At 45.6% G+C, this 72,089-nt stretch overlaps 3 protein-coding genes, 1 long non-coding RNA gene and 2 other non-coding genes across 9 annotated transcripts in view; 4 read left to right on the forward strand and 2 right to left on the reverse strand.

The window, feature by feature from the left end:
• Positions 1–13,649: 13,649 nt before the first annotated feature.
• On the forward strand, positions 13,650–31,753 carry LOC140418642 (uncharacterized). Its single transcript, XM_072502201.1, has 3 exons — positions 13,650–13,730; positions 14,863–14,946; positions 25,076–31,753. Exon 3 carries the CDS (start codon positions 25,450–25,452, stop codon positions 26,734–26,736), a length of 1,287 nt encoding a protein of 428 aa, XP_072358302.1. The 5' UTR covers positions 13,650–13,730; positions 14,863–14,946; positions 25,076–25,449; the 3' UTR covers positions 26,737–31,753.
• A 1,892-nt stretch (positions 31,754–33,645) lies between these two features.
• Positions 33,646–33,718, forward strand: trnar-acg (transfer RNA arginine (anticodon ACG)). Its single transcript has one exon. It is a non-coding gene; the product is annotated as a tRNA-Arg (tRNA).
• A 212-nt stretch (positions 33,719–33,930) lies between these two features.
• LOC140421354 (uncharacterized) lies at positions 33,931–39,693 on the forward strand. The gene is made up of 2 exons (XM_072506023.1): positions 33,931–34,044; positions 38,290–39,693. The coding sequence occupies exons 1-2, from the start codon at positions 33,931–33,933 to the stop codon at positions 39,274–39,276; spliced, it is 1,101 nt and encodes a 366-aa protein (XP_072362124.1). The 3' UTR covers positions 39,277–39,693.
• Positions 39,694–55,580: 15,887 nt separating this feature from the next.
• On the reverse strand, positions 55,581–55,653 carry trnav-cac (transfer RNA valine (anticodon CAC)). Its single transcript has one exon. It is a non-coding gene; the product is annotated as a tRNA-Val (tRNA).
• A 572-nt stretch (positions 55,654–56,225) lies between these two features.
• LOC140418645 (uncharacterized) overlaps positions 56,226–72,089 on the reverse strand; it is an 18,140-nt gene continuing 2,276 nt past the window's right edge. For 2 of the 3 annotated variants that reach the window (XR_011945196.1, XR_011945198.1), the window contains exon 2: positions 56,226–57,548. The gene's annotated coding sequence lies outside the window, so the exon portion shown is untranslated. Of the gene's footprint in view, positions 57,549–71,366; positions 72,057–72,089 lie in introns of those variants that run through there. The other variant, XR_011945197.1, reaches the window with a different exon arrangement.
• Positions 61,921–68,198, forward strand: LOC140418643 (uncharacterized). Of its 2 annotated transcripts, XR_011945195.1 has the most exons (3): positions 61,921–62,062; positions 62,174–62,288; positions 67,077–68,198. It is a non-coding gene; the product is annotated as an uncharacterized lncRNA (long non-coding RNA). The 2 variants fall into 2 exon arrangements; XR_011945194.1 differs by having other exon boundaries at positions 61,921–62,288.

The raw sequence follows: 72,089 nt of genomic DNA on the forward strand, positions 1-72,089 counted from the left end.
CTGAACCTTCGGCCTTCCCAAGCCTGAACCTTCGGCCTTCCCAAGCCTGAACCTTCGGCCTTCCCAAGCCTGCACCGACCATGCTGCCCGTCTGACCTAAAGCCGTCTACTCCTCCGGGGTCTATATTCCTCTATTCCCAACCTATTCATGTATTTGTCAAGACATCCCTTAAATGTCACTATCGTACCTGCTTTCACCAGCACCTCTGGCAGTGAGTTCCAGGCACCCATTACCCTCTCTGTAAAAAAAACTTCCCTCGTACATGAAATGAAATGAAAATGAAAATCGCTTATTGTCACGAGTAGGCTTCAATGAAGTTACTGTGAAAAGCCCCTAGTCGCCACATTCCGGCGCCTGTTCGGGGAGGCTGGTACGGGAATCGAACCGTGCTGCTGGCCTGCCTTGGTCTGCTTTAAATGCCAGCGATTTAGCCCAGTGTGCTAAGCCAGCCCCTCTAAACTTTGCCCCTCACACCTTAAACCTGTGTCTCCCAGTAATTGACTCTTCCACCCTGGAAAAAAGTTTCTGACCATCTTCACTGTCCATGCCCCTCGTAATTTTGTAGACTTCTATCAGGTCGCCCCTCAACCTCCGTCGTTCCAGTGAGAACAAACCAAGTATCTCCAACCCATCCTTATAGCTAATGCCCTCCATACCAGGCAGCATCCTGGTAAATCTTTTCTGTATCCTCTCCAAAGTCTCCACATCTTTCTGGTTGTATGGCAACCAGAATTGAACACTATATTCCAAGTGTGGCCTAACTGAGGTTCTGTAAGTCTGCAACATGACTTGCCAATTTTAAAACTCAATTCCCCGGCCAATGAAGGCAAGCATGCCGTATGTCTTCTTGACTACCTTCTCCACCTACGATGCCCTTTCAGTGGCCTGTGGACCTGTACACCTAGATCCCTCTGCCTGTCAATACTCTTAAGGGTTCTGCCATTTACTGTATATTTCCCCCCTGTATTAGACCTTCCAAAATACATTACCTCACATTTGTCTGGAATAAACTCCATCTGCCATTTTGCCACCAAAGTCTCCAACCGATCCATATTCTGCAGAATCCTCTGACAGTCCACATCGCTATCCGCAATTCCACCAACTTTGTGTCGTCTGCAAACTTACTAATCAAAGCAATTACATTTTCCTCCAAATCATTTATATATACTACAAACAACACAGGTCGCAGGACTGATCCCTACGGAACACCACTGGTCACAGCCATCCATTCAGAAAAGCACCCTTCTACTGCTATCCTTTGTCGTCTATGACCGAGCCAGTGCTATACCGATCTTATCACCTCTGATCCTGTGTGACTTCACCTTCTGTACCAGTCTGCCAAGGGTCTTACTACCTTCCTCAATCATCTCCATCACTTCCTCGAAAAACTTGATCAAGCTAGTGAGACACAGTCTCTCCTTCACAAACCATGCTGCCTCTCGCTGGTACGTCCATGTGCTTCAAAATGGCAGCAAATCCTGTCTCGAAGAATCCTCTCCAATAATTTCCCTACCACTGACGTAAAGTTCACCAGATTGTAATTTCCTGGATTATCCTGGATTTTCCTTTTAATTTTCTGGGTTATGCTATAGGCTTGGGTTGTTTTCATTGGAGCCGAGAAGGGTGGGGGTGGGGGGGAGGGCGACCTGATCAAGGTGTACAAGATTATTGGGGTGTACAAGATTATTAGGGGCTTGGACAGGGTGGATAGGGAGCAGCTGTTCCTCTCAGTTGAAGGTCAGTCATGAGGGGACACAAGCTCATGGTGAGGGGCAGGAGGTTTAGGGGGGTTTTGAGAAATAAACTTTTTACCCAGAGGGTGGTGACTGTTTGGAATGAACTGCCTGGGAGGGTGGGAGAGGCGGGTTAAAAAGTACCTGGGTGAACACTTGGCAGGTCATAACATTCAAGGCTATGGGCCAAGTGCTGGCAAATGGAATCAGGTCGGTCAGGTGTTTTGCGAGTGTCGGTGCAGACTCAATGAGCGGAAGGGCCTCTTCACTGTTGCTGATGATACAAAGTTAGATGGCATCATGGACAGCCTAGATGATGGCATCAAATTGCAAGGAGATATTGACAGTCTCGGTGAATGGGCAAAATTGTGGCAAATGGAATTCCATGTAATCAACTCGATTACAACTGCAATTGACTCGATGGGCCAAATGGCCTCCTTCTGCACTGTAAATTCTATGATCTATGAAGTGTGAAGTTATACGTTTTGAACCAAAAAAGAATAGAACAGAATATTTTCTAAATGGAAAGAGGTTAAGTACAGTGGATGGCGAAGAGTGTGGGGGTTGAGATGCACAGATCCCTAAACTGCCAGGAAGAAGTGCAGAAAATAATCAAAAAGGCGAATGGAATGCTAGCATTTACATAGAATCAGAGAATATACAGAGCAGAAGGAGGCCATTCGGACCATCGAGTCTGCACCGGCCCTTGGAAACAGCACCCTGCCTAAGCCCAAATTCCACCCTTTCCCCGTAACCCCACCTAAGCTTTTGGATACTAAGGGGCAATTTAGCATGGCCAATCTACCTAACCTGCCCATCTTTGGACAGTGGGAGGAAACCGGAGCACCCGGAGGAAACCCACGCACACACGGGGAGAAAGTAAAATCTCGACACAGACAGTCACCCGAGGTCGGAATTGAACCTGGGACCCTGGAGCTGTGAGGTACCAGTGCTAACCACTGTACAACCATGCCGCCTATCTGGAGGATTGCAGTATAAAGACTCAGAGGTTATGCTGCAGCTGTACAAGACCCCACTTGGAGAACTGAGAGCAGGTCTGGGCACCACACCTTAGGGAAGATATTTTAGCCTTGGAGGGAATGAAACACAGGTTTACTAAGACGATACCCCACAATACCTGGACTACAGGGGTTGGGTTATGAGGAGAGATTACACAAATTAGGCCTGTTTTTGCTAGAATTTAGAAGATTAAGGTGTGATCTGATTGAAGTATTTATGATATTAACAGGGAAAGACAGGGTCGATGAAGATAAACTATTTCCACTGGTTGGAGGTTCTAAAACTGGGGATCAGTGTCTAAAAATCAGGGCTAGACCGTTCAGTAGAGATGTTAGGAAGAACTTCTTCACACACAGGGTGGGAGAGGTTTGGAACTCTCTCCCACGAACAGCAGTTGAAGCTGGATCAGTTGTTAATTTTATATCTGAAATAGATAGACTTTTGTTCAGCAAAGATATTCAGGGATATGGAGTTAGGTCACAGATCAGCCATCATCTCATTAAATGGCAGGACAGACTCGAGGGGCTGAATGGCCTACTCCTGTCCCGATGTGAATTTCTGTGGTTCTGAAATTCAGACAACACCATGATGGGGAAAGAGTCCGGATTAGAACCTGAGTTAGTCCGAGCTGCAAACCATCTCTCCAGATCCTTGCCGTTCATGGATTTGATGAAGACCAAGGCAATAGTTGGATTATTGAAAGACTTGACGGAGTTGTTGGATCCCATTTTTCGGGTTGCAGGATAAAGCCTGACGTAATTCACTCCCCACAGCCTTGAGCTGCCTTTGAACTTCATCGAAGTCTCGACGCTTCGTTTTTGTTGCTGCCGAAAAGTCCTGGAAGAAGTAAATCTTCACTCCCTCCTGGAGCCAGACGCCACCTCACCGTACCCGTCTCCAGGACCTTCTGCCGATCTTTCAAATTGTGGAAGTGAATGATTACAGGCCTGGAATGAAAACTATCCCTCACCCTCAAGAGACAGGATACGTTGCACCCTTTCTAATTTGAAACGCCCAGGCTTCACATCCAGCTGAGAAAACATGGAATTCGGTCCTCAAAGAACCTAACGGGAGCCTTACCCTCCACACTAAATGGACAGAAAATAACATAATTTATAGGCAGCACAGTAGCACAATGGTTAGCACAGTAGCTTCACAGCTTCAGGGTTCCAGGTTCGATTCCCGGCTTGGGTCACTGACTGCAGAGTCTGCACGTTCTCCCCGTGTCAACGTGGGTTTCCTTCGGGTGCTCCGGTTTCCTCCCACAGTCCAAAGATATGCAGGTTCGGTGGATTGGCCACGATAAATTGCCCTCAGTGTCCAAATAAAATGTTAGGTGGGGTTACTGGGTTATGGGGATGGGGTGGAGGTATGGGCTTGGCTGGGGTGCTGTTTCCATAGCGCAGACTCGATGGGCCAAGTGGCCTCCTACACTGTAAATTCGATAATGACCATCTGACAGGCCAATGACTCGGATGTTCGTTCTCCGACCCTCGGTTCTCCCAAGTCCTCCAGGATCTCCGCCAGCCACTCGGCTGGTTTTCAAAGGATTGAATTCTTGCCTCCGTCGAGGAGGCATCTTGCTGAACGTTCAGGATTCTTTCCTCCGGTCCTCATGAGCTCATAGATATTGAGGCAGCACACTCCGCCTCTGGTCAATAACAGGGATAATGTCGGCAGTTATAATTTTCGCCGCTTCTGAGAGAGCCCCGGAGAGGGTGAGACCTCCTGAGGGTCAGGCCGCCATGTTGAAAAGGCTGCTCCATTCCCGCTGAATCCACCTGCGCTGTTTTATCGACGTATTTCTTCACTTTTATTGGCATAATCCTACCAAACCGAACTCTGAGTCTTCCAAAAACATCATAACAAATATGAATTCAAGGATTAGGTAGATGAGTGCCGGGCAATCAGGATAAGTGACAGATTATAGGTTAGTGGCACCAGAACCTGCGGAAAAGCAGCTCCCGCAGCACATGCCCGACACCCGCCACAGACAGATTTCTGATTGATGAGGATGTTGAGTGTTATCGGGAACTGGCAGATAGATGGAGAGAAAGTTGAAATGAGAAGGGATTTCTTTATGAAGGTTTGGAATTCTCTACCCCCGAGGATTCTGGTGCTTCAGTCATTAAGTATTTCCAAGTCACAGATTGATATGTTTCTAGATATTGAAGATATCGAGGGATATGGGGATAGTGTGGGTAAACGGTGCTGAGGTAGATCAGCCAATGATCCCATTGACTGGTTCAGGCTCGATGGGCTGAATGGCCGACTGCAGCTCATATTTTTTCTGATCTCCTGGACAGGAAGCTGTGAGCTTGGATCTGTCAATCAGCCTGAATCAGCACCTTCAGGAGAATAGGGAGGGTGAATATTAGATACAGCAGAGTGAGAATGGAGGGAGTGTGTGGGATGGAGATTTACAGCTTTCGGGGAATAAGAGAGAGGAAAATATGTTCCATTTAATTAGAATTATTCTTCTGAGTTTCTATCCTGTCCTGACAGTGATGAATTTTGTATTTTTTTTTACAGGATATTCAATGAGGAGGAATTACAGACAGAAATCTAAACAGTCAAGTCTCGATCTGACTGAGTCACTCGATTCCTTAGGCCTTTGAATCAAGAAGGAGAAACATTTACCCAAACTGTCAGCTTCTTAAGATTTGAAACATCAGTATGACTGGAAAAGCACTGAGATCCACACAACACACACTTGAGTGAGAGAGTTCCAGTGAACTGACTGTGGAAAGAGCGTTAACCAGTTACACAGCCTGAAAAAACATCGCTTAATTCACAGTGAGGAGCGACAGTGCACATGTTCTATGTGGAGACAAGGCTTCCACTGATTGTCCAATCTGGAGAGACACGAGGTGACCCAAAACATGGAGAAACCGTGGAAATGTGGGGACTGCGGGAAGGGATTCAGATTCCCATCTCAGCTGGAGACTCATCGACGCAGTCACAATGGCGAGAGACCGTTCACCTGCTCTCAGTGTGGGAAGGGATTCACACAGTTCTCCAGCCTGCAGACACACCAGCGAGTTCACACTGGGGAGACGCCATTCACCTGCTCAAAATGTGGTAAGGGATTGACTCAGTTATCCAGTCTGCAGACACACCAGCGAGTTCACACCGGGGAAAGACCATTCATCTGCTCTCGGTGTGGGAAGGGATTCAATGATTCATCCAACCTGCAGAGACATCAGCGAGTTCACACTGGGGCGAGGCCATTCACCTGCCCTCAGTGTCGAAAAAGATTCAGTGATTCATCCACCCTGCAAATACATCAGCGAGTTCACACTGGGGAGAGGCCATTCACCTGCTCTCAATGTGGGAAAGGATTTACTCAATTATCTCACCTGCGAAGACACCAGCGAGTTCACACTGGGGAGAGGCCATTCACCTGCCCTCAGTGTGGGAAAGGATTTACTCGAGCATTCAACCTGCAGTCACATCAGCAAGTTCACACTGGGGAGACGCCGTCCACCTCTCAATGTGAGACGGGATTGCATGTCTCACCACACCTGCGGTGACACCAACAATTTCACAATCGATTACAGGGGTTGGATTCTGCTGTTATTGTTTCTGCTCTACATCCAGGACTGCATTTTGTTCATTCTGACAGGTGGTCAGTGGGGATGGTTGGAGGGTTTCTTTCTGCTGGACTGGCCGGTCTCACCATTTTGCCTCCAGTGGGCTGATGCTCTCTGAGCCTTGTTGCTAATACCTGGCTTCAAATTGCACAAGGATCATAGAGTGAATGGATGTTTGGAAGTTGAAGATATTTTGTTTCCATTTCTGTTCGGAACCCCCCCCAAAGCCATGTTGCCATGGAGATGGGCCTGGGTGGTTACAGGGTTCTTTTGTTTAAGTTATCTGGGCATTCCTCACAGAAGAAAACTATCAAGGTATGAGGGGCAAGTTGCCTGAGGTGGACTGGGAAACTGATTGGTACAGGGAATACCTAATATTTAAGGAATTATTACATATTTATCAGGGGTCAGTTAGCTCAGTTGGCTGGACGACTGGTTCGTGATGCAGAGCAAAGCCACAGTGCGGATTCAACTCCCGTACTTGCTGAGTTATTAATGAAGGCACCGCCTTCTCAACCAGGCCCCTCGCCTGAGGTGTGCTGACCCTCGGGTTAAATCACCACCAGTCAGCTCTCTCTCTGTCAAAGGGGAGAGCAGCCTATGGACCTCTGGGATTTTTGCAACTTTTATTTCACATGTATACAACAAATTTAGATTCCTTTAAGGAACAGAAATCCAACAGGAAAAATGATGTAACCGTGGCTAACAAGAAAAGTTAAAGATTCCATTAGATCCATTAGAATTCAGCAAAGGGGGACCAAGAAACTGATGGGAGCAAACTGGCAAGAAACATAAAAACTGACTGGAAAAGCTTCTCCAGGAATGTGAAAAGGAAAAGATTAGCAAAGACCAATGTGGGTCCATTCCAGGCAGAGACAGGAGAGTTTATAATGGGGAGTAAGGAAATGCAGAGAAACTGAACAATGTGTGTCTGTCTTCACAGAGGAAGATACAGAAATTGTCCCCAAAACACCAGACAACCAAGGGACTGGCAGAGATTAGTATTGGTGAAAAAGTCGTACTGGAGAAATTAATGGGGCTGAAAGTGAATAAAACTCCAAAAGCTGATCCACATCCCAGAGTGTTGAACGAGGTGGCTGTAGAGATCTCTATTCCTCATTCTAAATTCTCCTGACTCTATCTGGAACAGACAAAACTTTTGTCCAAGCCAAATGTTTCCTTTTTATGTAGCCACAGAAGCTTTTCCAGTCCATTTTTACGTATTTTGCCAGTTCACATTCTATTCTATTCTCCCTTTGTTTCTGTGTCTTAGTCGAAGAACGGAAGTAAATCCTCTGGAAGGAGTCATCATTTTGGACAGGTTCTGAGACAATTCAGTTTCGACTTCCAGGACAGAGTAACTATAATCTTGGAATGTGATTTTAGATTGTGTAACAGGACAAAGTTCTATTTTGTACTTTACTGTGTAATTTTCCGAGTTGAAGTAGCTTCTCGTTTGTTTGTTTGTTGCATTAAAAGTCATATAACGTGAAGTCCCGTCGTGTGATCCTTTAATTTATTGACTGAGAATTAGATTTTTTTCTAAGAAAGTTGCTGACCTTTATGGGGGTCCAAATCCACAAGTTTTGTCTTCCTATTTGAGCCTCAGGCACCTTTCTGTCTCTATTGCTCGTGTCAGTGACAGCCAGGTGATGGAGCTGAGGGCGGAGTTTAGCTGAGAATAACGGGACCTGTGCCCCAGTTGGGGAACTGCCATGGGCGTCGCTAATAGAGACAGGAAGGTGCTGGAGGACTGACTGGGAACTGCACCTCCAACCAATCAGGGTTCAGGGGTGAGGGTGACCAGGGCTGACGGTGATGCAACCCCCAGGGTTCAGTGCCTCCGTCTCCAAAGCGGGGAGTCACGGGAACAGGGTACAGAGGAGCCGAAGGGAAACCATTTGGGACCCAGAACATTGTGAACATCCTGTTACTCTGGTTGTCTTTGATCCTCAAGTAATTTTCTGTTTTTAACCATGTTCTGTTTCGTTAATAAACTTTTAACAGGAAAATATTTGAATTTGTTGGACTTTTCCTGATTAAATTTGTTCACTTTCGGGAAAATGGGTGAAAGGGATTGACAGGCTCTTTAACAGAAAGTGAGTCCCTCTCAGGTAATTGGCAAAGGAGCCAGAGGGGTAGAGGAGATTTGAATTTTCTTTTGACACAGTGTTTGAAAATTGGGTTCAGGGAATCAATCGTGATCGACTAATTTGTCAAGGTTCTCTGAGAAGTAACAAGGGATGTCAATAAAGGGGAACCTGTAGATGTGCTTTATCTGGATTTCCAGAAGGTATTTCCCATTGTGCCACATCAAAGGTTATTGCACAAAATAAGAGTTCAAGGTGTGGGTGCAACATATCAGCATGGATAGAGGATTGGTTAGCTAACAGGAAGCAGCAAGTAGGTATAAATGGGTCATTTCTGGGTTGGTAAGATGTGACAAGTGGAATGTCACCAGGATCAGTGCTGGGCTCCCAACCATTTACAATCTGTATGAATGTGTTGGATGATGGGATTGAATGCCTGGCGGCTAAATTTTCTGATGCCTCAAAGTCCGGTTGGAAAGTAATTTGTGAAGTGGATTTAAGGACTCTGCCAAGGACTACAAACAGGTTAAATGAGTGGGCAAAAAACTGATAGACGGAGCATAACTTGGGAAAATGTCCACTTTGTCAGGAAGTATTCAATAAAACAATCTTATTTAAATGGAGAGAGATTGCAGAACTCTGAGATACAGAGGGATTGGGGTGCCCGATCCCAAGTCAGTCTGCAGGTACAGCAAGTGATTAGGAAGGTCAATGGAATATTATTGTTTATTGCAAAGGAAATCTAATATAAATGGAGGGATGTTTTGCTGCAGTTGTATAGAGTCAGAGAGGTTCACAGCATGAAAACAGGTCCTTCGGCCCAACTTGTCCATGCTGCCCAGTTTTTACCACCGAGCTAGTCCCAATTACCCGCATTTGGCCCATAACCCTCTATACCCAGCTTTCTCATATAACTGTCTGATACTCGCAACCCTCTGTGTGAAAACAAATGCCCCTCTGTTCCCTTTTGTATCTCTTACTTAAACCTATGCCCTCTAGTTTTAGACTCCCCTACATTTGGGAAAATATGTTGACTACCTTATCTGTGCCCCTCATTATTTTACAGACCACTATAAGATCACCCCTAAGCCTCCTACGCTCCAGGGCATCAAGTCCTAGTCTATACAGCCTCTCAGAACTCAAACCATCAAGTACTGGACGCATCTGAGTAAATCTTATCTGCACTCTTTCGAGTTTAATAATATCCTTTCTATAATAGGACCAGAACTATACACAGTGCTCCAAATGCGGCCGTACCAATGTCTTGTACAAGTTTAGCAAGACGTCCCAACTCCTGTATTTCATAGAATTTACAGTGCAGAAGGAGGCCATTCGGCCCATCGAGTCTGCACCGGCTGTTGGAAAGAGCACCCGACCCAAGGTCAACAGCTCCACCCTATCCCCATAACCCAGTAACCCCACCCAACACTAAGGGCAATTTTGGACACTAAAGGCAATTTATCATGGCCAATCCACCTAACCTGCACATCTTTGGACTGTGGGAGGAAACCGGAGCACCGGGAGGAAACGCACACACACACACTGGGAGGATGTGCAGACTCCGCACAGACAGTGACCCAAGCCGGAATCGAACCTGGGACCCAGGAGCTGTGAAGCAATTGTGCTATCCACAATGCTACCGTGCTGCCCATTCAATGTTCTGATTAATGAAACCAAGTATGCCGAATGCCTTCTTCACCACCCTGTCCACCTGTGACTCCACTTTCAAGGAGCTATGAACCTGTCCTCCTCGATCGCTTTGTTCTATAACTCTCCCCAACTCCCTACCATTAACTGAGTAGGTCCTGCCCCAATTCGAGCTACCAAAATGTATCACCTTGCATTTATCTAAATTAAACTCCCATCTGCCATTCATCGGCCCACTGGCCCAATTGTCAAGTTCCGTTGCAATCCTAAATGGCCTTCTTCACTGGTTATTATGCCTGGAGAGACACAAGGACACTGGCACCATGGAGAAAGTATGGAAATGTGAGGACTGCGGTAAACGGTTCAAATGTTCATCTCAGCTGGAAAATCAACGCAGTCACACTGGGGAGAAGCCAATCATCTGTTCTGTGTGTGGGAAGGGTTTCAGTAGGTCAGCCAGCCTCATGTCACACCAGCAAATTCACACTGAGGAAAGCCCATTCAGCTGCACTCTCTGTGAAAAGACGTTCAGGCGGTCATCTAACCTCAATGTACACCAGCATGTTCATACTGGGGAAAGACCGTTCACTTGCTCCGTGTGTGGGAAGGGATTCATTCATTCATCCAGCGTTCTGATACACAAACAAATACACACCGAGGAGAATCCACTTACTTATACTCAGTGTGGAAAGAATTTCAGGCAGTCATCCACTCTCATTGCACACCAACATATTCTGGGGAAATGACCGTTCATCTCCTCTGTATGTGGGAAGAGATACTCTCAGTCCAGCGGCCTGCTGTTTGTTTCATACACATACTCACACAGGGGAGAAGCCGTTCATCTGCTCTGTGTGTGGAAAGGGATTCACTCAGTCATTTAACCTCTTGACACATCAACAGCTTCATGAGTGACTGAAGAGACTGGATTCTGCTGTTATTGCTACTGTTAATCACATACAAGATCGATAGTCTTACAATATTTGGTTTATTTCTGCTGATGTCAACAACCCCTATAACTGGCTGCAGTTTAATATTCTGGATTTGTCACTGATTTTTGGGGCTGCAGTGTCTCTTTTTAAAAACATCTTTCCTCTTTATTCAAGATCTCTCCCAGGAACACGCTTGCTATAGCGTTATGAACTTTAACTTTAATCCGAAATAGTTTTTGGTGCAAAATCTATAATTCAGTTTCTGAAACATTCTACTGATTTCCAATTGGAAAATGCTGATTAACCCTTGCTGACAATTCTTTCTGACTTACACATTCTTCACTGTGACACCACCATTATGAAATTAAATTCTCAACATGAAATAAAACCGTAAAATATTTCATAGGCTCATGAATAGAAACTTAATCAATCAACATTATTATTGATGAAGTTTGGAAGTTGCTGAGTTGAATCATTTCTAACACAGCAACAGCATTTGGTCAAGGTGGAACCCACAACAAAGACTGTTTTGAGACCCACTCAGCAGAGATGACATCTGTTGTTAAAACAGAAAGCAAAGCCTACCCGATGCCCAACATAAACTCAAGAGCTGGAACAGTGCATCACTTGGGACTTGAACGTTGCCAAGACCATTGTGTAAAAGATGGAGATGCTGTGCAAATAAACACTGGAGCAGCCGACGTCAAGGAATCTGAAACAAAAGATGGTTTCAGATTTCTTTTGGTTTCAGATTCCCGCATTCGCAGTAATTTACTTTTATCAAGGAATCTGAAATGCCTTTGATTATGGATTATTATTTTTTTTTATTTAGAGTACCCAATTAATTTTTTCCAATTAAGGGGCAATTTAGCCGAGCCAATCCACCTACCCTGCACATTTTTGGGTTGTGGGAGTGAAACCCACGCAAATATGGGGAGAATGTGCAAACTCCACACGGAGATTGACCCGGGGCCAGAATCGAACCAGGGACCATGGTGCCGTGAGGCAGCAGTGCTAACCACTGTGCCACCATGCCGCCCTGATTATGGATTATGGTGAAGTTCTCACCAACAGATGTAAATATGTCCTGCTGGATTGAACACTACTGTGAGCTGTACCTCTGTGAGACAGACACCTCCCAGTCTCTTTGGCTCTCCTGCAGCTTCCTGTCATGGTTGAGTTGGACAAGGAATCCTCATCACTTGAACTGCGAAAGGAGATTGATTGCTGAGCAAGCATAAAGGCACCCAAAAAGGATGGAATTCCAGCTGAACTGCTCAAACGCAAAACGTTCCATTGACTGTCACACCTTCATGACCTGTTTCTCCTCTGTTGTTAGGTGGTCAGCTGTTCCTCATTTCAAGGATGACATCTACTCAGAGTCATGTGTTTTCTCTTGTGGTCTTTCTGCGATTGGAGAAGGTATTTCTCGACCCGCAGATCTTTGGCAGAGATCCCTCTCTGCCACTCTCTGCCTCTTCATTGAGGCGTTGGAATTCAAAAGTAATAATAATAATCTTTATTATTGTCACAAGTAGGCTTACATTATCACTGCAATGAAGTTACTGTGAATATCCCCTAGTCGCCATACTCCGGCGCCTGTTCGGGTGAATTCAGAATAATCAATTCACCTAACCAGCAAGTCTTTCGGGGAGAATGTGCAGACTATGCACAGACAGTGACCCAAGCAGGAATTGAACAAGGGGCACTGGCACTGTGAAGCAACAGTGCTAACCACTGTGCTACCATGCAGTTTGATGGTGATTGGCAGCAAACTCTTGCCAGTCATTACAGTCAATGCTTATTACATAAGTGGGGAGTGAACAGGAGTGGAGTAAATTCAGAGACAGAGAAGGCAGCACCCAGTTATTGGCCTTGACCCGAACACCAGCTTTTTCAGCATTGTTTCTCCAGAGTTCTTAAAGCTCTCGATTATCTCACAGGAAAGAAACACAGGTTCAGGTACTGATGGAGATCCTGTTGCATCCTCAGCCACCAATAGTAATTATATATAAAATCGAGGAATTGAAATATGTGAAGATATGATCGATAAGTTTGCAGATGGAAAATTATTGGCGTGGTAACTAGCGAGGACAAAAGCCTTAAATTACGGGATGATACAGATGGGCTGGTCATGTGGGCAGAAAAATGGCAAATGGAATTTAACCCGGAAAGGTCCTGCTCCTGTCCAGAGTCAGTGTAGACATGATGTGCCGAGTGACTTCCATCTGTGCTGGATCATTCTAGAAAACACTGAACATTCAGTATCACGAGCAAGAGGGGAGAAGGTGGACGAATTACTGATTCTGGGATTGAACCCAGCAAGAGTTTGCATCTTCTGGGGAGGAGAGAGGAAGGACCCGTTGGGGGGAAAAAAACCTTAAGTTCTGCATTGTTCCACGGCAGAGCAGCATTGAATCATCTTCAGAAATGGAGAATAGCAGAATACCCATTGACAATAATTTGCTTGATTGTTTTTATTAATTGGTAACCAAGTTATTTTGTATTTACTGTTTGCAGTTTCAATGGTGCGGACATTACCCACCATTCCATGCGGCTGTGAATGTGCCCGATACACTCTACAGGAGCCCAGTGCGCAGACGCAATGTTGGGTGTATCTGGCGCATGCGCAGTGTCACTTTGATCGGAGGTCTGCGAGTGTGGGAGTGGCTGTTTCGGGCGGTGAGGCGGAGGGAGGAATGGAGCCGGGAGTCGGGGTGAGGAGGGAGTGAAGGCTTCATAAACACCCCCTGCTGGTTAGAAGGCCGGAATAAGACCCTGCAAATCCCGCGTTTGTAGCTGCGGAGCTTTTATTCGGTATCAGGCCCAGTTCCACGGCCGCCATCTTTGTTTAGCGGAGCGGCTGAGGGGCCATCTTGATGACGTAACAGAGACGGTGGTTCAGGATCCGGGTGACCCGGAGAGAAAATCATTGTCTCGATGATTGACGGGTCTGTCCAGAGGGTGAGGTGGGACTGCCATGTGTGGCAATCCGAAGAACAGAAGAATAATAATATCAGAATTAGCAGCAGGAGTAGGCCATTTGGCCTATTGACACTGCTCTGCCATTCAATAAACGCTGATCCGAATGTGCCATTAATTACATTTTCCTGTCTGCCCCCAAAACTTGACTCCCCAGTAGATAAAAAAAGACAAACTCAGCATTGAGTATATTCAGTGACCCAGCGCCACTACTCTCTGGGAAAGAGAATTCCACAAACTCAGCTTTGACAAAGAGTTATCCAGACTCAAAATGTTAGCTCCCTTTTCTCTCCACAGATACTGTCAGACCGGCTGAGATTGTCCAGTATTTTCTGTTTTTGTTTCAGATTCCAGCATCTGCAGTAATTTGCTTTTATCCACAGACTGATGACCCTCTGAGGGAAGACATTTCTCCTTATCTCAGTGTCAAACTGGATAACTCTTATCTTTAACCTGTCCCCCTTAGTTCTTGAATCCCCATGTGGGAAAATATTCTTTCATCAAAACCCCTCAGAATGTTTCAATAAGATTACCTCTCATTCTTCTAAACTCCATCGGGTACAGACCAAACAGGCTCAATCTTGCTCCATAAAACAAACTCTCCCCTCCCAGGAATCAGACTAGTGAAACTTCACTGAACTGCCTCCAAAGCAAGTATTACCCACATTACATAATCCTGGGACTGGCAACAAAGGGAGAGAATGTTTGGAACTTCTATCCTGGACACGAAGGGTGATGGATTTTGGAAACTCCTTTTACTGGAGTTAGGGGAGGATTTACACCCAGTATACTCAAACCAAGATAAATGTTTGATCTTATTTTCTAACCTCGACTATCATTTCTGACCATTGTAATTTCCTTTGACAGCTGCTTACAAAGCTTCTGATATCTTTCCAGCCGAAGGTTGCAGCAGGAGATTGTAAACTTGAAAACACTGAAATTGTGACAGAGGTGAGTTATTATTCATCATAAATTTACAGTCCCCAATTATTTGTTTCCAATTAAGGGGCAATTTAGCATGGCCAATCCGAAGCTGGAACTCCCAGTGCAGACTTTAGTGTTGTGAGATTGTTGCTGTGGTGGAGAGTGGCTGCTGCTGTTGCTCTCTCTCTCTCTGTTGCTGCTCTCTCTCTCTGTCTGTTGCTGCTGTTCTCTCTCTCTCGCTCTGCTGCTGTTGCTCAGTTTGCTGCCTGTTTCCAGTGCTGGTTGCTGCTGAGCTGCCTGGAGGAAGGAGAGGGGAGAGCAGGAAGGAGAGGGGAGTAACGGAAGGAGAGGTGAGAGAAGGAAGGAGAGAAGGACAACAACAAGGAGGCAACTTCAAAAACAAGGTGGGAGTAAAGCCCTTTGGACTTCTTGTTTGCTGGCCCCCTCCCGGGTTGAGGGCCTGGCCCAGTCTTCCCAACTGATAACATCTGCCTTCAGCAAGGACAAAACCTTCCTTATTCTATCCAATGTGCTTGTTCCGGGGCAGGGGGATCGAGTGGGCAGTGTGTTTGCTGAGCCTCCTCCCGGCCTGAAGACTCCACACACCAGCAGGGAGGAGGTGGATTCAATTGGGTGGTCGTTCCAGGGTGGGAGCACGGACTGTGTTTTTGCTGAGTCCTACTTGGGCCGAATACCTCGTGAACCAGCGCCACTTACCTCCTTGTGAATCTGCTTCTGGGCCTGGCGAAGTGCGTCATTTATAGGTCCAGGCAGCAGGTGACCTGGGGGGGGTCATCCGACCATACTTTTTGCCCCTTTTCCATGGCTACATTCGCAGCTGGGTGTCCCTAGAAAGGGAGCATGCGGTGTTCATGGGCACCATCAAAGCCTTCCATGCCCGGTGGGCACCGCAGGGGTTGGGGTGCTTTATTGGCCCCTTTAAATGCACTCTCATCAGATGTTTTTAAGTTCCTGCTGATCTTTGTTACATTTGGCAGTGCCCCTAACTGGAGTGGCCCTTTTTGCTTTGTCCCTAAGTTTGTTTCCTTGGTTCTATTTTGTTGGTGGACCTCAAAAGAGTGGCCAATCCACCTTGCCTGCACATCTTTGGGTTGTGGGGGTGAGACCCACGGGGAGAATGTGCAAACTCCACATGGCGGTGACCCGGGGCCGGGATCGAACCTGGGTCCTCATCACTGTGAGGCAGCTGTGCTAGCCACTGCCACCATGCCAGCCTCCGTTATGATGTTTCCATTCCTATTTTATCACACACCTCCCAGTGGCACTCATTGTAACACAGAAACTTCAAAATATCAATGCTACCTTGCATCTTGCCCTCCTATTATTGTCTGATGATAACAGTAGCAGAGTAACACACACCAGAATTGGAATATCAGATAGGTTGTTGTCTAATAATAATAGTGACAGAGTAACGTACACCAGAATTGGAATAACAGGCAGGTTATTGTCTCATCATGACAGAGTTACGGGGGGTGACTCGGTAGTTAGCACTGTTGCCTCAAGCACCAGGTACCTGGGTTCGATTCCGACCTTGGGTCACTGTCTGTGTGGAGTTTGCACATTCTTCCCGTGGCTGCGAAGATTTCCTCCCACAGTCCAAAGATGAGCAGGTTAGGTGGATTGGCTGTGCTAAATTGTCCCTGGGTGGGGTTACGGGGTTAGGGTGGGGGATTGGCCACGGTAGGGTGAACTTTCAGAGGGTCGGTGCAGACTCGATGGGCTAAATGGCCTCCTTCAGCACTGTAGGGATTCTATGATTCTACACTGGATCCAATGATACCTTCACACACACACTGCAGCCTGACTCATTGGAACAATCTTAAATCTGTGTCCCATAATCCTTTCACAATCTGCTGATGGGAACAGATTTCTTTATCTTTTGCCGGGTTTGCTGTTATCGTTTCCGATGCCTGGGTCGTGCCGGGTGGTCCGTCCAGATTTCACTCCATTTTTGTTTTTGTAGCGATTGAATGGGCTTGGACCAGTCCATTTAGGATCCAGTACACAATTTGCCCCAAGAATCAATTATAGCCAGGTCTGGGATGGATCCCAACAATTATTGTACAAATGACACATTGTCCCAGTTAGGGGCTTAGCCATTCACCAGCACCACCAATATACCCGCCAATGGCCCACTGACCACCACGTATCTCCCATTAGTGTCCGCAATGATCCTAGTGACCGAAAGAGGGACCCGTTTATTGATTAGAATTGCAGCACCTCGAGCCCTTCGTCAAAGCCCGAGTGAAACACTTGGCTCACCCCTCTGCAGTCTGGTCTGATCTCTAACCCGCAAGTGAGTCTCCTGCAAGAACACCACACCAGCATGTAGAATCTTTAGGTGAGCAAAAACCCTCCACCTCTTCACTGGTCCACCCAATCCCCTTACGTTCCAGGTGACCAGCTGAATCAGGGGTCTCTCTTCCACCCCCCCCCCCCCCCCCTCAAACCCTGGCCCCCTTCACAGAATCAGCCATGAGGGACTATCCAGTAAATCTTCAAAATGTACACGCCAAGAGTCCACCCAAGATGGCTGCCATACACGCACCCATACACTCACAGAGTAAATCAAAAACAGTTCTTTAGTCATCAGTTAGCTCACCCGTCTCCATCTCCCACCCCCCTATATATATCTACATTGTGCTTCATAAGGAAAATCTCCCTTCACCCCGAACAGAAAAACAGATTTTATCACAAAATATCAAAACTATAGGGGCTAGTTGGTGTAGGGGTATGATTCTCGCTTTGGGTGTCTTGGTTTCGAAATTTGCGCGAGGTCGCGGGTTCAAATCCTGGACGAGCCCTTTGATAAGGTTTTCTGTTAGGGGCAGCACGGTAGCATTGTGGATAGCACAATTGCTTCACAGCTCCAGGGTCCCAGGTTCGATTCCGGCTTGGGTCACTGTCTGTGCGGAGTCTGCACATCCTCCCCGTGTTTGCGTGGGTTTCCTCCGGGTGCTCCGGTTTCCTCCCACAATCCAAAGATGTGCAGGTTAGGTGGATTTGCCATGATAAGTTGCCCTTAGTGTCCAAAATTGCCCTTAGTGTTGGGTGGGGTTACTGGGTTATGGGGATAGGGTGGGGTGTTGACCTTGGGTAGGGTGCTCTTTCCAAGAGCCGGTGCAGACTTGATGGGCCGAATGGGCTCCTTCTGCACTGTAAATTCTATGATAATCTATGATATATAGAGGATATCACAACACCAATCCCACCCCACAGGAAACGTAGATCTTGTCCAATACAGATAACTGGACCCCAGTCCATGCTTTACAATGTTCACCTCCTCTGGTCTATCAAAATGGATGTCTTTGGACTCGTATGTGAGCCGCAGCTTTGCATGGTATACCGCCCCAAATCAAACTTCTTTCTTACACAGAGCAGTCTGAACCTTACTAAAGGCCACTCACTTCCTCACCAGCTCGACTCCCGTATATTGGTAAATCCTCACTCGGATAACTGAGTGAGTCCCTTCCCACACTCAGTGAATGGTTTGTCGCCGGTGTGACAACGGTGATGAATCTCCAGCTCACATGGGGATCTGAATCCCTTCCCACAGTCCCCACATTTCCATGGTTTCAGCATGCTGCTGATGTCCTTGTCCCTCTCCACGTTTGACGATCAGTTTATGTCTTGTCCCCACAGAGAGCATGTGTACGGTCTCTTCCCGCTCTGAATAGTGTGATGTTTTTTCAGACTGTGTAACTGGTAAAAGCTCTTTCCACAGGCAGTTCACTGGAACACTCTCACTCGAGTTGAGTGTGTATTGGGTTTTTTTCAGTCACACTGATCATGAAAATTTTTTCCTGCAGACAGACCAGACAAACATTTCTTCTGAAATAAAAGCAAATTACAGCGTATGCTGGAATCTGAAACAAAAGAGAAAATGCTGGAAAATCTCAGCAGGTCTGGCAGCATCTGTAGGGAGAGAAAAGAGCTAACGTTTCGAGTCTGATGACGCTTTGTCAAAGCTCAAACATTTCTTCTTCCATATTCACAGGCCAATGATATTCAGGTCTGATGAATGGAGTGACTGTTAAATCTTGATGTGAAGTTTGATTTGAGTTTCCATCAGTAAATCCTCCCCTTGTAATATCCAGTAAAAGGAGTTTACAAAAGTCATCACTAGGGGCAGGCACGGTGGCTCAGTGGTTAGCCGAGGACCCGGGTGTGATCCCGGCCCCGGCCACTGTCCGTATGAGTTTGCACATTCACCCCGTGTCTGCGTGGGTCTGGCCCCCACAATCCAAAAAGATGTGCAGGGTAGGTGAATCGGCCACGCTAAAATTACTCTTTAATTGGGGAAAAAAAGAATTGGGTACTCTAAATTTATTTATTTTTTATTTTAATAAAAATAAAAGTCATCACTGTCAGTACAGGATAGAAATTCTGAACAGACAATTCTAGTTTCTCTGGAACAGTTTTCTCTTTGCTCACACTCTCCCTCCTCCCTGGGCTGAAATCCAAACCCATCTCACCATCTGCACCATTTCTTTCCTCCACTCCCAGTTTTCTCCCTCCCTCTCCTCTGTCTGGGTTCAGTTCTCCAGCTCCTGTCTGCAGACTGACAATAAAATCAATGGGTCTTATTGGAGGTTTGGGACCTCCAGCGGCTGTTTATGAATCCTCACTGCCCACCTGCCAGGGTTTCCATCCTTGCCAGATATCAGATTCCTCATTGATGATTTGAGCCCAACCTGGAACCACGCTAAATTGCCCCTTAATTGGGAGAAAAAAATTACATGAAGATTCGCGGCTCCACAAAGTGGTTCCAACTCCTCACACCCATCTCCTTAACACAGGCATTGTCAAAGTCGGGGGCGCGATCCGTGTGTGGGTCACGGGCAGGTGTCGGGTGTGTCGCGGAGCCGTCAGTCGCGGCGCTCCCGATTGCGCAAATCCGCACGCAGCAGCCGGCTTCTAATAATGCCGGCTGCAAGCGGCCTTCAAAATGGCCACGAACATATTTAAAAAATGCGGCCGCACTGCGCATGCGTGTCCGCTCATCGGTACGCATGCTCAGAGTTTTGCGTCCGCTCATCGGTACGCATGCTCAGAGTTTTGCGCATGCTCAGAATTTTGCCGGCTGCAAAACGTTCGGGGGGAATGATGTGATTGGTTGCTTTCTGAACTTTGAAGTCTCTTACTCCAAGAATGGTGAGTGATCCAAGGATGGTTTCACCGCAGCTGTAACTTCAACAAAGAGATGTCAACGTTTTTAATCTTGAGTTTTAAACATTCCAAAACAAAATACCTGCAGGTCGTATTTGGAAGCTTTCTCAATTAATTGATTTTTAAGTGTCTTTTATTTTTTTACATTTTTAATTGTAATGTTTCGGTGAAATGTGGGGAACCTCCAATTTGTAGAGGATGTAAACATTTTTTTCTGTTAAACTTTATCAAATAAACCCCCCCCCCCTGAACTTGTGGAAAAAAAAGCCGGCTGCTGCGGCTGTTGCCCGCGAATTTGCGCAATCGAAGACGCAAAAGATTTTTTCAAAAATTCTCTGTCATCTTCCTGCCTGAAGGGAGGCAGGGAGCAGGTCACGCCCCCCGAACATCGACATCACGGGCACGATTGCGATTCCTCAGCAGCAAACAAAGTAAGAGAAAATAGTGGGTCGTGAAGGTCAGCCGGCGTCGGCGGCGAAGGTCGGACGGCGTGGGTCGCAAAATTCGGCCGGGTTGGATCCTGAATGTTGGCCGGTTGGTAAAAATGGGTCCCCGGAAAAAAAGTTTGAAAAACATTGCCTTAACAAGTTGACGCATTTAGTTGGCTGACTAAAAGCATGGTGCTTAGCATAGCTGCCTCACGGCGCCAAGGACCCGGGTTTGATCCCGGCCCCGGGTCACTGTCCATGTGGAGTTTGCACATTCTCCCCATTTCTGCATGGGTCTCAGCTCCACAACCCAAAGTTATGCAGGGTAGGTGGATTGGCCACGCTAAACTGCACCTTAATTACTGTAAATTTATTTCAAAAAAGGATGGTCTCTTTCCTAATGTTCACAATTAAAGGGATGGGTTCCCCAAATGGCTGACATTTAAGGGCAATTAAATTAATAATGGACAGAGAAATGTCTAGTGTTGTTGCATGGTCCAGATTTGATATATTATTTACCGTTCTGTAATAAAGTAAATGTATTATTATTTCTCGTAATATAAGACTGTAGCTATGTTATAGATTTCCAGTCATCTCTCCAAAGAACAAAGAAATGTACAGCACAGGAACAGGCCCTTCGGCCCTCCAAGCCCGTGCCGACCATGCTGCCCGACTAAACTACAATCTTCTACACTTCCTGGGTCCGTATCCCTCTATTCCCATCCTATTCATGTATTTGTCAAGATGCCCCTTAAATGTCACTATCGTCCCTGCTTCCACCGCCTCCTCCGGTAGCGAGTTCCAGGCACCCACTACCCTCTGCGTAAAAAACTTGCCTCGTACATCTACTCTAAACCTTGCCCCTCTCACCTTAAACCTATGCCCCCTAGTAATTGACCCCTCTACCCCGGGGAAAAGCCTCTGACTATCCACTCTGTCTATGCCCCTCATAATTTTGTAGACCTCTATCAGGTCGCCCCTCAACCTCCTTCGTTCCAGTGAGAACAAACCGAGTTTATTCAACCGCTCCTCATAGCTAATGCCCTCCATACCAGGCAACATTCTGGTAAATCTCTTCTGCACCCTCTCTAAAGCCTCCACATCCTTCTGGTAGTGTGGCGACCAGTATTGAACACTATACTCCAAGTGTGGCCTAACTAAGGTTCTATACAGCTGCAACATGACTTGCCAATTCTTATACTCAATGCCCCGACCAATGAAGGCAAGCATGCCGTAGGCCTTCTTGACTACCTTCTCCACCTGTGTTGCCCCTTTCAGTGACCTGTGGACCTGTACTCCTAGATCTCTTTGACTTTCAATACTCTTGAGGGTTCTACCATTCACTGTATATTCCCTACCTGCATTAGACCTTCCAAAATGACCTCACATTTGTCCAGATTAAACTCCATCTGCCATCTCTCCACCCAAGTTTCCAAACAATCTAAATCCTGCTGTATCCTCTGACAGTCCTCATCGCTATCCGCAATTCCACCAACCTTTGTGTCGTCTGCAAACTTACTAATCAGACCAGTTACATTTTCCTCCAAATCATTTATATATACTACAAACAGCAAAGGTCCCAGCACTGATCCCTGTGGAACACCACTGGTCACAGCTCTCCAATTAGAAAAGCATCCTTCCATTGCTACTCTCTGCCTTCTATGACCTAGCCAGTACTGTATCCACCTTGCCAGCTCACCCCTGATCCCGTGTGACTTCACCTTTTGTACTAGTCTACCATGAGGGACCTTGTCAAAGGCCTACTGAAGTCCATATAGACAACATCCACTGCCCTACCTGCATCAATCATCTTAGTGACCTCCTCGAAAAACTCTATCAAGTTAGTGAGACACGACCTCCCCATCTCAAAACAATGCTGCCTCTCACTAATACGTCCATTTGCTTCCAAATGGGAGTAGATCCTGTCTCGAAGAATTCTCTCCAGTAATTTCCCTACCACTGAAGTAAGGCTCACCAGCCTGTAGTTCCCTGGATTATCCTTGCTACCCTTCTTAAACAGAGGAACAACATTGGCTATTCTCCAGTCCTCCGGGACATCCCTGAAGACAGTGAGGATCCAAAGATTTCTGTCAAGGCCTCAGCAATTTCCTCTCCAGCCTCCTTCAGTATTCTGGGGTAGATCCCATCAGGCCCTGGGGACTTATCTACCTTAATATTTTTTAGGACACCCAACACCTTGTCTTTTTGGATCTCAATGTGACCCAGGCTATCTACACACCCTTCTCCAGACTCAACATCTACCAATTTCTTCTCTTTGGTGAATACTGATGCAAAGTATTCATTTAGTATCTCACCCATTTCCTCTGGCTCCACACATAGATTCCCTTGCCTATCCTTCAGTGGGCCAACCCTTTCCCTGGCTACCCTCTTGCTTTTTATGTACGTGTAAAAAGCCTTGGGATTTTCCTTAACCCTATTTGCCAATGACTTTTCGTGACCCCTTCTAGCCCTCCTGACTCCTTGCTTAAGTTCCTTCCTACTTTCCTTATATTCCATGCAGGCTTCGTCTGTTCCCAGCCTTTTAGCCCTGACAAATGCCTCCTTTTTCTTTTTGACGAGGCCTACAATATCTCTCGTTATCCAAGGTTCCCGAAAATTGCCGTGTTTATCCTTCTTCCTCACAGGAACATGCCGGTCCTGAATTCCTTTCAACTGACACTTGAAAGCCTCCCACATGTCAGATGTTGATTTGCCCTCAAACATCTGCCCCCAATCTATGTTCTTCAGTTCCCGCCTAATATTGTTATAATTAGCCTTCCCCCAATTTAGCACATTCATCCTAGGACCACTCTTATCCTTGTCCACCAGTACTTTAAAACTTACTGAATTGTGGTCACTGTTCCCGAAATGCTCCCCTACTGAAACATCTACCACCTGGCCGGGCTCATTCCCCAATACCAGGTCCAGTACCGCCCCTTCCCTAGTTGGACTGTCTACATATTGTTTTAAGAAGCCCTCCTGGATGCTCCTTACAAACTCCGCCCCGTCTAAGCCCCTGGCACTAAGTGAGTCCCAGTCAATATTGGGGAAGTTGAAGTCTCCCATGACCACAACCCTGTTGTTTTTGCTCTTTTCCAAAATCTGTCTACCTATCTGCTCCTCTATCTCCTGCTGGCTGTTGGGAGGCCTGTAGTAAACCCCCAACATTGTGACTGCACCCTTCTTATTCCTGATCTCTACCCATATAGCCTCACTGCCCTCTGAGGTCTCCTCCCGCAGTACAGCTGTGATAGTCTCCCTAACCAGTAGCGCAACTCCGCCTCCCCTTTTACATCCCCTCTATCCCGCCTGAAACATCTAAATCCTGGAACGTTTAGCTGCCAATCCTGCCCTTCCCTCAACCAGTTCTCTGTAATGGCAACAACATCATAGTTCCAAGTACTAATCCAAGCTCTAAGTTCATCTGCCTTACCCGTAATACTTCTTGCATTAAAACATATGCACTTCAGGCCACCAGACCCGCTGTGTTCAGCAACTTCTCCCTGTCTGCTCTGCCTCAGAGCCCCACTGTCCCTATTCCCTAGTTCTCCCTCAGTGCTCTCACCTTCTGACCTATTGCTCCCGTGCCCACCCCCCTGCCATACTAGTTTAAACCCTCCCGTGTGACACTAGCAAACCTCGCGGTCAGGATATTTATGCCTCTCCGGTTTAAATGCAACTCGTCCTTATATAGGTCACACCTGCCCCGGAAGAGCTCCCAGTGGTCCAGATAACGGAAACCCTCCCTCCTACACCAGCTGTTTAGCCACGTGTTTAGCTGCTCTATCTTCCTATTTCTAGCCTCACTGGCACGTGGCACAGGGAGTAATCCTGAGATTACAACCCTAGAGGTCCTGTCTTTTAACTTTCTGCCTAGCTCCCTGAACTCCTGCTGCAGGACCTCATGCCCTCAGAGCGTTGTTAGTCTTTGGATTTCTCTTCCACAGGGACCAGTTGTATCTGGGGGTCATTGAATATATTGAAGCACCAGGTTGACAGATATTCTATTGCCAAAGGAGTTGAGGGTTATGGGGAACAGGTAGGAAAATAGAGAGAAAGCTGAGATGAGGGGGGATTTCTTCACTCGAGGATCTGGTGAAGCTTTGAAATTCTCTACCCCAGAGGAATGTGCAGCCTCAGTCATCAGGTATGTTCAAGACAAATGTTGACAGGTTTCTAGATACTGAAGATATCGAGGGATATGGGGAACTTGTGGAAAAGTGGTGCAGAAGTAGAACGGCCAAGGATCGCATTGAAATGTTGAGCAGACTCGGTGGCCGAATGGCCTACTCTTGCTGCTATTATACTCTGCCCCCTGGTCAGGAAGCAGTGAGCTGAGCTTGGATCTGTCAATCAACATGAATCAGCACCTCCAGGAGAGTTGGGAGGGTGAATATTAGATACAGCAGAGTGAGAATGGAGGGAGATTGTGTGGGATGGAGATTTACAGCTTTTGGAGAATGAGAGAGGAACTAGAAATGTCTGTTCTGAATTTCTGTCCTGTACTAACTGATGACTTCTGTAAATTGTTTTTAAAGGATATTGGAAGAGGAGGAATTGCAGACAGAAATCTCAAACATCACATCTCGATGTTGCAAACTCACTCGATTACTTCTGATCTGAATATCATTGGGCTCTGAATATCATCAGCGAGAAGGAGAAATGTTTGTCCGATCTGTTGGCTTCAAAAGATTTTAAACGTGAGTGTGACTGGAAAAGCACCGAGACCCACACAACAGACACCCGAGTGAGAGTGTTCCAGTGAACTGACTGTGGGAAGAGCTTTAACCAGTTACACAGCCTGAAAAAACATCACTCCATTCACAGTGAGGAGAGAAAGTGCACACGTTCTGTGTGTAGACAAGGCTTCCACTGATTGTCCAACCTGGAGAGACACAAGGAGATCCAAAACATGGAGAAACCGTTGATATGCGGGGACTCTGGGAAGGGATACAGAGTCCCATCAGAGCTGGAGACTCATCGACGCAGTCACACTGGGGAGAGGTTGTTCACCTGCTCTCAGTGTGGGAAAGGATTCATTGATTCATCCACCCTGCTGAGACACCAGCGAGTTCACACTGGGGAGAAGCCATTCACCTGCTCTCAGTGTGGGAAGGGATTCATTGATTCATCCACCTTGCTGAGACATCAGCGAGTTCACACTGGGGAAAGACCGTTCACCTGCTCTCAGTGTGGCAAGGGATTCACTCAGTTATCCAGCCTGCAGACACACCAGCGGGTTCACACTGGGGAGAGGCCATTCACCTGCTCTCGGTGCGGGAAGGGATTCATTGATTCATCCACCCTGCGGAGACATCAGCGAGTTCACACTGGGGAGAGACCGTTCACCTGCGCTCAGTGTGGGAAGGGATTCATTGATTCATTCAACCTGTGTAAACATCAGCAAATCCACATTGGGGAGAGACCGTTCACCTGCTCTAAGTGTGGGAAGGGATTCGCGCAGTTATCCACCCTGCAGAGACACCAGCAAGTTCACACTGTGGTGAGGCCATTCACTTGCTCTCAGTGTGGGAAGGGATTCATTGATTCATCCACCCTGCTGAGACACCAGCGAGTTCACACAGGGGAGAGGCCATTCACCTGCTCTCAGTGTGGGAAGGGATTCATTGATTCATCCACCCTGCTGAGACATCAGCGAGTTCACACTGGGGAGAGACCGTTCACCTGCTCTCAGTGCGGCAAGGGATTCACTCAGTTATCCAGTCTGCAGACACACCAGCGAGTTCACACTGGGGAGAGGCCATTCACCTGCTCTCGGTGTGGGAAGGGATTCATTCATTCATCCAACCTGCTGAGACATCAGCGAATTCACACTGGGGAGCGACCATTCACCTGCTCTCAGTGTGGGAAGGGATTCACTTGGTTATCCAGTCTGCAGAGACATCAGCGAGTTCACACTGGGGAGAGGCCATTCACTTGCTCTCAGTGTGGGAAGGGATTCATTCATTCATCCAACCTGCGGAGACACCAGCGAATTCACACTGGGGAGAAGCCATTCACCTGCTCTCCGTGTGGGAAGGGATTCACTCAGTTATCCAGTCTGCAGACACACCAGCGAGTTCACACTGGGGAGAGGCCGTTCACCTGCTCTCAGTGTGGGAAGGGATTCACTCAGTTATCCAGTCTGCAGACACACCAGCGAGTTCACACTGAGGAGAGGCCGTTCACCTGCTCTTAGTGTGGGAAAGGATTACATAGAAACATAGAAAATAGGAACAAGAAGAGACCATTTTGCCCTTCGCGCCTGCTCTGCCATTCGTTATGATCATGGCTTATCATCCAACTCAATAGCCTAATCCCGCTTTCCCCTCCATATCCTTTTATCCCCTTCGCCCTAAGTGCTATATCTAACTGCTTCTTGAAAACATTCAATGTATTGGCCTCAACTATTTCTGTGGTAACAAATTCCACAGGCTCACCACTCTCTGGTTGAAGAAATCTCTCTTCATCTCTGTCCTAAATGGTATATCCCGTATCCTTAGACTGCGACCTCTCGTTCTGTACACTCCCACCATCAGGAAAATCTTTCCTGCATCTACCCTGTCAAGTCCTGTTGGAATATTATAGGTTTCTATGAGATCCCCCATTCTTCTGAACTCCAGCGAATACAATCCTAACTGATTCACTCTCTCATACGTCAGTCCCACCATCCCAGGAATCAGTCTGGTAAATCTTTGCTGCACTCCCTCTGGAGCAAGAACATCCTTCCTCAGATAAGGAGACCAAAACTGCACACAATATTCGAGGCACGGCCTCGCCAAGGCCCTGTATAATTATAGCAAGATATCCCTGCTCCTGTACTCGAATCCGCTCGCAGTGAAGGCTAGCATACCATTTGCCTTCTTTACCGCCTGCTGTAGCTGCATGCTTACCTTCAGTGGCTGGTGTACGAGGATACCCAGGTCTCGTTGCACATTCCCCCTCTCCCAATCTATGGTCGTTCAGATAATAATCTGCCTTCTCATTTTGTTACCTTATCTAAATAGTTAATATATAGGGTAGCACAGTGGTTAGCACTGCTGCCTCATGGCACTGAGGATCAGTGTTCAATCCTACCCCAGATCACTGTCTGTGTGGAGACAAGTTCTTCCTGTGTCTCCGTGGGTCTCACCCCCATAACCCAAAGATCTGCAGGGTAGGTGAATTGGCCACACTAAATTGCCCCTTAATTAGTAAAAAAGAATTGGGTACTTTCATTTTTTTAAAAAATCATTAATATATCTTGTGATTATCTGGGGTCCGAGCACCAATCCCTGCGGTCCCCCACTAATCACTGCCTGCCAATTTGAAAAAGATCATTAATTCCTACTCTTTGTTTCCTGCCTGCCAACCAGTTTTTTATCCATCTCAATACACTACCCCGAATCCCACGTGCTTATATTTTACGCACTAATCTCTTATGCGGGACTTTGGTCAAAAGCCATCTGAAAGTCCAAATATGCCACATGCACTGGCTCTCCCTCGTCAACTCTACCAGTTATACCCTCAAAGAATTCCAGTAGATTTGTCAAGCATGATTTCTGTCCAATCCTGAGTCTGTCCAATCCTGCCACTGTTTTCTAAGTTTTCTAGGGCTGCACGGTAGCACTGTTGCTTTACAGCGGCAGAGACCCGGGTTCAATTCCTGGCTTGGGTCACTGTCTGTGCAGAGTCTACATGTTCCCCGTGTCTTTGTGGGTTCCTCTGGCCCCTCCGGTTTCCTCCCACAAGTCCCAAAAGACGTGCTGTTAGATAATCTGGACATTCTGAATTCTCCCGCTGTGTACCCGAACAGGCGCCGGAGTGTGACGATTCAGGGCTTTTCACAGGAACTTCATTGCAGTGTTAATGTAAGCCTACTTATGGCAGTAAAGATTATTATTATAAGTGCTTTGCTATAAAATCTTTGGGAATGGATTCTAGATTTTTCCTCTTGCCGATGTCAGGCTTACTGGTCTATAATTCCCTGTTTTCTCTCTGTCTCGCTTTTTAAATAGTGGAATTACATAAACCACACTCCAATCTGCAGGAACTGTTCCAGAGTCTATAGAATCCTGGAAGATGACCACCAATGCATCCACTATTTCTAGAGCCATTTCTTTAAGTACTTTGGGATGCAATTATCAGGCTCTGGGGATTTATCAGCCTTCAATCCCATCAATTTCCCCAACACCATTTCTCTACTAATATTGATCACCTTCAGTTCCTCCCTCTCACTAAATCCTGTGTTCCCCAACACTTCTGGTGTCTGATTTGTGCCCTCATTTGTGAAGACAGAACCAAAGTATGTATTTATTTGCTCAGCCATTTCTTTGTCCCCTATTATACATTCCCCTGTTTCTGACTTTTAAGGAACCTACATTTGTGTTCACCAATCTTTTTCTTTTCACATACTTATAGAAACATTTACAATCAGCCTAATTTCCTGTTTTATGCCATTCCCAACATCACCACTGCAGTTTGGGGTCTGTATACGATGCCCACTAATTATTTTGCCCCTTGGTGTTTCTCCGCTCTACCCATACAGATTCCACATTGTCGGAGCTAATATCCTTCCTCACTATTGCATTAATTTCCTCTTTAACCAGCACCGCCACTCCACTGCCTTTTCCTTTTTGTCTGTCCTTCCTAAATACGGAATATATTCAATTCCCATCCCTGGTCACCCTGCAGCCATGTCTCCATAATCCCGATTATATCACACCCGTTCACGTCTAGTTGCGCAACAGACTTAGTTATGCCATCTGCAGTCACACCAGGGAGTTCATACTGGGGAGAGGCCGTTCACCTGCCCTCAATGTGCGAAGAGATCTAGTAATTCATGGCACTTTCTGAGACAAATTCACAACTGATTATAGGGATTGGATTCTGCTGTTATTGTTTCTGTTCTCAATTACATGCAGGACTGCATTTTGTTCATTCTGTTGGTCAATGGGGATGGTCAGAGGATTTCTTTGTGCTGGACTGGTCGGTCTCACAACTTCGTCTCCAGTGGTCTGATTCTCTCTGAGCCTTCTTGCGAATCTCTGGTTTCACATTTCACAAGGATCAAAGAGTAAAAGGGTGTTCGGAGGTTAGAAAATGTTTCATTACCATTTCTGTTTGGAAACCTCAAAATCATGCCACATTGTCATGAAGATGGGCTATGGTGATTAGATGGTTCTTTGTTTAATTTATCATGGTGTTTCCTCACAGAAGACAACTATCAGGGTATGAGGGGCAAGTTGTCTGAGGTGCACTGGGAAACTACGTTAAATAGTGTCGTCGGAGACAGGCAATCACTGATATTTAAGGAATTATTACTGATTTACACAGGGATCGGTTAGTTCAGTTGGCTGGATGGCTGGTTCTGCTGAGTGACACCAACAGCACAGGTTAAATTCCCATACCGGCTGAGGTTAGCCATGGTCTATGTCAGTATTTATGCTCCACACGATCCTCCACCCACCCCTCTACATCTCCCCCATCAGCATCTCCTATTTTTCCTCCCTCATGTATGTATCTAGCATTACGTTCAATGGATTCATGCTGTTCACCTCACCCACTCGCTGTGGAGTGAGTTCCACATTCTCGCCACTCGCTGGGTAAAGAGGTTTCTGCTGAAATTCCTGTTGGATTATTGAATTCCTTCATAATCTTAAAGATTTCCATCAGGTCACCCATCAGTCTGCTCTTTTCCAGAAAAAAGCAGCCCCAGCCTTTCCTGAGTGTTAAATGCTCTCAGTTCTGTATATTATGAATCTTTGGTGCACTTTATCCAGTGCCTCTATTTACTTTTTCGAAATGGAGATCACCAATGTTGACAGTGGTCCCAGTGTAGTCTAACCCTGGTTCTAAACAAGTTGGACATTTCCACCGTGCTTTTCAATTCTATCCCTCTAGAATGGAAGCCTATATATGGGCCCCACACTTTAGGAGAGATGTGAAGTTCTTAGAGAGGGTGGAGAGAAAATTTACAATCATAATGATCTTTATTATTGTCACAAGTAGGCTAATATTAACACTGCAATGAAGTCCCTGTGAAAATCCCCTAGTCGCCACAATCTGGTGCCTTTTCGGGTACACCGAGGGAGAATTCAGAATGTCCAATTCACCTAACAAGCACATCTTTCGAGACTTGCGGAAGGAAACTGGAGCACCCGGAGGAAACCCACGCAGACACGGAGAAAACGTGCAGAATCCGCAGAGACAGTGACCCAAACTGGGAATCGAATGTGGGACCCTGGTGCTGTGAAGCAACAGTGCTATCCATTGTGCTAGAATGGCACCAGAGATGAGGGACTCCAGTTAGTTGGAGTGACTGGAGCAGCTGAATTTCTCCCCTGAGATCACAGCATCTGGAGGGTGGGGAATGGGGCCATTCAGCCCTTTGGGACCGTGTCGGCTCCCAGTGGAGTAAGCCAGTCTGTCCATTGCCCCGTTCTATCCCCAAATCTGTGCAGGTTTATTTCTCTCCTTGTCTGTCCAATTTCCTATTGAAATTCTTCTGTCATCTCTGCCTTTCCTACGCTCAAAGGCAGCAAGTTGCAGGTTGTTACTCCTCGTTTTACATGTACACAAGGCTCCTAGAGTATAGAGGAGTCTATTTGGCCCATTTTCCCATGCCAGCTCTCTGTACAGCGACCCATTTAATCCCATAGTTCGACTATTTTGTTTTGAGAATGCATCAAATTCCCTTTTGGAAGTTACAGTCCAATGAGGTTCCAGCACCATTGAGACAGTGCATTCCAAATCACAACAACTCGCTGTGTTTTACAACAAATAATTGTGCATATGGTGTGTCTGGAGTTTCACAGAGTATTCAAAATGGTGTCAATGACGTGGTTCTGGCACAAAATTAAGACTCAATCTTTATTAATGATTCTGGAGAGGTTACCGAGTGTAATATATTCTAGTTTATGGACAATTAGAACAAATTAACATTTCTATAAAACCTCTCATTACCACTGGACCTCCTAAAATGTTTTAAAGCCAATGGAGTACTTTTGAAACATATTCACTGTTGTAATGTAGGAAGCTGTAAGTACGCATGTGTAATCACATTTAGTTTTAAAATTGTTATTTTCATAGTGTATTCACTGTCATTTGTAACAAGGTCAAGGAAGCCCTTTTATACCTCAAACATGTAGCTTCCTGCAGCCATTTCACCTTCTGTACCTTTTCTATATTAACTATGTATTGATTTCACAGCAAAAAAATAAATTAATTAATGATTATTCAGTAGTGAACATTGATTATCATTAGTGTATTAGGTGATTATATTGTAAAGACTAGATCTTTATTTTAAAAATAACACTTTCAACCAAAATGTTTCCAGAAACTGCAGAGCTATCAGAATTTGTTTAAACAAATTAATTACTTTACTTTATAATTTTGAGAAGTTACAAGACATCACCTTCTGCCAAGACTATATGGGCTATGCAGTGGCATAATGGTATTGTTACTGGGCTAGTAATCCAGAGACCCAGTTTAATGATCTAGGATTGAATCTGGCTACGACAGATATTGAAATTGAATAAAAGTCTCAAATTAAAAGTCTAATGATGACATTGTGGATTGTTCTAAAAACCTGTCTGGTTCACGAATGTCCTTCAGGAAATCTGCTCTCCTTCCATGGCCTGACCTACACGTGACTCCAGATCCACAGCAATGTTGTGGTTGATTTGTAAGTGCCCTCTGAAATAGCCTCACAAGACACGCAGTTCAAGGGCAATTGGAATGAGCAGTAAATGCTGGCCCAGCCAGTGACGCCCACCTCCCATGAATGAATAATTTTAAGGCGGCTCATTGTTCAATCTGAAGATGAGTAAGAAACTGTCTCTTCGATTGGAATTGATTTATTGTCACGTGTGCTGAGGTACAATGAAAAGTCTGGCTCTGTGTACAGTCCAGACAGATCGTTCCATACATGAAAAAACAAAGTGCGGATCTTGGCAGTTTGCTCAGTTCACAAAATAATTTAATGGCTCTGTAGACACAGATTAACTTGTTAATCAACATTCAAATATATCTAATGGTAATGTGTGCTCATATAGACAGACACAAACAAATCAATAACTGAATTAGAGGCAATCCAGAGAAGTAACTGAACCAGCTTGTTGAAAAAAACAGTCTTCTTGATGGAGAAACAGGAACAGCCACTCAGGGAGATGAGGAAATCCAGGCTGAGTGAGGATTTGCTGTCACCCCTCCTTTCTTATACATGGACAGTATTTAGGCTGCAGAATGTTTCACACCAAACCACAGAGGGTCAAATATAAGCAACACATAATTCTCAATTCACTTCCATGTGACGATATTTGACTTTGTTTAAAAGCTGACTGGTCAAACTCAACAAAGCACCATTGGCTTTGTATTACCCACTTAACAAGTTTCCTTTGTTGCTCAGTTATGTTTGCAATTCAGTGGTGTATATTTCAGTTATTCAATTCAAAATGAAGACATATATAATAAATAAAAATACTGATGTTAAACATTGAATAATGAAACAAATATTGAGTAAAGGTGGATGATTTTTTTCTGTAGGAAGATCAGAATGATGCATTATTAATTGAAGAGAAAGCATTGTTCCGTTAGATATTTGCTGAACAAATGCTGAAGTTCAATATAAGTTCTATTTCTTCTGGTCTTGTAAGTTGAGGCATCGGTTTTCAAGAAACAGACGTGTTCTTGTGAGAAATGACACGGCCTCTCAGCCGAACCATGAGAATAATAATCGCTTATTGTCACAAGTAGGCTTCAGTGAAGTTACCGTGAAAAGCCCCTAGTCACCACATTCCAGCACCTGTTCAGGGAGGCCGGTACAGGAATTGAACCTGCGCTGCTGGCATTGTTCTGTATTGCAATCCAGCTATTTAGCCCACTGTGCTAAATCAGCCCCTGCTGCAACAAGACAGTTCAGATGAACGTCTCACTGGTCCATTGGCTGCCACATTGCCAGCTGTGTCTGTAGTGTAGTGGTTATCACATTCGCCTCACAGGTGAAAGGTCCCCAGTTTGAAACCGGCAGAAACATCACCTGCTTCAGGTTTAGTCTGTTGCTGAATATTACCTCAATCTCGTAACTTGTCTTCATCAAAGAAAAATATCAAAAGCAATTCACCACTATGGGCCAGTGGCGCAATGGATAACGCGTCTGACTACGAATCAGGAGATTCCAGGTTCGACTTCTGGCTGGCTCTGAGTTCAACGTTTTGGCATCCGGTTTAGCTCAGTTGGCTTGACAGCTGGTTCTTGATGGGGAGCAAGGTCAATAGGGCATGATCAATTCTCACATCAGCTGAGGTTATTCATGAAGGGCCTGTCTTCTCAATTTAACCCCTCGCCTGAGGTGTGGTGATCCTCAGGTCAACTCGCCACCAGGCAGCTCGCCGCTCAAAACGGAGAGCCGCCGATGGCCAATAGGAACTCTGGTGACTGTACTGAATATCACCTGAATCTCCTACGTTACACGGCTCTTATATTTGATTTCCACTCGGCCTCAAATATTCATTCAACAAAGCCAGAAGTACTGAATTTTCAAGTCGCAATGAGAAGCAAAACGTGTTCCGATTTTGACACAGTGCGGATATTATGTTTAATAATAACAGTGACAGAGAAACACACACCAGGATTGGAATAACAGGCAGGTTATTGACTAATAGTAACATTGACAGAGTAATGGGGCGGCACAGTGGTTAGCACTGTTTTCTCACAGTGCCAGATACCTGGGTTCAATTCCGACCTTGGGTCACTGTCTGCGTGGAGTTTACACTCTTCCTGTGTCTGCATAGATTCCTCCAGGTGTTCTGGTTTCCGCCCACAGTCCAAAGATGTTAGGTGGATTGGCTGCGCTAAATTGTCCCTGGGTGCGGTTACGGGGATAGGATGGGGGATTGGCATACGGAGGGTGATCTTTCAGAGGGTCGGTGCAGACTTGAGGGGCCGAATGGCCTCCTTCTGCACTCTCTGGGATCTATGATTCTACATTGGATCCAATGATGTGTTCACTCACACTGCAGCCTGACTCATTACTGGAACAGACACTGTATTTGTTTGTTTCCAAGTGAGTGAATCCTTTGCTGTTTATCCTCTGGGGGTCAGCCTGAGCCTGTGGCCGTTCTCAGCATCTGCACCGTCACAATGCCCGGGTGATTGACGGCAGCTCCAGACCAATAGGAAGAGGAGGAGCGGGACTAGAGGGCCGACTGGGAGCGGCTGGTCCTCCAACCAATCGGAGTGAATGAGAGGCGGGACCCGCTGTGATTGAAGCATGCGCAGTGAGGGTAATGTCGAAGGAGAAGAACTGTGTCTTCAGATCCGAAAGATCGCGGGGATGAGCGGAAACGTTGCCCAAGCACCTTGTGTGAGGCATTAGCCTCGGAAAAGAGTTTACGGGACCCAGTTTGTACCGAGCGGAGCTGCAGTTCATGTTCGGCTCTGGTTAAGGGCCACCATCTTTATTGGATGTGCTTCAGGGCGCATGCGCGTTTGTCATCTTTGTCACGGGCGATGTTTCAATGAGTGGGCGGAGCTTGTTCCCCATTGTTCAGAATGGAGACAACTTGTCCATCAAACTGGATTAGTCTTTGAGTCCCAATGTCTTATTGACGATGCAAAGCGGTGGCAGAGATGGAAAGAAAAGGAAGCCAATCCTAGTGAATGAAAGAGGGATAAGTGTGTTGATTAGAATTGCAACGCCTTAAGCCCTTTGTCAAAGCCCGAGTGAAACACTTGGCTCACCCCTCCGCAGTCTGGTCTGATCTCTAACCCGCAAGTGAGTCTTCTGCAAGAACACCACACCAGCATTTAGATTCTTTAGGTGAGCGAAAACCCTCAACCTCTTCACTGGAGCACCCAAACCCCTTACGTTCCAGGTGACCAGCCCCGAATCAGGGGTCTCCCACCCCCCCTCCCCATCATGGAATCAGCCGTAAGGGACTATCCAGTAAATCTTCAAAAAGTACAGGCCAAGGGTCCACCAAGGTGGCAGCCACATACACCCATACCCTCAGAGTAAAACAAAAACAGGTCTATAGTCATCAGCTAGCTAACCCATCCCACCACCCTCCCATTTCCCACCAAAACCCGACCTAGATACACAAATTGAATCCAAACCCACCCTTCCAGGTTCCGACCCAGAAGCTAAGCTTGTCGAACCAGCCAAAACTGGTTCAACGGCTGCAGCTTCACCCCCTTCTCACACCCATTCACCCATTCTCTGGTGAAAATATTTTCTTATGGGCGGCATGGTGGCGCAGTGGTTAGCACTGCTGCCTCACGGCACCGAGGACCCGGGATCGATCCCTGCCCAGGTCACTGTCCATGTGAGTTTACACATTCTCCCCGTGTCTGCGTGGGACTCACCTCCACAACCCAAAGATGTGCAGGGTAGGTGGATTGGCCACACCAAATTGCACCTTAATTGGAAAAAAATACTTGGTTACTCTAAATTTTTTTTTTTTTTAAATTGTCTCTTTCCTAATGTTCTCAATTAAAGGGACGGGTTCCCCAGGTGATGGCTGACATTTCAGGGGACATTAAACTAATAATGGACAGAGATATGTCTCGTGTTCTTATATGGTACCATAATACCATAAGACATAGGAGCAGAAATAGGCCACTCGGCCCATCGAGTCTGCTCCACCATTCAAGCATGGCTGATATTTTCTCATCCCGATTCTCCTGCCTTCTCCCCATAATCCATGATCCCCTTATTGATCAAGAACCTATCTATCTCTGTCTTAAAGATACTCAGTGAATTGACCTCCACAGCCTTCTGCGGCAAAGAGTTCCACAGATTCACCACCCTCTGGCTGAAGACATTCCTCCCCATCTCTGTTTTAAAGGATCGTCCCTTTAGTCTGCTATGGTGTCCTCTGGTTCTAGTTTTTCCCACAAGTGGAAACATTCTCTCCACGTCCACTCTATCCAGGCCTCGCAGTATTTTATAAGTTTCAATAAGATCCCCCCTCATCCTTCTAAACTCCAACGCACACAGACCCAGAGTCCTCAACCATTCCTCATACGACAAGCTCTTCATTCCAGGGATTATTCTTGTGAACCTCCTCTGGACCCTTTCCAAGTCCAGCCACATCTTTCCTTAGATACGGGGCCTAAAACTGCTCACAATACTCCAAATGGGGTCTGACCAGAGCCTTATACAGCCTCAGAATATATCCCTGGTCTTGTATTCTAGTCCTCTTGACATGAATGCTAACATTGCATCTGCCTTCTTAACTGCCAACTGAACATGCACATTAACCGCAAGAGAATCGTGAACAAGGACTCCCAAGTCACTTTGTGCTTCTGATTTCCTAAACATTTCCCCATTTAGAAAATAGTCTATGCCTAAATTCCTCCTTCCAAAGTGCATAACCTGTCACTGTTCCACATTGTATTTCATTTGCCACTTCACTGCCCACTCTCCTAGCTTGTCCAAATCCTTCTGCAGCCCCCTTGCTTCCTCAATACTACCTGTCCCTTTACAGATCTTTGTACCATCTGCAAACTTAGCAATAGTGCCTTCAGTTCCTTCTTCCAGATCATTCCAGGTACAGATTAAATATATTATTTACCATTCTGTAATAAAGTAAATATTATTATTTCTCGCCTTGTAATATAAGACTGCAGCTACGTTTTAGATTCCCAGTCATCTCTTCCCTCAGAGGGTTGTTAGTCTTTGGATTTCTCTTCCACAGGGACCAGTTGTATCTGGGGGTCATTGAATATATTGAAGCACACGTTTGACAGATATTTTATTGACAATGGAGTTAAGGGTTATGGGGAACAAGTAAGAAAATAGAGTGAAAGCTGAGATGAGGAGGGATCTCTTCACTCGAGGATGTGGTGAAGCTTTGGAATTCTCTACCCCAGAGGAATGTGGAGCCTCAGTCATCAAGTATGTTCAAGACAAATATTGATAGGTTTCTAGATATTGAAGATATCGAGGGATATGGGGATCGTGTGGGGAAAATGGTGCTGAGGTAGGTCGTCGAAGGATCTCATTGAATGGTTGAGCACACTCAGGGGGCCGAATGGCCTACTCTTGCTCCTATTCTAATCTGTGTCCTGGTCAGGAAGCAGTGAGCTGAGCTGGGATCTGTCAATCAACATGAATCAGCACCTTCAGGAGAATTGGAAGGGTGAATATTAGATACAGCAGAGTGAGAATGGAGGGAGAGTGTGGGATGGAGATTTACAGCTTTTGGAGAACAAGAGAGGAAATAATGTTCCATGGGAACTAAAATTATCTGTTCTGAATTTCTATCCTGTACTAACTGATGACTTTTGTAAATTGTTTTTAAAGGATATTGGAAGAGGAGGAATTGTAGACAGAAATCTCAAACATCACATCTCGATGTGACAAACTCACTCGATTCCTTCTGATCTGAATATCATTGGCGAGAAGGAGAAATGTTTGTCCAGTCTGTTGGCTTCAGAAGATGTTAAACGTGAGTGTGTCTGGAAAAGCACCGAGACCCACACAACACACACCCGAGTGAGAGTGTTCCAGTGAACTGACTGTGGAAACATCAGTGTGACTGGAAAAGCACCGAGACCCACACAACACCCACCCGAGTGAGAGTGTTCCAGTGAACTGACAGTGGAAACATCAGTGTGACTGGAAAAGCACCGAGACCCACACAACACACACCCGAGTGAGAGTGGTCTAGTGAACTGTCTGTCGAAAGAACTTAAACCAGTTACGCAGCCTGAAAAAACATCACACCATTCACAGTGAGGAGAGACAGTGCACATGTTCTATGTGTAGACAAGGCTTCCACTGATTGTCCAATCTGGAGAGACACAAGGAGACCCAAAACATGGAGAAACCGTGGAAATTGGGGACTGTGGGAAGGGATACAGATGCCCATCTGAGCTGGAGATTCATCGACGCAGTCACACTGGGGAGAGGCCGTTCACCTGCTCCCTGTGTGGGAAGGGATTCAGTCATTTATATGCCCTGCAGGCACACCAGCGAGTTCATACAGGGGAGAGGCCATTCACCTGCTCTCAGTGTGGGAAGGGATTCACACAGTTATCCGGTCTGCAAACACACCAGCGGGTTCACACTGGGGAGAGGCCATTCACCTGCTTTCAGTGTGGGAAGGGATTCATTGATTCATCCAGCCTGCAGAAACACCAGCGGGTTCACACTGGGGAGAAGCCATTCACTTGCTCTCAATGTGGGAAGGGATTCATTAATTCATCCACCCTGCTGAGACAGCAGAGAATTCACACTGGGGAGAGGCCATTCACCTGCTCTCAGTGTGGGAAGGGATTCACACAGTTATCCAGTCTGGAGACACACCAGCGAGTGCACACTGGGGATAGGCCATTCACCTGCTCTCAGTGTGGGAAGGGATTCACTCAGTTATCCAGTCTGCAGGCACACCAGCGAGTTCACACTGGGTGGAGGCCATTCACCTGCTCTCAGTGTGAGAAGGGATTCACTCAGTTATCCAGTCTGCAGGCACACCAGCGAGTTCACACTGGGGAGAGGCCATTCACCTGCTCTCAGTGTGAGAAGGGATTTATTAATTCATCAATCCTGCAGAGACATCTGCGAGTTCACACTGAGGAGTGGCCATTCACCTGCTCCCTCTGTGGGAAGAGATTCACATGTTTATACAACCTGCAGACACACCAGCGAGTTCACACTGGGGGGAGGCCATTCACCTGCTCTCAGTGTGGGAAGGGATTCACTCAGTTATCTCACCTGCAGACACACCAGCGAGTTCACACTGGGGAGAAGTAATTCATCTGCTCTCAGTGTGGGAAGGGATTACATAGAAACACAGAAAATAGGAGCAGGAAGAGGCAATTTGGCCCTTCAGGCCTGCTCCAGCATTCATTCAGATCATGGCTTATCATCAACTCAGTAGCTTAATCCCGCTTTCCCCTCCATATCCTTTGATCCCCTTCGCCCTCAGTTCTATATCTAACTGCTTCTTGAAAACATATAATGTATTGGCCTCAACTATTTCTGTGGTAACAAATTCCACAGGCTCACCGCTTTCTGGGTGAAGAAATTACTCCTCATCTCTGTCCTAAACGGTCTACCCCGTATCCTCAGATTGCGACCTCTGGTTCTGTACATTCCCACCATCGGGAAAATCTTTCCTGCATCTCCCCTATCAACCCCTGTTGGAATATTATAGGTTTCAATGACATTTCTCCCCCCCCCCCCCCCCCCCCCTCATTCTTCTGAACTCCAGCGAATACAATCCTAACTGATTCAGTCTCTCGTGCGCTAGTCCCACCATCCCAGGAATCAGTCTGGTAAACCTTCGCTGCACTCCCTCTAGAGCAAGAACATCCTTCATCAGATAAGGAGACCAAAACTGCACACAATATTCCAGGTATGGCCTCGCCAAGGCCCTGTATAATTATAGCAAGATATCCCTGCTCCTGTACTCGAATCCGCTCGCAGTGAAGGCGAGCAAACCATTTGCCTTCTTTACCGGCTGCTGTAGCTACATGCTTACATTCAGTGACTGGTGTACAAGGACACCCAGGTCTCGTTGCACAATCCCCTCTCCTAATTTATGGCCATTCAGCTAATAGTCTGCCTTGTTTTTGCTACCAAAGTGGATAACCTTGCATTTCTCCAAATTATATTGCATCTGCCATTCATTTGTCCACTCACTCAACTTGTCCAAATCACACTGAAGGAGCTCTGCATCCTCCTCAGAGCTCAACCACCCAAGCAACTTGTGTCATCTGTAAATTTGGCGATATTGCATTTTGTTCCCTCACCTAAATCATTAATATATAGAGTGGCACAGTGGTTAGCACTGCTGCCTCACGGAGCTGAGGACCAGGATTCAATCCTGGCACCGGGCCACTGTCCGTGTAGAGACAGTTTTCCCCATGTCTGCGTGGGTCTCACCCCCATAACCCAAAGTGTGCAGGGTAGGTGAATTGGGCATGCTAAATTGCTCCTTAATTTGAAAAAAAGAATTGGATACTTTCAATTTTTAAAAAAAATTATTAATATACTTTGTGAATATCTGGGGTCCGAGCACCGATCCCTGAGGTACTCCGTCACTGCCTGCCAATTTGAAAAAGACCCATTAATTCCGACTCTATTTCCTGTCTGCCAACCAGTTTTCTATCCATCTCAAGACACTACCCCTAATCACATGTTCTTTAATTTTACGCACTAATCTCCTTTATGGGACTTTGTCAAATGCCTTCTGAAAGTCCAAGTATACCACATCCACTGGCTCCCCCGCGTCAACTCCACCAGTTACACCCTCAAAGAATTCCAGTAGATTTGTCAAGCATGATTTCCCCTTCATAAATCCATGCTGACTCTGTCTGATCCTGCCACTGGTTTTGAAGTGCTTTGCTATAAGATCTTTGATAATGGATTCTTGAATTTCCCCACTGCCGAGGTCAGGCTTACTGATCAAAAATTCCCCAATTTTTCTCCGCATCTCCCTTTTTAAATACTGGAGTTTCATAAGCCACCCTCCAATCTGCAGGAACAGTTCCAGAGTCTAGAATCTTCTAGAATCCTAGAAGATGACCACCAATGCATCCACTATTTATAGAGCCACTTCCTTAACTACTTTGGGATGCAGATTATCAGTCCCTGGGTATTTATCAGCCTTCAGTCCCATCAATTTCCCCAATATCATTTCTCTACTAATATTAATCTCCTTCAGTTCCTCTCACTAAATCCTGCGTTCGCCAACATTTCTGGTATCTGATTTGTGCCCTCATTTGTGAAGACAGAACCAAAGTATGTATTTATTTGCTCAGCCATTTCTTTGTTCCCTATTATACATTCCCCTGTTTCTGACTGTAAGGAACCTACATTTGTCTTCACCAATCTTTTTCTCTTCACATACATATAGAAACTTATACAATCAGCCTAATTTCCTGTTTTATGTCATTCCCAACATCATCACTGCAGTTTGGGGATCTCTTTGCTAATTTATTTTCCCCCTTAGTGTTTCTGAGCTCTACCCATACAGATTCCACATTGTCGGAGCTAATATCCTTCCTCACTATTGCATTAATTTCCTCTTTAACCAGCACTGCCACTCCACTGCCTTTTCCTTTTTGTCTGTCCTTCCTAAATACTGAATATATTCAGTTCCCATCCCTGGTCATCCTGCAGCCATGTCTCCATAATCCCGATTATTTCACACTCGTTTACGTCTATTTGCGCGATTCACTCGGTTATGCCGTCTGCAGTCACACCAGGGAGTTCATACTGGGGAGAGGCCGTTCACCTGCTCTCAATGTGCAAAGTGATTTTGTAATTCATCGCACTTTCTGAGACACCAACAAGTTCACAACTGTTTACGGGGATTTGATTCTGCTGTTACTGTTTCTGTTCTCAGTTACACCCAGGACTGCATTTTGTTCAATTTATGTTGGTCAATGGGGATGGTCACAGGGTTTATTTCTGCTGGACTGGCCGGTCTCACCTCTTCGCCCCCAGTGGGCTGGTTCTCTCTGAGCATTCTTGCGAATATCTGGTTGCACATGTCACAAGGATCAAAAAGTGAAAAGGGGTTTGGAGGTTAGAAGATGTTTTATTACCATTTCTGTTTGGAAACCCCCAAAATCATGCCACATTGCCATGAAGATGGGCTACGGTGGCTACATGGTTCTTTTGTTTAATTTATCGTGGAGCTTCTCACAGAAGAAAACTATCAGGGTACGCAGTGGAAAGTTATCTGAGGTGCACTGAGGTGAGGAAACTACATTAAATAGTATGGTGGGAGAAAAGCAATCACTAATATTTAAGGAATTATTACAGATTTGCACGGGGATCGGTTAGCTCAGTTGGCTAGATGGCTGGTTCGTGCTGAGTGACACCAACAGCACAGGTTAAATTCCCATAACGGCTGAGGTTAGCCATGGTCTGTGTCAGTATTTATGCTCCACATGATCCTCCACCCATCCCTCTACATCTCCCCCATCAGCATCACCTTCTATTGTTTCTCTCTCATGTATGTATCTAGCTTCCTGTTCAATGGATTCATGCTGTTCACCTCAACCACTCGCTGTGAGAGTGAATTCCACATTCTCACCACTCGCTGGATAAAGAGGTTTCTATTGAAATTCCTATTGGATTGTTGAACCCCTTTGTGATCTTAAAGACTTCCATCAGGTCACCCTTCAGTCTTCTCTTTTCCAAAAAAAAGCAGCCCCAGCCTTTCCTGAGTGTTAAATGCTCTCAGTTCTGTATATTATGAATCTTTGTCACACCTTCTCCAGTGCCTCTATTTCCTTTTTCTAAATGGAGATCACCAATGTTGTCAGTGCTCCCAGTGTAGTCCAACCCTGGTTCTAAACAAGTTGAACATTTCCTCCGTGCTTTTCAATTCTATCCCTCTGGAATGGAACCCTAGATAGGGCCCCACACTTTAGGAAAAATGTGAAGTTCTGAGAGACGGTGTAGAGGACATTTACAAGAATGGCACCAGAGATGAGGGACTCCAGTTAGTTGGAGTGACTGGAGCAGCTGAATTTCTCTCCTGAGATCACAGCATCTGGAGGGTGAGGAATGGGGCCATTCAGCCCTTTGGGACCGTGTCAGCTCCCTGTGGAGGAAACCAGTCTGTCCATTGCCCCGTTCTATCCCCAAATCCCTGTGGGTTTATATCTCTCAGTGCCTGTCCACAATTTCCTATTGAAATCTCTGCATCTCCTACCCTCATAAGCAGTAGGTTACAGGTCATTACTCCTCGCTTTACATGTACACAGGCTCCAAGAGCATAGAGGAGTCTATTTGGCCCATTTTCCCCAAGCTATCTCTTTTTACAGGGACCCATTTAATCCCACAGTTCAACTATTTTGTTTTCTTTTTCGGAATGCATCAAATTCCCTTTGGAAGTTACAGCCCAATGAGATTCTGGCACCATTTATGGACAGTGCATTCCAAATCACAACAACTCGCTCTGTTTTACAACAAATAATTGTACATATGGTGTGTCTGGAATTTCACAGAGTATTCAAAATGGTGTCATTGACGTGGTTATTACACAAAATTAAGACTTTATCAATAAATTGGTGAGGACACCAAGTGTAATATTTCCTCGTTTGCGGACAATTAGAACAAATGTACATTTCTATAAAACCTCCCGCTACCACTGGACCTCCTAAGGTGTTTTAACGCCAATGGAGTACTTTTGAAACATATTCACTGTTGTAATGTAGGAAGCTGTAAGTGCGCATGTGTAATCACATTTAGTTTTATTTTCGTTATTAAAAAAAAATCTAGAGCACCCAATTCATTTTTTCCAATTAAGGAACAATTTAGCGTGGCCAATCCGCCTCCACTGCTCATCTTTGGGTTCCGGGGGTGAAACCAACAAAACCACGGGACGAATGTGCAAACTCCACACGGCAGTGACCCAGGGTCGGCACCATGAGGCAACAGTGCTAACCATTGCGCAGCTTTGGTGCCCGTAAATTGTTATTTTCATAGTGTATTCACTGGCCTTAGCAATAAGGTCAAGGAAGCCCTTTTACACCTCTAACATGTGCCTTTCTGCAGCTATTTCACCTTCTGTACCTTTTCCACATTAACTATGTATTGATTTCATCGCAAAAAACAATAATTAAGTTAATGATTATTCAGTGGTGAACATTGATTATGATTAGTGAATTGGTGTATTAGGTAATTATATTGTAAAGACTAGATCTTTATTTTTAAAAATTACATTATCAACCAAAATGTTTCCAGAAACTGCAGAGCTATCAGAATTTGTTTGAAAAAATAAATGACTCTATAATCTTGCAAAGTTACTAGATGTGGTGATAAGCCTGTGGATAATATTACATGTACTCAGCAGTGTGACCTCCCACCAGGTGTTGTCAGACATCAGTCAGGGAACATCCGGCTACCAGCAGAAGGTTGTAAAGCGTACACTAGGACAGTCGCACATCAGGGTAGTTCCAAGAGAGTCCCATGTGACTCTGTGATAACTTGGTCTGTATAGCATTACCACATGTACATTAATAAATCATCGTTCTGACTAAGTCACCAGCAGTTCTGTAGAATCATTGCAAGACAAGATCACAGAACACAACACGAGACATCGTATTCTGCCAAGTGTATGTGGAATAGGCAGTGGCAGAATGGTATTGTTACTGGGCTAGTAATCCAGAGACCCAGGTTAATGCTCTCGGGATCTGGGATCGAATTTGCCTATGACAGATATTGAAATTGAAATTCAATAAAAGCCTTGAATTAAAAGTCTAATGTTGACACTGTCAATAGGGGGGGGGCACAGTAGCACAGTGGTTAGCACAGTTACTTCACTGCTCCAGGGTCCCAGGTTCGATTCCCGGCTTGGTTCACTGCCTGTGCGGAGTCTGCACGTTCTCCCCGTGTCTGCATGGATTTCCTCCGGGTGCCCTGGTTTCCTCCCACAGTCCAAACATGCAGGTTAGGTGGATTTGCCAGGCTAAATTTCCCTTTGTGTTCAAAAAGGTTGGGTGGGGTTAGGGGGATTAGGGTGGGAGTGTGGGCTTAGGTAGGGTGCTATTTCCAAGGGCCAGCACAGACTCGATGGGCTGAATGGGCTCCTTCTGCACTAAATTCTATGATTCTATAATTTTTGTAAAAACCCATCTGGTTCACTAATGTCCCCTAGGAAATCCGCTCTCTTTATGTGGCCTGGCCTACAGGTGACTCCAGATCCACAGCAATGTTGTGGTTTATTTGTAAGTGCCCTCTGATATAGACTCGCAAGACAAGCAGTTCAAGAGCAATTGGAATGAGCAGTAAATACTGGCCCAGCCAGTGACGCCCACCTCCCATGAATGAATAAGGTTTAAGAAGGCTCACTGTTCAATCTGAAGTACAAAACTGTCTCTTTGATTGGAACTGATTTATTGTCACGTGTACCAAGGTAAGTGAAAAGTATTGTTCTGTGTACATCCAGATAGATCGTTCCATACATGAAAAAACAAAGTGCGGACCTTGGCAGTTTGCTCAGTTCACGAAAGAATTCAGCGGCTTTGTAGACGAAGATTAATATTTTTATCACTGTACAAAACATATCTACCTGTAATGGGTGCTCATACAGACAGACACAAACGATACTGTCACTGAATTAGAGGAAATGGCAGAGATTTAATTGAACCGCCTTTTAAAAGATTCGGCCTTCATGATAAACAGGAAAAGCCACTCAGGGAGATGAGGAAATCCAAGCTCAGTGTGGATTTGCTGTCAGCCCTCCTTTCTTATACATGAACGGGATTTAGGCTGCAGAACGTTTCACACCAAAACACAGAGGGGCCAAATATAAGCAACACATAATTCTCAATTCACTTCCATTTAATTATATTTGACTTTATTCAAAAGCTGTCTGCGGTCAATCTCAACAAAGTAAAAGCCTTACAACACCAGGTTAAAGTCAAACAGGTTTGTTAAGAATCACTAGCTTTCGGAGCACAGCTTCCTCAGGTGAAGAGGAAGAAGAAAGAGCTACGCTCTGAAAACTAGTGATTCAAAACAAACCTGTTGAACTTTAACCTGGTGTTGTAAGACTTCTTACTGTGCTCACCCCAGTCCAACGCCGGCACCTCCAAATCATGGCTACAATCACAACAAAGATTCATGGGATTTGTATTACCCAGTGACCCACGCTTTCTTGGTCACTCATGTTTGCAATTCAATGGTGCACATTTCGGAGATATTCAGAGTGAAGTCTTGGAAACTATTCGATTCAAAATGAAGTCATATATAACAAATAAATATTCTGATGTTCAACATTGAATAATGGAACAAATATTGAGTAAAATTGGTGGAAATTTTCTGTCGGAAGATAAGAATGATGCATTAATGATTGAACAGAGAGCACTGTTCCATTAGATATTTGCTGAACAAATGCTGAAGTTCAATATAAGTTCCATTTGATATGGTTTTACAAGTTGAGACACAGGTTTTAAAGAAACAGTTGTCTTCTTGTAATTAGTGACCTGGCTTCTCAGCCGAACCATTGAAAGCTGCAGCAAGACTGTGCAGTTGAACATTGCACAGGGCCATTGGGTACTGTGCTGCCAGCTGTTTCTGTAGCATAGAGGTTATCAAAGTCAGCTAACGTGTGAAAGGTGTCTGGTTCGAAACTTGCTAGAAGCATTAAAGAAGCAATGAGCTGATAAAGATTTCCCTGCTTTAAGACAGTTTGGATATTCGCAGTTTGTTCATCCACAACAGTATATAATGGATTGACAGATGCAGATGAACATAATAATTGTGTCAATCATGTCTAATTGTAAGATAAAAGCAACTTACTGCAGATGCTTCAATCAGAAACAAAAACTGAAAATACTGGACAATCTCAGCAGGTCTGACAGCCTCTGTGGAGCGAGATGGCAGCTGTCGTTCCGGGTCTGGGTGACGCTTTGTCAAAGCTGGAGAACTGGAAAGGGGGTCAGATTCAGACTATTGTGGATGGGCGGGGGTGGTGGATGGGGTGGCGGGCGGGGGTCTCGTGGAGAATTGGGACTGGATAGAGGGCCAGCAATAGGTGGAGAATGACTAAAATGTCTTGGATAGAAAGAAAAAAGGAATGTAAATGGGGTGATTAAGGCTAAGAAACGCCCCTGGTGAAGGAGCTGCTCTTCGAAAGCTAGTGACTCCAAACAAACCTGTTGGACTTTAACCTGGTGTTGTGAGACTTCTTACAAGGCTAAGAAAGGTGCTGATAGTGGCACGTTAAGAGATTAGACTGTGTTAATGGCAGAACTAAAGTAAGCAGTGTGTCAGAGGAAGACTAGGAACAGGGAGCAAATTGCCCAAGTGGTGTGAATGTATGCTTGGGGGGAGCAATTGTGAGGGAAGAGAGGTCAATGGAAGTAATGAAAATGTTGCTAGAAATAAACATGTGAGGAAGCTAGAGGAGAGTAATAAGTGACATGGCCTCTCAGCCTAACCATCAGAAGCTGCAGCAAGACACTGCAGTTGAACATAGCACAGGTTCATTGGCTGTTCCGCTGCTGCCTGTTTCTGTAGCCATGATGTGGAGATGCCGGCGTTGGACTGGGGTGAGCACAGTAAGAAGTCTTACAACACCAGGTTAAAGTATAACAGGTTTGTTTCAAACCCTAGCTTTCAGAGCACTGCTCACCTGAGGAAGGAGCTAGTGTTTGAAACAAACATGTTGAACTTTAAGCTGGTGTTGTAAGACTTCTTACTGTTTCTGTAGTGTAGTGGTTCTCATGTTCATCCAACGCCGCAAAATGTCCTCCGTTCAAAACTGGGCAGGAACATCGAATACTTGTCGCTTAGTTTGAGGGAAGTTGGAGAACATGCGATTGTTTCTGCATGTCACCTGAATCCCATGTATTAGATATATATTTGGTCTCATCTCGGCCTCAAACTTCATTCAGAGAAGGCGGAGGTAGTGAATATTGAAGAAACAAAGATCAGAAAAAGATGATCCAATTTAACAGAATTTAATGGATTTATGAATGTAGATGAACATTTTTAATCACCATCTGAAACATATTTAATGGTAATGTGTGCTCATACAGACAGAGACAAATGATACTCCAACTGAAGTAGAGGAAATAGCAGAGATTTAACTAAAACACCTTTTTGAAAATCGGGCTTTGTGGGAGAGAAACAGGAAAAGCCACTCAGGGAGATGAGGAAATCCAGGCTCAGTGCGGATTTGCTGTCACCCCTCCTTTCTTATACACTAACGGGACTTAGGCTGCAGAATGTTTCATACCCAGAACAAAGAGGGTCAAATATAATGAACATATCATTCTTAAATCTCTGACCCGTGAAGATATTTGATTGTGTTTAAAAACTGACTGGGGCCAATCTCAAATGAACACAAGGGAACTTGTATTACCCAGTGACTCGATTTATTTTCTTTGTCAGTCATGTTTGCAATTCAATGTTGTATATTTCAGAGAGTCTCAATTTCAGATGAGGACATAAATATCAAATAATATCAAGTTTTGAATAATGGAACAAATACTGAGTAAAATTGTTTGATGTTTTTCGAAGGAACATAAGAATGACGTTATTATCGAATGAGAGGAAATAATTTCACCCGGAGATATTTGCTGAGCGGACATTTCTACATTTAAAAATAAATTTGAAATCAAATAAAGTAAACTACTTCAGCAAAGTGATCTCTAGGGGCTGTGTTAAGCTTTACAAATCCTTTCCCTCGCTAATAGACAGACTCTGTAAACAGGATGGAGAGCAAATTAATTAGATTCTGTTATCAACTCAGAAATAATGACGATTCTTCAGCAGAAAAGACACTTTTGTAAATTCAAAATGAAACCAATTGCATGATTACATAATGTTTATATCGTAAACTACACCATCTTCGTGTCCAAATCTTCTGATCATTGGACCAGGGGAACGTTCTCGTTTAAATCAAACTGCGCAAGGATTCTGCAGAAACACCTTTTTCAAAAGCAAATTGGAAGAATAATTGGAATAGAGAAACTTCAAGATCACAGAAAGAGAGAAGGACATTGAGACTAATCGGTTTGCTCTTTTCAATGTCTATATTTTTGTTGGAGTATTATCACGTTTACAGACAAGACAACACATTTTCCAAACACCAGTCCAATGGGCTCATTGGCAGTCAGCTGTTTTTCAGTGTACAGGTTAACACATTCCCTTCACACACCAAATGTCCCTTATTCGAAACTTTATTGACGTTACTCATCTAAATTTGCAGATGACTTGTATCCTTGCTATTTGTTGTTCAATAGTTAAGCGAATACATTATCTTACACCCGCAAAGTTCCGATTGATATCCTGCAAAATACTGTGATGGAGACTGGCAGGAATCGCAGTCAGAGAGTTCACACGTGTTAACTCTGAATGGTTTTCTAATGTCATTGCTGATTATAGCATTTTATGATTCTAATGTCGGATCGATTTCTCCGCCACTTGCCTAAGTTTTCAGTTGAATAGTACTCTGACAATAAAAGGTTCTGACAATAAGGACGCACAGTTTACTATTCCCGGTCAATGCACTAAGCGCTGTTCCCTGTTTCTGTAGTGTAGTGATGAGCATGTTTGCTTAAAGGTCCTCGGTTTAAACCCGCACAGAAACATTGTCAAAACCCATTCATTTCCGTGTGTGGAAATGTTACATGATTGACATTTTCTTTATCCATTTACACCAATCTTGAATTGCCCTTGAATTGATGCTGAGTTAATCTGCCGCGTGGAACCCCGGTCCCCAGAGCTCCAGCCTGGTTCTCTGCTTCACTGGTCTCGAGACAATTACACTATTCAGCTACCAGCCACTCCCCCAGTGAATCCACTGTCCAATATTACCTGAATATAATAACTTTCAAGCACGTGTCATTTGCTCTGACAGGTACCTCATTCAGGGTCAGCTGAAAATTGCCGGCACACTGAGCAGGAACACAGATGCTCCTATTTTGACTCGGCACAAATATTAACAGTTCGTTCAATGGCGACAAATGCAGGTCAGCGGCTGGGATCCTGCAGCGAGTAACTCACCTCCTAACTCCACAAAACCTGCCCACCATCTACAAGGCACAAGTCAGGAGTGTGATGGAATACTCTCCACTTGTCTGGATGGGTGCAGGAACTCACCAAAGGCATCATAGACAGCGCCTTCCAAACCCAAGACCCCGAGACCCTGAAAGTTCCCTTCCCAGCCGCTCCCCATCCTGACTGGGAACTGTATCGACTGTTCCTTCACTGTCACTGGGACAGAATCCTGGAACTCCCTCCCTAACAGCACTGTGGGTGTACCTACACCAATGGACTGCAGCGGTTCAGGAAGCAGCTCACCACCACCTTCTCAATAGCGAATCGTTTGGGCAATAAATGCTGGAGCAGCCAGCGAGGTTCACATCCCCGAATGGATAAAATGAAACAGACAGAGAGCTGCCTGAATCCACCACCATGGAGTCACCTGGATTAGTGAATGGAGATATTAGAGAGGGATTTGTTAAGCTTCACTCTGATTTGTTAAGCTTTTCGAGAAGCTTGACTATGTGAGAGGGATTTGTGAAGCTTAACAAATCCCTCTCACATAGTCAAGCTTTTCGAAAATGTCTCCATTTTCTCGGGAACGTATTGGTTCCCTGCAGCGTGAGCTCAGCTTCTCAAAGCAAACCCAATGTGAATGAATCCCGCCGTCTGCGCCGCAAATAAATGAAGAAAACATGTTGGTTGACCAACAGAAAATAATATTAAAGGGCTCGTCCGGGATTTGAACCCGGGATCTCTCACATTTCCGTGCAGTATAAACCCCGAAGCGAGAATCTTACCCCTAGACCAACGAGCCGGTAACAAGCGGTTGATTGAACCAAAAGATACTTACATTGCCATCCAAAGCCAATCAGATATCTGCGGAAAATGCTGGGAAATCTCAGGAAGTCAGGCAGCATTCGTGGTCAGGGAAACAAAAATCACATTCACCTCCATGACCTTCCACTAAAACCGGGAAAGGTTAGAAATGTAGAAAATTAGAAGCAAGTGAAATCCCGGAGGGAGCAAACAGAACAACAGGAAAGGGCTCTGATTGGGGGCATGTCAGGAGAGATTAAATGAGAAAAGGCCTTGGCATCCCTGGCCACAGGGTGAGGTTAGCATCGAATCAGAGGATAACTACACCACAGAATGAGGCCATTCGGGCTGCCGTGTCTGTGCCAGCTCTCTGTCAGAGCAATGGAAGAAACAAAGAAACAAAAGATGTCTCTGGAGGAGCTGTCAATGGCAGATTGATCAACAACTGTCGCCCGGACACAAAGAACAAGTGGAAACAAGATTCAAACCCAAATCTGCGATGTAAGGACACACAGAATGGGGGCAGCATTTACAGCGTGAAACTGTTGAACTCACTCTGAGTGTGAAAGCTGTATTGAGCCCAGTGGAAAGATGCGCTGCTGTTCCTCGAGTGTTTGTTGAGCTTCTTTCGAACTCTGCACATGTGCTGCATCATTCTAGAAAACAGAATATTCAGTATCACAGAAGAGTATCACAATAGCAGAACAGGCTGAAGGGACGAATGGCCGACTTCTGCTTCTATCTTATCCGTTAGTATGTGCTCCCGTGTGTGTATCATTCTATAAAACAGACCATTTACTATCACAGAATCAAATTTCGTATCTTTGCATGATGGGAATGTGGAATTCGAAACACAAACAGATCAGCCAGCTTATTGAATAGTAAGTCTGACAACACCAGGTTAAATTCCAACAGGTTTGTTTTGAATCACTAGCTTTCGGAGCACTGCTCCTTCCTCAGGTGAATGAAGAGGTGGCTTCCGTAACCACATATAGACACAGTCAACGATGCAAGATGATAATTTGAATGCGAGTCTTTGTATCATTGACTGTGTCTAGATATATGGTTGTGGAACCCACCTCTTCACTCACCCGATGAAGGAGCAGCGCTCCGAAAGTTAATGATTCGAAACAAACCTGTTGGACTTTAACCTGGTGTTGTCAGACTTCTTACTGTGCCCACCCCAGTCCAACGGCGGCAACTCCACATCTTATTGAATGGCTCAGCAGCCTGAAGGGGCCGAATCGCCAGCTTCTGCTTTTATTTAATCTGTTCGTATGTTTGAAAACAGAGAGGAACCATTGACTGAGTCAGAACCTGAAGGGGAATATTGTGGCGGGTATTTGATAAGGAGGAAACGTGTGACCATGTCGCCCTCTGGTGGACATGATCGGAACTTTACACCGTTCGGACATTTGATGGACACAGAAAATGAGAGTGTCAGTTCCAGGGGAATAGATGCAGCGGGGGAAACATACTCAGAAGCTGCAGTTTGCCCATAAACATTGCCGGCACCGACACCAGTTGAACGGACAGGAAATAAAAGTTAGTTTTATCGGTGTGGTTTGTTGTTCATTGTGCAGCTCAGAGCGGGAAATACCTGCAGACAGAAAGGAGCTGGAATTTCCAAACTTAAATTCATTCACTTATTGTTTTATGGCCTGGTAAGTGTTATCCAAGCCGCATTCACCAACCGCATTTCCCCACAAACAGACGCTGGACACGATCCCAGAAATCCCAACTCATTCTTTCTGTTTTTCGGGAATGACCTCCCACACTGGGAACAGCATTAGTGTATTTTACATTGCCGCCAAATTCAACCCTGACAGAGGGGGGAGTGAGGGACAGAGAGAGGGGAGGGACAGAGGGAGAGGGGGAGTGAGGGACGGGGAGAGAGGGACAGAGAGACGGGAGGGAGGGACAGAGAGACAGGAGGGAGGGAGAGAGAGGGAGGAGGAGGGAGGGACAGAAAGAGGGGTGAGGGAGTAACCAAACCTGAAAGAAGGGAATGAGAGAGTAAAGGGATAGAAAAAAAAATTCAACCCTGACTCTGATCCAATCCGCCGGGGTGACCCTGAAAGAATCCCGATAGTTGTAAAACACTTTGGGATAAACAGCCTGTTGGACGAGATGTAGCGATACCTTTGCCCTGTGGGCCAGTGGCGCAATGGATAACGCGCCTGATTCAGGATCAGGACGTTTCAGGTTCGGGTCTTGGCTGGCTCGTGGCAGACGTTTCGACATCAGTTTCTGTCCGTGAAAAAATGCATTTTCAATAACTTTGACCCAATTCAGTTGATCGTTTAGATTATTAGATTGACTTTTAGTAGCCTTTTTGACAAATTCCAGTGTATTCTAAAGAGACAGAAACTGACACAAATCAGATGCCAGAAATGTTGGGGATGCAGGGCTTAGTGAGAGGGAGGAACTGAAGGAGATCAATATTGGTAGAATCATACAATCCCTGCAGTGCAGAAGGACACCATTCGGCCCGTCGAGTCCCCACCGACCCTTGGAAAGAGCACCCTAACTAGGCCCACCCCCCGTAACCCAGCCATTTCGCATGGCCAATCCACCGAGCCAGCTTTGCCCTTTGAGCCATTTAATTCCTGACTTGTGACTGTTGATGGTGAAGAGGCTGGAAAGGGGGGAGGGGAGGAGGGGGGGCGGGGGGGGGGGCAAGGGGGTGAATTACTCTCCGCAGGATTCCCAGCCGGTCTTTTAGTGTTAATCAATTTAATAGAATAACAGCGAGATTCCCAGCCTCTGACCTGCATTAATCGCCATTGAAGGAACTGTTAATATTTGTGCCGAGTCTAAATAGGAGCATCTCTGTTCCTGCTCAGTGTACCGGGAATTTTCAGCACTTCTGCTTCTCCTGAATACCTTGCCGGCATATATGAGAACAAATGACATTTGTTTTGTAAGATATTATATTCAGGTAATATTCAACAGCGGATTCACTGGGGGAGTGGTTGGTGTTGAGTTGTGTTATTGCGGATTCACTGGGGGAGTGGTTGGTGTTGAGTTGTGTTATTGCGGATTCCTGGGGGAGTGGTTGGTGTTGAGTTGTGTTACTGCGGATTCACTGGGGGAGTGGTTGGTGTTGAGTTGTGTTATTGCGGATTCACTGGGGGAGTGGTTGGTGTTGAGTTGTGTTATTGCGGATTCACTGGGGGAGTGGTTGGTGTTGAGCTGTGTTATTGCGGATTCACTGGGGGAGTGGTTGGTGTTGAGTTGTGTTATTGCGGATTCACTGGGGGAGTGGTTGGTGTTGAGTTGTGTTATTGCGGATTCACTGGGGGAGTGGTTGGTGTTGAGTTGTGTTATTGCGGATTCCTGGGGGAGTGGTTGGTGTTGAGTTGTGTTATTGCGGATTCACTGGGGGAGTGGTTGGTGTTGAGTTGTGTTATTGCGGATTCACTGGGGGAGGAGTTGGTGTTGAGTTGTGTTATTGCGGATTCACTGGGGGAGTGGTTGGTGTTGAGTTGTGTTATTGCGGATTCACTGGGGGAGTGGTTGGTGTTGAGCTGTGTTATTGCGGATTCACTGGGGGAGTGGTTGGTGTTGAGTTGTGTTATTGAGGATTCACTGGGGGAGTGGTTGGTGTTGAGCTGTGTTATTGCGGATTCACTGGGGGAGTGGTTGGTGTTGAGTTGTGTTATTGCGGATTCACTGGGGGAGTGGTTGGTGTTGAGCTGTGTTATTGCGGATTCACTGGGGGAGTGGTTGGTGTTGAGTTGTGTTATTGCGGATTCACTGGGGGAGTGGTTGGTGTTGAGTTGTGTTATTGCGGATTCACTGGGGGAGTGGTTGGTGTTGAGTTGTGTTATTGCGGATTCCTGGGGGAGTGGTTGGTGTTGAGTTGTGTTATTGCGGATTCACTGGGGGAGTGGTTGGTGTTGAGTTGTGTTATTGCGGATTCACTGGGGGAGGAGTTGGTGTTGAGTTGTGTTATTGCGGATTCACTGGGGGAGTGGTTGGTGTTGAGTTGTGTTATTGCGGATTCACTGGGGGAGTGGTTGGTGTTGAGCTGTGTTATTGCGGATTCACTGGGGGAGTGGTTGGTGTTGAGTTGTGTTATTGCGGATTCACTGGGGGAGTGGTTGGTGTTGAGCTGTGTTATTGCGGATTCACTGGGGGAGTGGTTGGTGTTGAGTTGCGTTATTGCGGATTCACTGGGGGAGTGGTTGGTGTTGAGTTGTGTTATTGGCACTAAACTGGCAATGCAGAGAATCAGGCTGAAGCTCTGGGGACCGGGGTTCCGCACGGCAGATTTACTCAGTTCAAGGGTTATTCGGGATGAGTAACAATGAAAATGTCAATTATGCAACTTTTCCCAAACACTTAAACGAATGGGCCTCGACAATGTTTTTACGCGGTTTCCAATCCAGGATTTTTTGAGTGTAAAGTAAGCAAGACAACCACCACACCACAGAAACAGGCACCGAGTTTGACCCTCTGACCGAGAACAGGAAACCTACATTCTTGTTGCACTGAAGAACCTTCTTTTGAGGGAGTCCAATTCGGCTGAAAACTTAGACAAGCGGCAGATAAATTGATTTAAGATTATTATTAGAATCAGAAAATGTCACAGCACATTAGAAAACCATTCACACTTAACACGTGTGAACTCTCTGACCGATTCCTCCCAGTCCCCATAATGGTGGATTTTGCAGGGTATCATTTGAAACGAGTGTAAGGTCATGGATTCGCTTAAGAGTAAACAAAAAACAGCAAGAATACAACTCATCGTCAAAAGAGGAACGTCCAGTCCATAATGTTTCTGCCCGGTTTTGAACCGGGGACTTTTCGCGTGTGAGGCGAACGTGATAACCACTACAATACAGAAACCGCTGGCTAACAGCAACTCCAATGGGCCTGTGTAGAAAGGTCACACTCTTCTGTCACTCAGTTACACTTTAGAGCCTTTGTTTTTTTAGAATTCGGCTGTACTCATTAGGAATGCTGCAGAGAGACCAATAAATCAATGTAACCATCAAATGGCAAACCGCAATAAGTGGCACTTCGATCACCTCGACCAGCTTTTCAAATGAACAATCTTTTAATTAGTCTCAATGTTTTTCTCTGTTTCAACGGCCTTGAGTTTTCTCCATTTCAGCTGATCGTCCAATTCGCTTTTGAAAAATGAATTTCTGTCGAATCCATGCCCAGTTTGACTTAATGATCAACGTTTCACTGGACCAGGAGATGTGGACACGGAAATTATGTAGTTTACGATGTAAACAATATGTAATCACGCAATTGATTTCATATCAAATTTATGAAGGTGTTTTTTCCTGATCAAGCATCTCTTCATTATTTCTGAGTTGATATACAGAATTTAATTATATTTGATGTGTAGCCTGTTCACACAGTCTGTCTATTAGAGAGGGAAATGATTTTTAGAACTTCACAAAGCCCTGTTGAGATCACTTTGCTTAAGTCGTCCCCTTTATTTGGTTTCAAATGAATTTTCAAATGGAGAAGCGTTCTCAGGGTGGAATGATTTCTGCTCATTCAGTAATAACATCATTCTCATATTGCTTCAAAAAATGTCAATCAATTTACTCAGCATCTGTTCCGCTACTCAAAACTTAATCTTATCTGACATTTATGTCCTCATTTGAAAGTGAGACTCTCTGAAATATACAACATTGATTTGCAAACATGACTGACAAAGAAAATAATTCGAGTCACCGGGAAATACAAACCCCATTGTGCTCATGTGAGATTGAGCACAGTCAGCATGGAAATGAAATGGGATAGTTTTACAGGTAGAGATTTGAGGACAATATTTTCATTATATTTGATTCCTTTTTGTTCTGTGTGTGAGACATTCTGACGCCTTCATCCCGTTCGTGTTGAAGAAAGAGGGACGCCACAGGATCTGTACCGAGCCTCGTTTTTCTCATCTCCCCGAGTGGTTTTTCTTATTTTGCTATCATGAAGACAGATTTTTAAAAATTTGATTCTATTAAAATCTCTGCCATTTCCTCTAATTGTCACAGAATCACTTGTGTCTGCCTTTATGGGCATGTTTCATTCAGTGATTAAACCTGCATCTGTAAACCCATTCAATTCTGTTGTGGACTGACGAACCGCTAATATGTGAACTTTGTCAAAATGCGAATATATTTTCCATCTCATTGCTTCAGGACAATTCAGCATTTTTGATTTTGCTGAATGCATTTTGAGGTCGGGGTAAAAGTAAATAGAATTGGCTGTAGCACCCGAGATCCCGATAACATCCAGCAACAAACTTAAATCATTCTAACTTGTCTCACGGTTAATGTGAAAGATTTGATAATGTTTCTGTCCGGTTTTCAATCGGCGAATGTGAGGACCAGGACACCACAGAAAGAGCGGCACAAAGCCCATTGTGCTCGGTTGCAGCTTCACAACAGTCAGCTTTCAAATCAAATGAGAGAATGTTACTTCACAACAGATTTGAAATGGAGGTGCCAATTGTATTTGATCTTTCCTTGTACAAGATGTGAACAATTCCGTTGGTCAAATCCCGTCAGTGAAAAAGAAAGGCGGTTGTCAGCAGATCCACACAGAACCTTCTTTCTGCGTCTCTCTTTCTGCTTTCCCTCCACAGGAAGACCGAGAACAAGTGATTTGTAACCATCTCTGTCATTTCCTCTGCTTCAATTACCATATTGCTGGCGTCTGTCTTTATGGGCAACATTACTGTCAGATTGAAATCAGACATTGCTGGATAAAGTTAGCTGGTCTGCCAACATCTGTGGAGAGAAACAGAGTTGAGCAGTACACTCATTTAAATGAGCCTTCACAGCAGTATAGGAGGGTAGGGTAGGAATGGACAGAATTATATAGTTGGAAAGTGGCACAGGAGGTGGGGCAGAATAGAAGGCCTGGGGAAAAGGAGAATAGAATAGAATAGAATGGAATTCCTACAATGCATAATGAGGCTATTCAGCCCATTGAGTCTGCACCGATCCTCTGAAAGAGCACCCTAACCAGGCTCCCGCCCTATCCCTGAAACCCCGTAACTCAACTTCACCTGCACATCTTTGGACACTAAGGGGCAATTTAGCATGGCCAATCCACTGACAGATTATGGAATGCCCACAGTGCAGATGGAGGCCATTCGGCTCATCAAGTCTGCACTGATCATCTGAAAGAGCTCCCAGTCCCTACCTAGGCCCACTACCACACCCAATCCCCGTAACGCCACCTAACCTGCACACCTTTGGACACTAAGAGGCAATTTAGCACAGCCAATCCACCAAACCTGTACATCTTTGGACTGTGGGAGGAAGCCAGGGCACCCAGAGGAAAACCATGCAGACAAGGGGAGAATGTGCAAACTCCCAAGGCTGAATTGAGACTGGGCCCAGGTGCTGTGAGGCAACAGTGCTAACCACTGGGCTGACGAGCCGCATGGACAAATTTGTCAAGGACATAAGACAAAGGGGCCATTAAGGAATGTAGAGTATTAACGGTGGAAAAATTGTGAGACAGACGGTTATGAAATGGAAGCAACAGCGAAGGGCAGATGGGGGAGGCTGTAAAGTGCCTAATAGGAAGATGAGGTGTTGTTCTTCCAGTTTACATTGGGCATCACTGGAGCATTGCAGCTGGCCTCGGATGGACGTGTGTTTATTTCAGATTTCAGCAGCCGCAGTATTTTGCTTTTATTACTATTCGACATTTTTGACAGAGTTACTATGTTAATTGTCATCTGTAAACCCATTATATTAAGTTGTTGACTCAACAAACTTACTTTGTGTGCCGAGTCCAACTACAAACATTTTTTGCTGCTCTGTGTGTTCTGATTTCTGGAACCACCCAAAGGGAGGTACTAGACTTGGTATTGTGCAATGAAATGGGATTAATTAGTAACTTCATGGTGAAGGCAGCCCTAGGTGGCCGCGATCATACATGTTTGAATTTTACATTCAGTTTGAGGGAGAGAAGAGTGAGAAGGCTAATATTTTGAACTTGGGGAATTATGAACTTGAAGGACAATTATGAGAGCTGAGCAAGCAGGACTGAACTGTAAATAAAAGTACACATATATTACAAGTACAGCCTATCACTGCTCAGAAATTATGTTTAAAACATAATCTGACCTCGAGCCACTTCACTGAAAACCTGTTGTTCTCAGACACGCTATTCTTCATGTCATAATTGACAGATTAGGAGTGAAACATCCCACTGTTTCACTGTAGGGAAAGGACACACCATTGTAGATGCCCCATAATGTTAGAGATTGGCTTGCTGAACCTGCTCATTCCATCTTATATTCAGCTAATGGGGGGAAAAAAACTTAAGCACTACAACTTGCAGGCGTTTGGGGAGAATGGCGAGTTTGCTGCTCTAATTAGCTCAGATCTCCTTATTATAAAGTGTATTTAGCAGCACTGGAAAGGATGCAAGAAAGTTTTATTGGAGCAATTCTATACTGACAGGTTATACCCACCATGATAGATTGAGCAGGCTAGCGACGTTTCCTTCGGAAAAGTGAATGATTGAGCAATATAACCGTATAGAAGTGTTTTACAGGGTAGACAACTGAAAGATGTTGTATAAGGATAAAAATAAATACAACTTAGTAATGTATCTAAGGAGCAATTCTCTTTAACTAATAATAATAATAATCGCTTATTGTCACAAGTAGACTTCAATGAAGTTACTGTGAAAAGCCCCTAGTCGCCACATTCCGGCGCCTGTTCGGGGAGGCTGGTACGGGAATTGAACCCGCGCTGCTGGCCTCGCACTGCATCACAAGCCAGCTGTTTAGCACACTAGACATTAAAATAGAAAATACTAAAAATACCCAGCATATCTGGCAACATCTGGGGATTGAGAAACAGTTGACCTTTCAGATCTGTACTGATGCAGTGTAGTTCTGATGAAAGATCTTAGACATGAAATGTTAACCATGCCCTTTCCACAGATACTACCAGATCTGCTGAGTATTCCGATTCTGGCTTGGGTCACTGTCTGTGCGGAATCTGCTCGTTCTCCCCGTGTCTGCGTGGGTTTCCTCCGAGTGCTCCAGTTTCAAAGAACAAACAAACAAAGAACAAAGAAATGTACAGCACAGGAACAGGCCCTTCGGCCCTCCAAGCCCGTGCCGACCATACTGCCCGACTAAACTACAATCTTCTACACTTCCTGGGTCCGTATCCTTCTATTCCCATCCTATTCATATATTTGTCCAGATGCCCCTTAAATGTCCCTATCGTCCCTGCTTCCACTACCTCCTCCGGTAGTGAGTTCCAGGCACCCACTACCCTCTGCGTAAAAAACTTGCCTCGTACATCGACTCTAAACTTTGCCCCTCTCACCTTAAACCTATGCCCCCTAGTAATTGACCCCTCTACCCTGGGGAAAAGCCTCTGACTATCCACTCTGTCTATGCCCCTCATAATTTTGTATACCTCTATCAGGTCGCCCCTCAACCTCCTTCGTTCCAGTGAGAACAAACCGAGTTTATTCAATTGCTCCTCATAGCTTATGCCCTCCATACCAGGCAACATTCTGGTAAATCTCTTCTGCACCCTCTCTAAAGCCTCCCACAAGTCCCGAAGGATGTGCTTATTAGGTGAATTGGACATTCTAAATTCTCCCCCAGTGTTTCCAAACAGGCGCCGGAATGTGGCGACTAGGGGCTATAACTTCATTGCACTGTTAATGTAAGCCTACTTGTGACACTAATAAAGATTATTAGATTACTATTTTTGTTGTTAATTCAGATTTCCATCATCTGTAGTTTTTTTTGGCTTTTCTTAAACTGAACAGTGCTAAGAATGTGGAACTCATTAGCAGAAGGGTTTAAAATCACTGACTGAGCTTCAATCACAGGTGTAAAATCCCACCACAAAATTCTTTGGATTTGGATTTGTTTATTGTCACGTGTACTGAGGTACAGTGAAAAGTATTTTTCTACGAGCAGCTCAAACAGATCATTTAGTACATTAAAGAAAATAAAATAAAAAGAAAATACATAAAAGGACAACACAAGGTCCACAATGTAAATACATAGACACCGTTATCGGGTGAAGCGTACAGGAGTAAAGGTTAGTGATAATGTTCGTGTTCAATTAGTTTTAAAAGATTTGTACGATTACAAGAAATGTAAAAAGAGGTAGAGCTCGCAGAGAGTTGCCATGCTCTGGCGCCATCTTGGGTCCAAGGTGAATGTGCCTCCAGGCGAATGTTGAAATGAATTCACTCGGTCATCCTATTTGCTGACATAACAGCTGAGTCACATGGATGAAGAATCATAGAATCTACAGTGCAGCAGGAGACCATTCGAGCCTGCACCAGCCCTTGGAAAGAGCACCCCAGTTAATTCCATGCCTTCGCCCTATCCCGGTGACCCACCTAATCTTTTGGACACCAATTTATCACGGCCAATCCACCTAACCTGTACATCTTTGGACTGTGGGAGGAAACCGGAGCACCCGGAGGAAACCCACACAGACACAGGGAGAAACTGCAATCTTCCCACAGTTATCCGAGGCCGGAATTGAACCCGGGTTTCTGGAGCTGTGAAGCAGCAGTGCTAGCCATTATGCCACCATGCCGCAACTCGCCAACATTGAGGGCATTTAAAAGTTTATTGGATAAGCATATGGATGATAATGGCATAGTGTAGGTTAGATGGCTTTTGTTTCAGTGCAACATCGTGGGCCGAAGGGCCTGTACTGCGCTGTATAGTTCTATATACTTCACATGCACTTTGGTTGCTGTACCAATTAATTTAATCATATGACATCTTGACATATGGCCCCAATCGAAATCGGACCACAAAGCCACAATTTCAATTGAGCAATATTATGTCTTCATGGTTGGATATATACCCGGCATCCTCCACGTGAACGACTGTGTCCTATTCAGCCCACATGAGCTTCTTGCGCAGGCGCACCACCAAGCTGCAAGTGGGGCATGCGCAGTGTGGTACGTGTCTGGACTTGGGCGGTGAGGGGACCAATGATCGGGTGAACTGAGTCACGGGGCCGCGAGGTGTGGGGGAACGAGACAGCGGAGTGCCTGGGAGGGAGGGGGGGGGGCTCATAAACACAGCATGAATGCCTCAAAGCCCGAATAAGAAACTCCTGATCCTGTGTTTGCAAAGGACGTTGTTGGGCTGCTCTGCATCACAAGCCCAGAATAACGGCAGCCATATTGCAGCAGGGCGCATGCGCAGTGCTCCCTGTCCTGTCAGCAGGAGGAGAGAATGTTGTGACTGACAGTGATGGATTCTGGAAACTCCTTTTACGGGGTTAGAAGGGGAGGATTTACACACAGCAAACTCAAACCAAGACAATTTTTATGTCTCCTCAATTAATATATCACACTAGCAGTTGAAGGTCTTTGTAATTTTCTTTTTCAGGAAGTTCGAAGTGGAGGACTGATTGATGGGAAATTTAAACCAAGCATCACATTGTGATCTGACAGAGTCAGCGATACATCAGAACCTGAATATCAGCAGCATCTGGGTGTGCAAGGTAAAATGTTTGTCTGTTCTGTCTGTGCGAGAAGATTCCAGGTCTCAGTGTGACTGGAAAAGCCCCAAGATTCACATACCCTGGTTCGACCACACCTTGAAAGCTCAGCTCCGGGCAACAAACCTTAGGAGAATAGAATGGCCTCAGAGGGAGTGTAGAGCACAGATTTCCCTGAGTGATCATAAGATCATCAAATCCCTCCAGTTCAGAGGGGGGGCCATCCAGCCCATTAAGTCGGCACCAACCCTTCAAATGAGCACTCTACCCATTTATGTTTCCTCCATCCACCCCACCTTATACCCATAACCTAGAACGTAACCTGCACATCCTTGGACATTAAGGAGCAATTTAGCATAGCCAATCCACTATCCTGCACATCTTTGGACGGTGGGAGGAAACCGGAGCACCCAGAGGAAACCCACGCAGACACGGGAGAATGTACAAACACCACACAGAGACCGGAATTGAACCCGGGTCCCTGACGCTGTGAGGCAGCAGTGCTAACCACTGTGCCACTGCTGAATCCCAAAGTTAAATTATACGGTGTGATTATAAAAAATAGTCAGAGAGTCATTGTGGCACAGCGGAGGCTATTCGGCCCAGTGAGTCTATGCTAGCTCTAGAGCAATCCAGTCAGTCCAATTCCCCTGTTCCATCCCTCTATCCTCGCAGGTTTCCATTAAATATTTATCCAATTTCCTTTTGAAAATATTTATCGTGTCCATTTCTGCCCTCCCCTCAGCCGTAACTTTAGAGACATTACCACTGACTGTAAAATCGGTCCCCTTCACATCTCCCATATCTTTTACCCAAAACCTGAATGTGTCCCCGAGTCCTCGTACGATCAGTGAATGGGAACAGATTTTCTTTGTCTATTTTACCTAAACCCATCAGAATTTTCTACACCTGAATTAAATCTCCTCAACCCCCTCTGCCGGAACCATACTGCAAAATCTCTTCTGCACCTTCTCAAGGACCTTCGCATTCTTCCTGAAGAGTGGTGACCAAAAATAGACACAATTCTCGAATTGTGGCCTAATCAGAGCTTTATAAAGCAGTAAAACTTCTATTTTGTGCTCATTAACACCATTTATCAGCTCAAGAGGCAATTTAATAAAAGCAAAATACTGTGGGTTCTTGAAATCTGAGATAAAAACAGAAAATTCTGGATAAACTCAGCAGATCTGGCAGCATCTGTGAAGAGAGAATTAGAGTTAATTTTCGGATCTAAATGATCTTTCTACAGAACTGCTTTGCTAACTACTCTCTGAATATATCATGTCACTTCAGAGAGAAAAGCACTTCGAAACCCCAGTCCCCTGTGTCCCTGCACAATCTTTAGCATTATTCCATTAATTATATCTTTCCCCTCCCTAACCCCTTTGCCACCTGATTATGAGGGTTGTAATCTTTGGAATTTAGAAGATTAAAAGGGAATTGATCAAAGTTTTCAGGATGTTAATTGGAACTGACGAGGTAGATAGAAAGGAACTAATTCCACTGGTTGGGGAATCTCGGACGAGCAGACACATTCTAAACATAGAATCCGGTTCTGGCACCTTTTCAGGGAGAGAGTTCCAGATCCTGAAACCTTGGTTGCTGCAGAAACTGCTGAACTCACTGCTGAGTTCTGAAGGTTGTAAAGTGTTGAATGGAAAGATGAGCTGCTGTTCCCGGAGCTCCCTTTGAGCTTCATTGGAACAGTTCAGGAGGCCAAGGGCAGAGAGGTCAGAGTGGGAGTGGGACAGATAATTAAAATATGAAGCAATCGTCCAGCGTGCAGCCAAATCCTTGATAAAAGTCGCACAGTATATCATCCTTCTTCTTGTGAAGTGATGAATCATTTCCACTTCCACCACCCTCCAGGGCTGTGAGATCCAGGTTATCACTCTGTGTAAAAAAAGGTCTTCATATTCCCCGCTGCATCTCAGGTTCTCTCATGTGAACAGCTTTTCTTTATCGACCTGATCTATGTCTGTATTAATTTTGTACACCATCAATCTCCCCTCAATCTCATTTGCTCTGTGTAGAACAAGCCCAGTTTCTCCAACCTAACCTTGCCGCTAACTTCCCTCCTGGAACCATCCTGAATCTCCTCAGCACTTTGTAAGGATCCTCATATCCTCCATAAGGACTGGTGACCAGAGCTGGATATAATGTTGTGATCTAACCAGGACTTTATAATTTCTTGTTTTAGTGCTCAACACCTCTATTTATGCAGCTCAGACCCCTGATTTATTAACTAACTCCTGTTATAAGAAATAGATCCCACGAATGCTTTGGTCATGACCCGTACTCATAAAGCATCAATGATGACACAAGTTTTAAAATAGTTCCTGTAATATTTGTCCTGAATACCAGACACCTTCCCCCAAGTTCTGGAAAGGGAGGGTTAATAAAGCCAGGTACTCACAGTCTGCACAAACTTCGAATGTGACTCCAGACCCATTTGTAAAACTGAACAAATAAATCCCTGAATTTATTCCGACTCTTTTCTGTATCCCAGCTCCAGTAATCACTGATTGGGAAGGGACCAGAATCTCAGGAGGCTTCACACTGCCGTCTTCTCGTGTGGAAGTGATCTCCTATCAGATTAATGTGCTCATGCTGGGAGTATTTAATACAATGTCTGAACCTCTGATTCTGCTTCCTGACCACTATCCCCCCTCATCCATGGATCTTCCGTTTTACCAACTGGGGAAAAGGTTTGCCTGATTGATCTCGATGGTGGTGAGATTACCCAGAATGCCCAATCGGTCAGAAAGTCCCGTATCGGTGACTAAAGGAACCCAGGGTGAGGACGCAGGGCTGTGCTGTGTTCTGAGCATGCTCAGTGTGGCTGGTGGAGACAGACTGTAGGGGATCAGGCAGCTCAGGGAGGAGATTGTGAGCACAGGGGAGGAACTGGAGCCGGGGGAGGACCACAATTAGATGAGCCCAGACGATTATCGGACTGGCGATTACCACGATGTAGGTGAGGGAGCACAGATGTGATGGTGAACAAGACCTGGTGTGAGCGAGGACAGGAGCAGATGAGCTTTGGATGACCTCCAGTTCCTGTGAAGTTGAATCTGGGAGATCGACAAGACCCACGTTAGAATAGTCCAGTTTAGAGGGAACAAAGGAATGGATGAGTTTCAGCAGCACATGAACTTAGACAGGGACATAACTGGACAATGTTACTGAGTGGAAATAGGCGGTGACAGTGATATGTGGACAGAAACACAGCTTGGGGTGAAATATTCCCGTACCAGCCTCCCCGAACAGGCGCCGGAGTGTGGCGACTAGGGGCTTTTCACAGGAACTTCATTGAAGCCTACTCGTGACAATAAGCGATTTTCATTTCATTTCATTTTTCATATGCCAGAGATTGTGAAGAGTGTGATTCAGTCTCAGACAGTTCCCAGGGAGAGAAATGGAGTTGGCGGTGAGGGAGTGGAGTTTGTAATGGGGAATGAAGACAATGGCTTTGTCCATCCAGTAGTGTATGTCAGATAAGTCAGGATGGTGTGCGAGTTGGAGGGGAACTTGGAAATGATGTTCACATATTCCTGCTACCCTGCTCCTTCGAGGTGGTAGAGGTCGATGGTTTGGGAGATTCTGTCAATGTTCTGCTTGTTCTGAAGATATTTAAATACTTCTTTCAATTATTCAGCCTTTACTACTCCCTTTCTCTCTCCTTCTCGCAGTGTGTCAGAGTCTCGTGTAGTCTGGTCGCCACACTACCAGAAGGATGTGGAGGCTTCAGAGAGGGTGCAGAAGAGACTTACCAGAATGTTGCCTGGTATGGAGGGCATTAGCTATGAGGAGCGGTTGAATAAACTCGGTTTGTTCTCACTGGAACGACGGAGGTTGATAGAGGTCTACAAAATTATGAGAGACATACACAGAGTGGATAGTCAGAGGCTTTTCCCCAGGGGAGAGGGGTCAATTACTAGGGGGCATAGGTTTAAGGTGCGAGGGGCAAGGTTTAGAGGAGATGTACGAGGCAAGTTTTTTTACACAGCGGGTAGTGGGTGCCTGGAACTCGCTACCTGAGGAGGTGGTGGAAGCAAGGACCATAGTAACATTTAAGGGGCATCTTGACAAATACATGAATAGGATGGGAATAGAGGGATACGGATCCAGGAAGTGTAGAAGATTGTAGTTTAGTCGGGCAGCATGGTCGGCACGGGCTTGGAGGGCCAAAGGGCCTGTTCCTGTGCTGTACTTTTCTTTGTTCTTTGTTCTAGATCCAGACCAGTTGGCAGGTTCCCTTCCCTGAAGGACATTAGGGCAGCACGGTAGCATTGTGGATAGCACAATTGCTTCACAGCTCCAGGGTCCCAGGTTCGATTCCGGCTTGGGTCACTGTCTGTGCGGAGTCTGCACATCCTCCCCGTGTGTGCGTGGGTTTCCTCCGGGTGCTCCGGTTTCCTCCCACAGTCCAACGATGTGCAGGTAAAGTGGATTGGCCATGATAAATTGCCCTTAGTGTCCAAAATTGCCCTTAGTGTAGGGTGGGGTTACTGGGTTATGGGGATAGGGTGGAGGTGTTGACCTTGGGTAGGGTGCTCTTTCCAAGAGCCGGTGCAGACTCGATGGGCCAAATGGCCTCCTTCTGTACTGTAAATTCTATGATAAAATTCTATGAACCAGTTGTGTATTTACAACAATCCAGCAGGTTTCATGGTCACTTTTTCCCAGTGCCGGCCCCACAAATGACCAGATTCATTCAGCTCAATTTCACAACCTGCCTTTGTGTTTTTGTGGGTTCTCTCGCACTCCCTATTTTCTGTTTTAAATCAGTTTCACAGGGTGTTCGAAGGAGAGGATTTGCAGTCGGGAAACTTCATCAGATCAGGATCAGCTCCATTGCTCATTTACCGTAACCTGAATATCAGCGGATTTTGAACATGGAAGGAAACAGCACCATTCACAGTGGGGAGAAACCGTACACGTGTTGTGTGTGTGGACGAGGCTTCCGTCGATCATCAGGCCTGTCGAGACACAAGCAAAGTCACTCTGGGGAGAAGCCGCGGAAATGTGGGGACTGTGGAAGGGGTTTAATTTCCCCATCAGAGCTGGAAACACATCGACGCAGTCACACTGGAGAGAAACCGTTCTCCTGCTCCAAGTGTGGGAAGAGTTTTACTATTTCGGCTAACCTGTTGAGACACCAGCGAGTTCACACTGTGGAGAGACCATTTCAATGCTCAGACTGTGGGAAATGCTATAAAAGTTTCCAGGAACTGATGCTGCATCAACGTGTTCACACTGACGAGAGACCGTTCAGGTGCTCTCACTGCGGGACTGGGTTCAGGCGATCGTCCCAACTCACTGTACACCAGAGGATTCACACCGGGGAGAGGCCGCTTATCTGCTCCAAGTGTGGAAGGAGATTCACTCAGTCATCTGACCTGCTGACGCACAAGAGAATTCACACTGGGGAGAAGCCCTTCACCTGCTCCGAGTGTGGGAAGGGATTCACTACCTCATCCACCCTGCTGAGACACCACCGAGTTCACACAGACAAGAGACCTTTTAAATGTTCAGACTGTGGGAAGGGCTTTAAAAGTTCCTGGGAACTGATGTACCATCAACGTGTTCACACTGACGAGAAGCCATTCAGATGCTCTCGCTGCGGGACTGGGTTCAGACAATCATCACAACTCACGACCACCACCGAATTCACACTGGCACAAGACCTTTCACCTGCTCCCAGTGTGGGAACGCTTTCACAACCTCATCCAGCCTGCTGAGACATCAGCGAGTTCATAAATAACTACAGTGATTGGAATTTTCCGTTAATCACAACCAGGACTGACCCAGGTTCATTGGGGTCTGGTTCTGCTGATGTTAATAAACCCCAGCCCACTTACAGGGACTCATATTCTGGCTAAAAGCCAAATAAATCAGCTTTGTGTTAAATACAGTGTGTTGAATCTTTTAAATATCTGATGCAAATTGGTTCCTTTTGATGAGCTCTCCCTCTCCTGTCTCCTCCATCCTCACCTCCAACAAGCGAGGAGCTGATGGAGCTTCTTTGTCACTGAGATTGAGACAATCTGATCAGCTGCCTCTGCTGCTTCCCTCCCTCCCACTAGCCCACCGGCCAAACTGTCCCTAAAGCTTCCTACTGCCCAAGCCCTGAATTCACATCTTTCTCCAGTCATTCTGAAAGATCTTGTCAAGATTGTGACGTTGAATTTTCTGTCTTCAAATCCCCTCTCTCTAACTCCCAGTAAGAGGAGTTTAGAGGTTTTCAGTGGAAATGCAGGATAGAAATTCAGAACAGACCATTCCAGTTTCTCTGGTACATTCCCCCAAATCTATGAATCTCGGTCCCACACACTCCCATCCCTCTCTGCTCATTGTTCCAGATTCAGTCTCCAGTTTCCTCCTGATTCTTTTCTCCTCTCCAGATTCTCTCTCCTCCTGTCCTTAAACTGGTGACTCAGACTGTGGCTCAATCGCACTCCTTCACTCTCATTCTAAGAAATATCCCAGCTCACAATTAATCATATTTAACAACTTTATAATAATAATAGCTTATTGTCACAAGTAGGCTTTAATGAAGTTACTGTGAAAAGCCCCTAGTTATTACTGGTAATTTTCATGTTTGGGAAGAATCACCTTTTCCCAATTGTGGAGAACAGAAATCCAGCAGGCAGCTCAGAAATTCCTCCTCCCCAGGACTGTTTTAACAAGCTGCGTGTATCTGAGTTACATTTATACAGACTCACTCACTCAGTGATCAGATCGCACTGAACTATGACACAAGCTGTGTGTATCTGAGTTACATTTATACAGACTCACTCACTCAGTAAGTGATCAGATCTCAATGAGCTACAACAAGAGCTCTATTTATAATGAGTTTTAAACATGATAAAATGTGCCAAGCAGTTTCACTGGAAAAGGGGGACACATTGGGTCAGATGACCAAAGTCTTGGTCAAAGAGTTTGGTTATAAGGAGAGTTTTGAAGGTGGAAAATGAAGGGGAGGGGTTTACGGATGAAATTCCAGAGATTGGGGTCCAGGCAGCTGATGGCACGGCCCCCAATTGGGATGTGATTAAAATCAGGGATGAAGGTCATCCAGGAATGGTGCTCCATGTCATAGATTATCATAGAATTTACAGTGCAGAAGGAAGCCATTTGGCCCATCGATTCTGCACTGGCTCTTGGAAAGAGCACCCTACTTAAGCCGACACCTCCACCCTATCCCCATAACCCAGTAACCCCACCCAACACTAAGGGCAATTTTGGACACTAGGGGCAATTTAGCATGGCCAATCCACCTAACCTGCACATCTTTGGACTGTGGGAGGAAACCGGAGCACCCGGAGGAAACCCACGCACACACGGGGAGAACGTGCAGATTCCGCACAGACAGTGACCCAGCCGGGAATCGAACCTGGGACCCTGGAGCTGTGAAGCAATTGTGCTAACCACTATGCTACCATGCTGCCCTAAATGTATGTGGGCCTCAAAGCCCAGACTTTTGGGACAGTTTGACCATCCCTGGTCTCAGATAAAAATAATTCCCTGATAAACATCTTGTAAGATCTTGGTTCATCTGTAACATAAAAAGTTCGGACCAGTTGAGTCCTCCTGTGCACTCGATGGGGATTGACTTTAACAGATTTAAAATCCTCTGGATCTCAGGGTCACAACAAGAATATGTTTCAGTCGAGATTTAAATATATAAATATTGAAAAACTGAACAAGAATGGGGACAGACAGCAGCTCAATCATTTCAAAGTGAGAAATGAATGGTCTCTGTTTCAGGTGGGACTCCTTCAGAATGAACACTTCCCACCAGCAGCACCAACCCCCCTCCCCCTCCCTGTTCACCCACTCATCCTCCCATTGCACATCCACCCAATGGCCCCCAGCCTGGATTCACATTCAGCATGAACTCAGTGAAAGACTGAGCTGGCCCCGGGATGTAAGAACGGACAAGAGCTGGAAGTGGTTCCAGTCAATACAGTTTGTGCATCATTATTAAATAAAGAAATTTCATATCTTGTCAAACCCCCATTTCTGACACTTGGTGAATTACAATTTGGAGCCCAGACCCTGTTGCTTCTACTTGATGCATCCTGTGTGGTTTCAGCAGAGGTAGAGACAGGCTGCTCACATCCCTGCTTTCACTGCCCAGAGGCTTGTGGTCTCCACCCTCTGGGTTTCAGAGCCCCTGAGGGTCCTGGGACAGACTGACCCATCTGTACCTGTGCGGGGCAGATTCAGCTGGAGACGGGGCGGCATGTTGGATACTGCCTGTGGGTTTGGGGGGGAACGGGTCTAAGGTGGGAGCTCTTTGAGTGGAGTTCCCAGATCCATGTCGCCTTCCTCCACCATCCCTCTCCTGGACCAGCGTCACATCATTCCTCCCACTCTGCTGCTGACCAGCTTGGGGGAGATCAGTGACGTGTTGACAGTATCTGTCATCCTGTTCAAGGCAGCAGACATCTCCTGCACGGCCGAGGTCATGACCTACACCGACCCATTTCAGAGCCGTGCTTGAAGCTCCATGGAGGCAGCCACTCTCTCCATGACACAGTCTCTGGAACCTCCTCTAGCCCTACAACTCTCCAAGCCCCCTCACTCCTCCTATTAGGGGAGAAGGTGGCATCGTGGTAATGTCACTGGATTAGTGATCCAGAGGCCCAGGCTAATGCTCTGGAGACACGGATTCAAATCCCAAATCCAATGAATAAACCTGGAATTCTAAAGTTAGTCTCAGCGGCCGTGACAACTATCATCGATTGTTGGAAAAACCCATCTGGTTCACTAATGTCCTTCAGTGAACTGAAGTAAATCTGCCCTCCTTACCTGGTCTGGCCTACATGTGACTCCAGACCCACAGCAATGTGGTTAACTCTAGTGCTGAGCTGGCCACTCAGTTGAAGGACAATTAGGAATGGGTAACTAAACCCGGCCTTTCCAGTGACGTCCACATCCCATAAAACAATCACAAAAAAAACCTCACCCCCTTCAGCTCTCCCGACTTGCTTCACTCCACCATTGGCAGAGGCACTTTCACCTACCGAGGTCCTGAGGGCTGGAAGCCCCTCACTAAACCGGTCTCCTTACCTTTTCCACCCAGCTTCTGTCCCTCTGTGAAGGGTCTCCGACATTTTAAAATGTTGATGGGTAAATGCCAGTTGTTGTTGTCGCTGCCTCACATTGGAAAACTCAGGAATGTCACAAAAACACTCGGAAACTTCAGACCGAAGATTCTCAGCTGGAAACTTCACCTTCAGTCAGGAACAGATCACAGCTTTGCATCATCTCTGACTGGACAGCACATTTTGTAAAACAAATCACCATCTAATAATGTTCTTAAATGTCAGAAATTAATTGACTGTGACTAGAATGAGCTCTCTCTGGCTCTCAGTAACAAAGCTTCCACAGCAGCTTGCTGGGTGACACACACAGCACAGGCCTGTTCTCTCAGTCACAAACCCTGGAACCAGATTTCTAAACTGGAGAAGGTTGGATCTGACGACCCGAATATAAACCAACTGTCTGAGTAAAGGTTAAAACGGTTCGACAGGAAAATCACTTTGGACAGGAAAGATTTTCAAAGTGATCGGTGCTGGATTCAGACTAACACCAAACATTCTGACTGGATCCAGAGGAAGGAGAACACAAGAGACTCCAGCCCCGGAGATCACCTTCATCTGTCCGAGTGTCTGATCCGGGATCAGTAAACAATTCCGAGGAGACCGACACCTCCAGCCCCGGAGATCAGCTCCATCTGTCCGAGTGTCTGATCCGGGATAAGTAAACCATTCAGAGGAGACCGACACCTCC

Source organism: Scyliorhinus torazame, chromosome 5 (assembly GCF_047496885.1).
Source record: "Scyliorhinus torazame isolate Kashiwa2021f chromosome 5, sScyTor2.1, whole genome shotgun sequence".
Classification (NCBI taxonomy): domain Eukaryota; kingdom Metazoa; phylum Chordata; class Chondrichthyes; order Carcharhiniformes; family Scyliorhinidae; genus Scyliorhinus; species Scyliorhinus torazame.

Bases quoted from the DNA above. Each gene is read 5' to 3' on its own strand.
- LOC140418642 (XM_072502201.1), top strand. From the start codon at position 25,450: ATGGAGAAACCGTTGATATGCGGGGACTCTGGGAAGGGATACAGAGTC.
- LOC140421354 (XM_072506023.1), top strand. From the start codon at position 33,931: ATGGCCAATAGGAACTCTGGTGACTGTACTGAATATCACCTGAATCTC. The intron at 34,045-38,289 runs GTACTGAATTTT...TTCTATGTGTAG, and splicing joins TTCATTCAACAAAGCCAGAA to ACAAGGCTTCCACTGATTGT.